The following is a 72,089-nucleotide window of genomic DNA, read 5'->3' on the forward strand; positions in this document are numbered from 1 at the left end:
GGCTATACATCTAATTCTCATTTTTTACACTCAAGAAAATGAGTGTTCCCTTTAGCCTCAGGCTTTGTCTTATTCTATTTCCAAAGAGTAATTTCACATCAGTTCAGTTCAGTTCAGTTCAGTCACTCAGTCATGTCTGACTCTGCGATCCCATGGACTGCAAGCAGTCCATGCTTCCCTGTCCATCACCAACTCCTGGAGCGTACTTAAACTCACTTCCATGGAGTTGGTGATGCCATCCAACCATCCCATCCTCTGTTGCCCACTTCTCCTCCCGCGTTCAATCTTTCCCAGTATGAGGGTCTTTTCCAATGAGTCGGTTCTTTGCATCAGGTGGCCAAAGTATTGGAGTTTCAGCCTCAGCATCAGTCTTTCCAATGAACATTCAGGACTGATTTCCTTTATGATTGACTGGTTTGATCTCCTTGCAGTCCAAGAGACTCTCAAGAGTCTTCTGCAACACCACAGTTCAAAAGCATCAGTTCTTTGGTGCTCAACTTTCTTTATAGTCCAACTCTCACATCCATACATGGCTATTGGAGAAACCATAGCTTTGACTAGCTGGACGTTTTTGGCAGAGTAATGTCTCTGCTTTTTAATATGCTGTCTAGGTTTGTCATAACTTTCCTTCGAAGGAGCAAGTGTCTTAATTTCATGGCTGCAGTCACCATCTGTAGTGATTTTGGAGCCCAAAAAGTAAAGTCTCTCACTGTTTCCATTGTTTCCCCATCTATTTGCCATGAAGTTAATGGGACCGGGTGTCATTCACATCGGAGATGCTAAATGGATGAAATGAGAAACTACAACATAGCTGAATCAAGCAATCGCTTCTTACACTTCAGCTTGTCCATATGCATTACCTGAACAAATTGTCAATATCATTTGCTTGTCAGATGTTAAAAGGATAACTTTCTAGTTCTTCATACAAGCACTGAAACTGCTAATTACAGGATTTCCAAATTTTTGAGGGAAACAATGTAATAGGCAACATTTGTTGCATACAGCACAAACTCCAGATAGTCAGAGTGTCAATTTTATATTTTATGTAGCACCATTGTTGTTGTTGTCCAGTCACTAAGTCATATCCAACTGTTTCTGACCCCATGAACCAGGCTTCCCTGTCCTTCACTATTTCCCAGAGTTTGCTCAAACTCATGTTCATTGAGTTGGTGATACTATTCAACCCAGAAGTAACATTTCCATTGGTGAGAACTCAGTCACCAGGCCATACCTATCTGAAAGCAACTGGAAATTTAGTTTTTTAGCTGGGCAACTATGTCACCCAGGCAGAGGGAAAATTAATTTTGGAACACTGTGAGATGGAGAGAAAGTATTTTTGTGTTTCTGCACTGTTCGGGTTTTCCAGGCAAATATTATGGCACCTTGAGATCCCAGACTCAAAGGAAGATGTAGAAGATATTTTCCTACTGCATAAATAATAAGAGTTCAAAAGAGTTATCTAACTTTAGAGATAGATGTTAACATTTTAAGTTGGGGTGCCTCACCCCAACTGGGATTTGGAGGCATGTTTTGTAAAGCTGGAGACACTGAAATTACGTAATCCCCTGAGAGATTTACATTATAAAAGACTTAAGAGTGAGAACCCAGGATCCAGAGGGGTTTTTTCCCCTCTCCTTTTAGAGGGGGAGAAAACAGCTGTCTTTTTTTTTTCTACATAAAAGCCTGGATTTCTTCTCTCATCTTTCCTCCGTCACGTTATAGGCCCCGATGCACGTAGGGTGACATCTGGTTCTCATCTCTCTCCAGGGGTAAGAACTGCAGCAAGAGGAACTGGCACAATTATTATGATGTAAGTAATAATCATCTGTCTCTGATTCAAGAACCTCATGTGTCCATTCAGGATAAAATAGAGATGAATGTTAAAATCCAATAAAGTCAATCAGAATCTCCACCACAGGTCCTATTATAAATGAAGCATAGGGCATGAGAATTTTTCACATATTGGAAATACAGAAAATGTAATTTGAAATATTGCTTCCTACTCCATAAAAGTTGTTTTTCCCTCCTGTCTAGAATATGTATCATGTTATCATGTTATTTCATGAAATTTTCCTATTAGAGCCCTTAGTAAAAGAAAATGATTTCCAGTTAAACAGTATTGAGGTACCAAAAGAATCACTTTTTTTCTTTCCTTTTGCCCTTCCCGCTAATGGAAACTACCATCCACTCTATTCTATTTTCCAGCCACCTTGGTTAACAAAGCACTGTGCAGTTCTGCTATACTTCATCAGACATGTAGTACATGTTATCAAGAAAAAAAAAATTTTTGCTTAAATAAATTACAGCTTTTTAATTATCAAATAGAGTAAGAAATTTCTGCCATACCAGACCTTCTAGATTTGGTATTGACTTTAAGATTTGATAAGTGTAATAAAATTATTCTTCTACCACAAGGTCATATATATTTTTATCCAATCCTAAACATGTAAAGGAAATTCCTGAAAGCAAGTCATTTTTAAAGGTGTTTCATGTGAGTTCCAGTGGGTAATAATCCATTATATTCTTTCAATTAATGTGAGAGTTATTTGGAGAAGTGGCATGGCATTTTCTATGTGGAAGGATCTTTAGGCCATCACTTGTTCACAGTGAAAACCTGGAACAATAATTAGTATCGACCTTATTGAGTTCTTTAACACAATGTTTTCTCATACCTGTCAAATTCCAATTAAAAATTGAACCATTTTTAATTGTTCAGAGGTCCAGTCTTATCATCAGGATACTTCTGTCCAACAGTGATAGTAACTTTTAAGAAATACATTTTTGGTTAATCCTCTTAGAGAAAAGGGGAAATCCACACAAACTTCCTAGTCAAATAAATTTTTCTTAATAAAATTCTTCACAGTAATGAACTAGATTCTTGATTTCAGAGTGCTTGGATCCCTATGAAGTTTTCCCCATCAAGCCATATCAGCACCACAGATCATTTAAAGTTCTTGACAACCGATGGGCTTCCCTGGTAGCTCAGTTGGTAAAGAATTCCCCTACAATGCAGGAGACCCTGGTTCGATTCCTAGGTCAGGAAGATCCCCTGGAGAAGGGAAAGACTACCCACTCTAGTATTCCGGCCTGGTAAATTCCATGGAGTAAAGTTTTCCTCATCAAGCCATAGCAGTTCCACAGATCTTTTAAAGTTCTTGACAATAGTAATGGTAATATTTTAGTAAAAACAAGCACCTTGTTTCCCCTTTAAAATATATTCCATGAGCCAAACATTATTTTTTAAAAGTTGGTTTCCATTCAGATGAAAGAGCTTATTTACTACCTTTTAACTATTTAAAAAATTATGAGATATGACAAATATAGAAAAGCACATAAAACTAATATGTACAATTAAACAAATGATTAAAAATTTAAAAATCTATGTAATCACTCATTTGGTCATATATCATACTATTTTCCATAGTGTGGCCATACCAGTTTCTGTGCCATTCATCACTCTAAGAGCATTTCTATTGCCGTATAGTCTCACTTAAATTTAGTATTGTCAGACTTTTTAATTCGATGGTCATGTAATAGTACCTCGCAGTGGTTTCAATTTGTATTTCCTGATTACTGAGTTAGTTAACTTTTTGTTTGTTCAGTTCAGTTCAGTTCAGTGGCTAAGTCGTGTCCAACTCTTTGCAACCCCATGAATCGCAGCACACCAAGCCTCCCTGTCCATCACCAACTCCCGGAGTTCTGACTCAGATTCACATCCATCGAGTTAGTGATGCCATCCAGCCATCTCATCCTCTGTTGTCCCCTTCTCCTCCTGCCCCTAATCCCTCCCAGCATCAGAGTCTTTGCCAATGAGTCAACTCTTTGCATCTGGTGGCCAAAGTACTGGAGCTTCAGCTTCAGCATCATTCCCTCCAAAGAAATCCCAGGGCTGACCTCCTTCAGAATAGACTGGTTGGATCTCCTTGCAGTCCAAGGGACTCTCAAGAGTCTTCTCCAACACCACAGTTCAAAAGCATCAGTTCTTTGGTGCTCAGCTTTCTTCACAGTCCGACTCTCACATCCATACATGACCACAGGAAAAACCATAGCCTTGACTAGACGGACCTTTGTTGGCAAAGTAATGTCTCTGCTTTTGAATATGCTATCTAGGTTGGTCATAACTTTTCTTCCAAGGAATAAGCGTCTTTTAATATCATGGCTGCAGTCACCATCTGCACTTGGTTTTCGTGAAGTGCCTCTCTTTTGCTTCAAGTTATTGAATTGTAGGAGTTCTTCATGTATGCTGAGCACTGTGATGATTATGAGTTGCAAATATTCTCTCCCACTCTGTCTGTAGTTTGGCTTTTTTACTTTTCTGCATTTCTTTTGCTGAACTGAAATTCTTAATTTCAATGTAGTCCAATATATTAACCCTTTCCCTTTTAATTGTGGCTATGTTTTGTTTAAGAAACTCTTACCTATATCATGGATAAAATTATTCTAAAGTGCTTTAATTTCTTGCTTTTTTACCTTTATTTCTCTAATCACTCTGAATTGGATCTAGACAGAGATTCATCAGAGTATTTAGGTTGGTTGTGCAAGGATTCTGTAATTATGGATATGTTCATGCCCTTTTCCCATGTCTATGCTTTGGGGGTACTTTTAATCTAATAAGAAAACTGTTAGAAGTTTTATATATAAAAAATAAAGATGATAGAATGAAAGAAGTATTGCACAAAGAAGGAAATGATTCTGTATCCTAACTCATCTGGTTCCTGATTGCTCCTTTACAAAGTAGAGATAGTAATTTTCTTTTGGACCAAGAACCAATGCTCAAAGATACTCTGGCTGTCTCTGCTAAGGTCTTACTGCTCTCTGAGAAGTAGGAACAGATTAGATGAGAGCGTTAGAAACAAACCAGAAGCAAGCATGGCCAAAACGGAAGAGAACAATAGCAAATAATCTAAATGTAGAAGATGTCTGGAAGTTGGGATTATGGATATTTTGAAAGTAAAAAAGAAAGATGATTGTATATAAAGGAGAAAGGGGTACCAGATCAAAGTGAAGTAGAGAAGTGAATTTATTGTCATCACACAATCACCATCATTATTTTAAAAATATTTTTCCATAAACCTGATCGATGTAGAAAGTAATTTTTAAAATATGTCTTAACACAAGTAAAGGCCTCACACAAAGATTCATCATAGAAATGTCACAGTCAGTTGAGTGTTCTCTTCTAACAATTACAGTTTTCTCGGCGAAACCATGAACCACTAATCATATTTAACTGTCTTCTCTGAACAGGAAGGCATATTGTAGAGCATTTTAGTTGGCACTGGTCTGTTATGAAGCTTCATTCTGAGGAAGCAGGTGCTAATATTTGTATTCTATTTTAAAGAATCTTTATTTAAAAGAAATGTACCATTTAGTGATTCTCAGACTTTTCTGAGGAAATATCCTATTTTGCTTCTTTATATCTTTTTTTCCTTGATCTACCATATTAGTCTTTTCCAAAAACTGGATTTGGGTTTGTTAATCTTCACTATTTTCTTTATTCCATCTCATGTCCTTGTCCTTACTCCATCTCCTTATAGGATGGCCTTATTATTTCATCTCCATGTCCTTATTTTGAGCCTATCTCCCACTTTTTAGTGATTTGTTGTGCTTTTTCAATTTCTTGAGTTGAATCCTTACTGTGTTTATTTTTAAATCTTGTTTCCTCAAAAAACATACTAAAAGCTATAAATTTCCCTTTACATGCTATGGATGGAAATCATAGATATTCATAGGAAATGCTTTCATTACTATTAATTTTAACTTAAAAAATTATTTTTAAATTACTTCTTTTATAACTCAAACATTATTTTAAGCAAGTCAGTAGATATACTGGTATGACACTAAGTACTGTTTTTTAAATGATGCATAGATATCATACGATGTTTGTTAGGATGTTTGACATATTTCATAGGAAAAAACGTATAAGAAAGAAAGAAAATATGCTTCTAGACCAGCAAATTTACTTTAGACACTATAGAAATTCTTGCACATGAACAAAAGTAGACTGTATGATATATAATATTCTTTGCAACTTTGAAACAGTTTGGGAAATAAAACACTAAGCTATCAGTGAAGAATAGATAAATTGGGCTATATTTATGAAAACTAATAATATATAAAGTAAAATGAAGTAAATTTACATGTATCAAGATGCAGAGATTTTTTGGACATCTTTGGTCATAACTCTGGGCTGGTATCAATTATGCTATCTAATCAAAAGAAGCATATTTTCTTATTCTAAGCATTTTAAATTACAAACTTTAATACAACTAATCACCTAAAGTTTTATATATCAAATGAATATAGTATTTACACAATTATTTTTATAGCACTATCATTTTTTGTTGATTTTCTTATTATATACTTCTGTCAACAGTAAAACGCTATCTAATATTCTAACATATTTAAAGTCAGTGTTTTAAAAGAGGCAATTCTCTGAGGAAGAAAAGAGAGTGGCAATTTTAACCAGTCATTGTATTCCACATATATTGATGTCACTTGTGACTAAATTTAGCTTTTCCAGTAGTGTCTTTGGAACACACCATAATTAAAAAGAGGACATTACCACCTCTAGTAAACACACCCAAATGTGCCTATAGCCTTTTAAAGTCAGGGCCCAGGTATACTCAAGGGAAGCATTGTATCTGTAGTGGCATTTTTTGGATCCCACACACTGCAATAAAGATTGAAGCTCCTGTGTGCCCAACAAAGACCCAGTGCAGCCAAATAAATAGACTTTAAGAAAATCACAGGCACTTCCCTGGCGGTCCAGCGGTTTAGACTCCACGCTACCAATACAGGAGGCACAGTTTCAGTCCTTGGTTGGGAAATGAAAATCCTGCATGCCTCGCGGAAAAATAAAGAAGTGGTTTATCTGAATTTGCTGCTTTCAAAAGATGAAACCTGTATTAAGTATAAAGAGAGAAAATTATTTCTAGGCTTTTTTTTTTTTCTTTTTTAAATTCCTAGGCTTTAAGGACTTTACCCTTTGGTTCATTAGCTATTTAGAGGTCACTTAGTACATCATGCAAAATGCCTCACTGGATGAATCAAGATTCATTCACAAATGGGAATCAAGATTGCTGGGAGAATATCAACAACCTCAGATACGCAGATGACACCACCCTAATGGCAGAAAGTGAAGAGGAACTGAAGAGCCTCTTGATGAAGGTGAAAGAGGAGAGTGAAAAAGCTGACTTAAAATTCAACGTTCAGAAAACTAAGATCATGGCATCTGGTTCCATCACCCCATGGCAAATAGATGGAGAAAAAATGGAAATGGTGACAGACTTTATTTTCTTGGGCTCCAAAATCACTGCAGATGGTGACTGTAGCCATGAAATTAAAAGACACTTGCTCCTTGGAATAAAAGCTATAACAAACTTGGACAGCGTATTAAAAAGCAGACACAATACTTTGTCAACAAAGGTCTGTGTAGTCAAAGTTATGGTTTTTCCTGTAGTCATATACGGATGCGAGAGTTGGACCATAAAGAAGGATGAGCACCGAAGAATTGATACTTTCAAACTGTGGTGCTGGAGAAGACTCTTGAGAGTCCTTTGGACTGCAAGATCAAACCAATCAATCATAAAGGAAATCAACCCTCAATATTCATTGGAAGGACTGATGCTGAAGCTCCAATACTTTGGTAACCTGATGCAAAGAGCCTACTTATTGGAAAAGACCCTGATGCTGGGAAAGATTGAGGACAGGAGAAGGGGGCAACAGAGGATGAGCTGATGGGATGGTATCACTGATGGGCAGGAGCTGCCTGGAGTGCTGCAGTCATGGGGTCGCAAACAGTTGGGCATGACTGAGCGAATGAACAACAGATTCATAAGGAAACCCTATTCAGATTTGAATTTACTGACTGCATTGCTTATTTATGGTTAATTATGGTTTTGAATTGGGATTATTACAATGGGTACTACCTGTGATTATTAGGTATTTGGATGAAAAATTGTGAAAACAAAATTAGACAGCATGTCTAATAACCTGGGGAATTGAATTAGAATTCAATGTGACCCTAAAAAATGGTACTAGTGAGGTGAAATTTATGTAAAATATACTTAACTGGGAAACTAAAACAGGAATAAGAATAGAGTAATTTGCTTACCAGGGGCTTCCCTGGTAGCTCAGCTGGTAAAGAATTTGCCTGCAATGCAGGAGACCCTGGTTTGATTCCTGGGTCCAGAAGATCACCTGGAGAAGGGCATGGCAACCCAGTCCAGTACTCTTGCCTGAAAATCCCCATGGACAGAGGAGCCTGGTGGGCTACAGTGCATGGGGTGGCAAAGACACAAGCACACTATGCTTCTGAAGGAAAAAAAGGTTTAGAGCAAAAAAATGAGGGGGAAATGCTATTGTATCACCTCACTTGAAATATATTTTGGGTGATTCAGAGATCTTATATAACCATGTTGAAGTAGTATGAAGTAAAAACCTTTTTAATACTAAAAATGTTGCTGTCATCATTCTAGATGCTAAAAACATAAGCCCAACAATATATCCATCATTCAAAGACAGCCACAATTAATGATGCAATATATTTCATCCCGATTTTTTGTCTGCTGATTTTATTTAAATATACCATATAGTCAACTTCTGGTTACCTGTGTATGATATATGTATTTTCTGTATTATATACAGAAGAAAGTTATCAGAGTTCATCTTTTCTTTCATAAAAAGCTAAGCTCTTAATTGTTATTTATCAAAAACTATTAATAATTTTAATTTACTTATAAGTTACCTACCATCTTGCTGCGGCTTCTTCTTCGTCTTTAGATGTGGGGTATCTTTCTTTGGTGGGTTCCACCACTCTCTTGTCAATGGTTGTTCCACAGCTAGTTGCGATTTTGGTGTTCTCGGAGGAGGTGAGGATGTCCTCCTGTTCCACCATCTTGAACCAGAAGCAGACTGCCTGCTTTTGTTTTGTTCTGGTTGTTTTTGGCTGTGCTGGGTCTTCATTGCTGTGTGTGGGCTTCTCTAGCTGTGGTGGGAGCTTCTCTTCACTGTGGTGCGTGGCTTCTCTTTCTTGTTGCAGAGCAAGGCTCTAGGCACGAGGGCTTTAGCAGTTGCAGGACACGGGCTCAGTAGTTGTGGCGCAAGGGCTTAGCTGGACTGCATCATGCATGATCCTCCCAGTTGCTGTTATTGTTCAGTCACCCAGTCGTGTCCAATTTCGTGACACCATGGGCTGCAGCACGCCAGGCTTCCCTGTCCATCACCAACTCCCAGAGCTTGATCAAACTCATGTCCATTGAGCCAGTGATGCCATCCAACCATCTCATCCTCTGTCATCCCCTTTTCCTCCTGCCTTCAATCTTTCCCAGCATCAGGGTCTTTCCCAATGAGTCAGTTCTTTGCATCAGGTAGCCAAAGTACTGGAGATTCAGCTTCAGCATCAGACCTTCCAAGAATATTCAGGACTCCCTTGGTATCTGAGGGACTCTCAACAGCCTTCTCCAGCACCACAGTTAGAAAGCATCATCTCTTCAGTGCTCAACCTTCTTTATGGTCCAGCTCTCACATCTGTACGTGACTACTGGAAAAACTATAACTCTGATTATACAGACCTTTGTCTGCAAAGTAAGTGTTAGTTGCTCAATTGTGTCTGACTCTTTGTGACCACTGGACTGTAGCCTGCCAGGCTCCTGCCTCCATGGCAAGAACACTGGAGTGGGTTGCCAATACCTTCTCCAGGGCACCTTCCCGACGCAGGAATCACACCCAGGTCTCCTGCATCGCAGGCAGACTCTTTACTGTCTGAGCCACCATGGAAGCTCGACAAAGTAACGCCTCTGCTTTTTAATATGTTGTATAGGTTTGTCATAGCTTTCCTTCCAAGGAGCAAGTGTCTCTTAATTTCATAGGTGCAGTCATCATCTGCAGTGATTTTGGAGCCCAAGAAAATAAACTCTGCCACTGTTTCCATTTTTTTCCTCTATTTGCCATGGGGTGATGGAACCAGATGCCATGACCTTAGTTTTTTGAATGCTGAGTTTTAAGCCAGCTTTTTCACTCTCCTCTTTCACTTCCATCAAGAGGCTCTTTAGTTCCTTTTTGCTTTCTGTCATAAGGGTGGTGTCATCTGCATATCTGAGGTTGTTGATATTCTCCCAGAAAATCTTGATTCCAGCTTGTGCTTCATCCAGCCTGGCATTTCTCATGATATACTCTGCATATAAGTTAAAGAAGGAGGGTGACAATATACAGCCTTGATGTACTCCTTTCCCAATTTTAAAACAGCCCATTGTTCCATGTCTGGATCTAACTGTTGCCTCTTGATTTGCATACAGGTTTCTCAGGAGGCAGCTAACGTAGTCTGGCATTTCCATCTCTTTAAGAATTTTCCACAGTTTGTTGTGATCCATATAGTCAAAAGCTTCAGCATAGTCAATGAAATAGATGTTTTTCTGTTATTCTCTTGCTTTTTCTATGATCCAACTGATGTTGGCAGTGTGATCTGTGGCTCCTTTGCCTTTTCAAAATCCAGTTTGTACATTTGGAAGTTCTCCATTCACATGCTGTTGAAGGATTTTGAGCATTCTCTTGCTAGCATGTAAAATGAGTGCAATTGTGTGGTAGTCTGAACATTCTTTGGCATTGCCCTTCTTTGGGATTAGAGTAAAAACTGACCTTAGAAGAAATGGAGTAGCTCCCATTTGTCAACAAGAGTCTGAAATCCAGTACTTGGGTGCAATGTCAAAAATGACTGAATGATCTTGGTTTGTTTCCAATGCAAACCATTGAGTGTCACAGTAATCCCAGTCTATGCCCCAACCAATAATGCCAAAGAAGCTGAAGTTGAATGGTTCTTTGAAGATCTACAAGACCTTTAATAACTAACACCAAAACAAGATGTCCTTTTCCTCATAAGGGATTGGAATACAAAAGTAGGAAGTCAACAGATAGCTGGTGAGTAATAGGCAAGTTTGGCTTTAAGAGTACAAAATGAAGCAGGGCACATGCTAACAGAGTTTTGCCAAGAGAATGCACTGGTCATAGCAAACATCCTCTTCCAACAACACAAGAGATAACTCTACCCATGGAAACTTTCTCTAAATCTGCTCTAGTATTCAGTTATAATGTTCCACACAAAATCTTGAAAGTGAAAGTGAAAGTGAAGTCCTTCAGTCGTGTCTGACTCTTTGCAACCCCATGGACTGTAGCCTATTAGGCTTCTCCGTCCATGGGATTTTCCAGGCAAGAGTGCTGGAGTGCATTGCCATTTCCTTCTCCAGGGGATCTTACTGAAACTGAAACAGAAGTCTCCTACTAATCTATAGTCAGAAAGGCATGCACATTAAACTTTGCCAAAAGTAAATGGTGAAAAAGTGAGTTGTGCATGGTGACTTCCTTCCAAAGAATGAAAAGGGTCAGAGGAGAGTCACTTTCCAGTGAAGAAAAAACCTGAGAAATGCTACTTCGGTCAGGTGATCAAGGCTGATATCAACAGCCATAAAGTATGCTGATTCTATGTATCCTTGATATGATGTGATGAAAATGGCACTTTACCTGTGTGATCTTCCTTTCATAAACCCCTAACCCAGTCTAATCATGAGAAAAATAGCAGATGAGGTTTAGTAGTGGGGTATCCTGTCGTATAGCTGATGAGTACTCATTAAAACTGTCAAGGCCATCAAAAAACATGGGAAAATGAGAAACTGTCACAGTAAGATGAGCCTAAGGAGACATGGCAACTAAATGTAATGTGAGATCCTGGAACAGAAAAAGGATATTAGGTTAAAAACTAAGCAAATCTGAATAAATTATGGACTTTGGTTAACAGGTAGAGAGACAGATGATAGAGGCAGTGGTTTGTTCACTTATCTTGTATTACTTTGTAACATGCTTTATCAGGAAATATAGAGTTAACAGTCTGTGTATTTGGGACTGAATAACAGTAATTTAAAAGTTCTTGTGGTCATAAAAACCATGGCTATTGATCCTAAATATCACTATTTTAACCAACAGAGCAAGCTAAGGATTAGAAAATTATTTACATCTAAGGTGCTTTCTTCTCAGAAAATGACTTTAGCTATTTTTATGGAAATAGTTATTTTAAAAAAAAACATGCTGCTTAGAAAAATATTATCGAATCCAGTGACCAAGTGCAAATCCAAAAATTATAGATCACGTTTTATTTTTTCATGGCATCGAGTTCCTCATTTTAAAATGTTTATTATAGTAAGGCCAATTAAGAAACAGTAAACATTGAGAGGAGGTCCTTCCCTGTGGGGCTTCCCGGTGGCTCAAGGGTAAAGAGTCCATCTGCAGTGCAGGAGACTCGGGTTTGATCCCTGGGTTGGGAAGATCCCGTGGAGAAGAGAAATGGCAACTCACTCCAGTATTCTTGCCTGGAAAATCCCAATCCATGGGGTTGCAAAAGAGTTGGACACAACTGGATGGCTAAACAACAAGCAACCAACTTCCCTGGTGGTGCAGTGGATAAGAGTCCGCCGGCCAGTGCAGGGGACTAGACTTTGATCCCTGCTCTGGGAGGATCATTCTTTGGCATTGCCCTTCTTTGGGACTGGAATGAAAACTGACTTTTCCCAGTCCTGTGGCCACTGCTGAGTTTTCTAAATGTGCTGGCATATTGAGTGCAGCACTTCAACAGCATCATCTTTCAGGATCTGAAACAGCTCAGCTGGAATTCCATCACCTCCACTAGCTTTCTTCATAGTGATGCTTCCTAAGGCCCACTTAACTTCCTTCACACTCCAGGATGTCTGGCTCTAGGTGAGTGATTATCGGGGTCATTAAGACTTTTCTTGTGAGTCTCTAGGAGATCCCTCGTTTTTCTAGGCCCCCGGCTCGGGGTGCCTTCCTTCCCCATGGCGGGACACCTCGCTTCTGATTTCGCCTTCTCGCCGCCGCTGGGCGGTGGAGGCGATGGGCCAGGAGGGCCAGAGCCGGGCTGGGTTGATCCTCGGACCTGGATGAGCTTCCAAGGGCCTCCTGGTGGGTCGGAGATAGTACAGGGGTTGGTGCCCGGCGCCGAGGTGTGGGGGCTTCCCCCGTGCCTCCCGCCCTATGACGTGCGGAGAGATGGCCTACTGTGCACCGCAGGTTGGAGTGGGGCCGGTGCCCTCAGGCGGCCTGGAGAACCCTCAGCCCGAGGGCGAGGCGGGAGCCGGGGTGGAGAGCAAATCCGAGGGGGCCTCCCTGGACTCCTGTGCCGCCCCCGCAGGCGCCGCGAAGCTGGACAAGGAGAAGCTGGAGCCGAACCCTGAGGAGTCCCAGGACATTAAAGCTCTTCAGAAAGACCTTGAACCATTTGCCAAGGTCCTAAAGCAGAAGAGGATCACCCTAGGATATACTCAGGCCGATGTGGGGCTCACTCTGGGGGTTCTCTTTGGAAAGGTGTTCAGCCAAACGACTATCTGCCGTTTTGAGGCTTTGCAGCTCAGTTTCAAGAACATGTGTAAGCTGCGGCCCCTGCTGCAGAAGGTGGAGGAAGCTGACAACAACGAGAATCTGCAGGAGATATGCAAGGCAGAGACCCTTGTGCAGGCCCAAAAGAGAAAGCGGACGAGTATCCAGAAGCGAGTGAGAGGCAACCTGGAGAGCATGCTCCTGCAGTGCCCGAAGCCCACCCTGCAGCAAATTAGCCACATCGCCCAGCAGCTCGGGCTGGAGAAGGACGTGGTCCGAGTGTGGTTCTGCAACCGTCGCCAGAAGGGCAAACGATCAAGCAGTGACTACTCTCAACGCAAGGATTTTGAGGCTGCGGGGGCTCCTTTCGCAGGGGGACCCGTATCCTTTCCTCTGAAGCCAGGGCCCCATTTTGGTACCCCAGGCTACCGGGACCCTCATTTCACTACGCTGTACTCTTCGGTCCCATTCCCTGAGGGTGAGGCCTTTCCCTCGGTGTCTGTCACCGCTCTGGGTTTTCCTATGCGTTCAAACTGAGGTGCCTGCTCACCCCAGGAATGGAGGGCAGAGGAAGGGGAGAGCTAGAGAGAGAACCCTGGGGTTTGTACTAGGGCTTTGGGATTAAGTTTTTCATTCACTAAGAAAGGAATTGGGAACACAATGGGTGTGGGGGCAGGGAGTTTGGGGAAACTGGTTGGAGGGAAGGTGAAGTTCAGTGATGCTCTTGACTGTAATCCTCACATCACTCATCACTTTGTTCTTCTTGTACAGTTCTTCTGTGCACTCTTGCCACTTCTTAGTATCTTCTGTTTCTGTTAGGTCCATACCACTTCTGTTCTTCATTGTGCCCATCTTTACATGAAATGTTCCCCTGGTATCTCTGATTTTCTTGAACAGATCTCCAGTCTCTCTCATTATGTTATTTTCCTCCAAGTCTTTGCACTGTTCACTTAAGAAGCCTTTCTTATCTCTCCTTGCTATTCATTGGAACTGTGTATTGAGATGCTGTATCTTTTCTTTTCTCCCCTGCCTTTTGCTTCTCTTTTCTCAGCTATTTGTAAGTCCTCCTCAACCATTTGCCTTTTTGCATTTCTTTTCCTTGGGGATGGTTCTGATCACCACCTCCTATACAATGTTATGAATCTCCATCCATAGTTCTCCTGGCACTCAATCAGATCTAATCCCTTGAATCTATTTGTCACTTTCATTGTATAATCATAAAGAATTTGATTTAGGTCATACCTTAATTGTCCAATGGTTTTCCCTACTTTCTTCAACTAAAGTCTGAATTTTCAATAAGGAGTTCATGATCTGAGCCACAGGCAGCTCCCAGTCTTGTTTTTGCTGGTTGTATAGAGCTTCTCTATCCTTGGCTGCAAAGAATATAATCACTCTTCTTTCAGTAGTGACCATCTGGTGAAATTTATTGACTAATGCTATGGCCTATACATGGTCAGCTCTTGTACATGTCCCACGTGTGCTTGAGAATAATGTGCACTCTCATTGCTGGGTGCAGAATTCAGCTTCACCCTGGTGGTCAAGCCTATATTTCGCTGATTTTCTGTTTTCTTCAACTAGCAGTACTTGAGAGAGGTGTTGAAATCTCCCACCATGATGACAGTCTCATGTCTGAAAGTTTCATCACTTTTACATTTATCTTCTATTTATTTAGCCATTTACTTACTTGCATATGTTTTAAACTGTGATTGTCTTCTTGGTTCACTTTATGATTACATAATGAACACACCCCCTCTGATGACTTTTATAACTACATAAGCTGAACCAAGAACTTCCAGATATTCAAGCTGGATTTAGAAAAGGCAGAGGAACCAGAGATCAAACTGCAAACATCTATTGGATCATGTAGAAAGCAAGAGAATTCCAGAAAAACATCTACTTCTGCTTCATTGACTACGCTAAAGCCTTTGACTGTATGGATCACCACAGACTGTGGAAAATCCAGATTACCTTACCTGCCTCCTAAGAAATCTGTATGCAGGTCAAGAAGCGACAGAACTGGACATGGAACATGGACTGGCTCCAAACTGGGAAAAGAGTACATCAAGGCTGTATATTGTCACCTTGCCTATTTTACTTACATGCAGAGTACATCATGTGAAATGCCAGGCTGAATGAAGCACAAGCTGGAATCAAGATTGCCAGGAGAAATGTCAATAACCTCAGATATGCAGATGACACCACCTTTATGGCAGAAAGCAACGAGAAACTAAAGAGCCTCTTGATGATAGTGAAAGAGGACAAAGAACAATCTGGATTAAAACTCAACATTCAAAAAACGATCATGGCATCTGGTCGCGTCACTTCCCATCTATTTGCCATCTATTTACTTTCTCGGGCTCCAAAATCACTGCAAACGGTGACTGCACGCATGAAATTAAAAGACGCTTCTTGGAAGAAAAACGACAAAACTAGACAGCATATTAAAAAGCAGAGACATTACTTTGCCAACAAAGGACAGACTAGTCAAAGCTATGGTTTTTCCAGCAATCATGTATGGATGTGAGAGTTGGACCATAAAGACGGCTGAGCGCTCAAAAATTGATGCTTTTGAACTGTGGTGTTGGAGAAGACTCTTGAGAATGCAAGATCAAACCAGTCAATTGTAAAGGAAATCAGTCCTGAATATTCATTGGAAGGATGAGCTTCCACTGTAGCTGAAGCTCCAATACTTTGGCTGCCTGATGTGAAGAACTGACTCATTGGAAAAGACCCTGATGCTGGGAAAGATTGCAGGCGGGAGGAGAAGGGGATGACAGAGGATGAGATGGTTGGATGGCATCACCGACTCGATGGACATGAGTTTCCACAGCTCCAGGAATTGAAGGACTGGGTAGCCTGGAGTGCTGCAGTCTATGCGGTCACAAGTCAGATATGACTGAGCACCTGAATTGAAATGACTGCAGCTTTCTTTCTCAGACAGTAAAGCGTCTGCCTGCTATGCAGGAGACCCGGGTTCTATTCCTGGGTTGGGAAGATCCTCTGGAGAAGGAAACGGCAATTCACTCCAGCAGTCTTGCCTGGAAAATCCCATGGACGGAGTAGCCCGATAGGCTACAGTCCATGGGGTCGCAGAGTCAGACACGACTAAGCAACTTCACTTTCACATTTTTTTTTTACCCTTTTGATTTCAAACTGTCCAGATCCTTTTACTAACATCTTTTACAAAATTTAGTTTTGTTTTTTTTTTTTGCAGCACCCCATAACTTACAGGATTTTAGTTCCCTGACCAATGGTCAAACCACACACCCTGCAGTGAAGTGCACAGCCCTAACCACTGGCGTCTGCCAAGGAATTCTCGCTATTGTTTTGGTTTCAAACCCAATTTCCTTTAATTGGCAAACTTAGTCTGCTTATATTTGTTCATGGAGATATTTGTATTTTATCTGTGATTTTTCTAGTGTACTTAAATAGTTTTTCTATTTTGGTTTCTCTTTCTTGTTTGGGTATTATAACCTAATTATTTAAAATTTTTATTTGTGTAAAATTCTGCTCCTTGCCCAACAGAAAGAGGATTAAAAAAAAAAAAAAGGCACTGTAATGGGATGAGACAGTTAAGTTTTGGTTCTGCCAGTTACCTGTATGTGACATAGGACAATTTGACTTCTCTGGGCTCTGCTACTGCTGCTAAGTCGCTTCAGTAGTGTCTGACTCTGTGCAACCCCATAGATGGCAGCCCACTAGGCTTCTCTGTCCCTGGGATTCTCCAGGTAAGAACACTCGAGTGGGTTGCCACTTCCTTCTCCAGTGCATGAAAGTGCAAAGTGAAAGTGAAGTCACTCAGTCATGTCCGACTCTTAGGGACCCCATGGACTGCAGCCTACCAGGCTCCTCTGCCCATGGGATTTTCCAGGCAAGAGTACTGGAGTGAGGTGCCATTGCCTTCTCTCTGCGCTTTATTCGTCCCTATAAAATCGTGAGCTTAAACCAAGTCTGAAAGTCCTCCTAGCTCTTGGATTCTCTATGCCCAAACTCGGCTCTTGGTGTATGAAAGATTCTAGGACATCTCAAATCTGAATTTTGGTTTTAGACTGCTTTAAAAAAAAAAAATTTCCAGCTTTATTAAGTTGTACCTAAGATGCAAGATAGCCTTCACAGCACTGGGAAGATTTCAGATTAAAGTAGCATTATGGAAGAAACCCATGAAAACACAGTAATGAGTTTTCTTAAGTGTCCAGAATTGGCTGAACTATAAATTTCATTAAGAGTCAGGAGAGGGAATAGGATATGTTGACATAAGTGTGAGTGGTTATTAGTGTTTTTTTCTAAAACCCATTAGGAACATTTGTGATTCATGGCAAAGGCTCAAAATATCTACCTTAACAGGAGTTTGGAAGTTGACTCCAATCCTCATGGATGACTTTGAGTGGTTCAAAACTTCAAGGGGGGTGGGGTGGGGGAGGAAGTAACTGCCAATGTGTATAAACACGATGTGTGGAAGCAAGAGAAACAGAAGTGGACCCTGAAGATGGAACTAAATCACTAAAATGTTAATGCAGTTGCTTCTTATGGATGAGGAAAAAGTGGTTTCCTTAGATGGAATCTATTCCTAGTGAAGATTATTCAAACCACAACAAAGCATTCAGAATTATTACCTAAACTTAGTTGATAAAGCAGTGGCGGGGCTTGAGAAGACTGATTCCAACTTTAAAAGAAGTTTCAAAGTGGGCTTCCCTGATACTTCAGTTGGTAAAAAATCCACCTGCACAGTAGGAGATCCTGGTTTGATTCCTGTGTCGGGAAGATCTGCTGGAGAAGGGATAGGCTACCCACTCCAGTATTCTTGGGTTTCCCTTGTGGCTCATCTGGTAAAAAATCCACCTGCAATGTGGGAGACCTGGATTCGATCACTGGGTTGGGAAGATCCCCTGGAGAAGGGAAAGGCTACCTTCCTTCAGAATACTCCAGTATTCTGGCCTGGAGAATTCCATGCACACAGAATTGCAAAGAGTCGGATTTGACTGAGCAACTTTCACTTTTCAGAGTGCTACCAAACTTCACTGTTGTCTTATTTTAAGAAATTGCCACAGCCAGCCCAACCTTCAGCAACCACCACACTGATGAGTCAGCAGCCATCAACATCACAGCAAGGCCCTCCACCAGCAGATTGACTCAGTAAAGACACAGATGATGATGGTTAGCATCTTTCAGCAATATTCTAGAATTAAGGTATTCACATTTTTTTTTACATAATGCTATCGCACGCTGCACTGGGGAAACACAATTCATGTAACTTGCTATGTTGCAGTTGCCTGGAAAGAACCTAAAATATCTCTGAGGTCTGCCTGTAGTAGCTCTAGAAAGCCTTTAGAGGTGGGAGGAATGGAGGACTGGGAAATGAAAACAAGGGCACATACTGTACAAGCCCACTTACACGACAGCTGCAGAGAAAACAGGCTGAATCTAGCAGCAAAGCAGATCAGCGGCTGGCAGGCGATGGGCGGGAAAGGGACTGCCCAGAACTGAGGCCAAGGGAACTTTTTGGAATGATGGAAATATCTCTTGGAGGGGTGGTTACATGAGTATATAACTTATATTCACCTAAGTGTACAAAGTGAAGTATTACTGTACTTCAGGAACTTCCCTGGTGGTCCAGGGAAGACTCTGTGTTCTAAATGGGGGAGGCCCAGTTGTAATCCCTGGTCAGGGAACCAGATCTCACATGTTGTAACTAAAGATCCCACATGCTGGTACAGCCAAATAAATAAACATTTATATACATATACACACACATTGTACTTAAAATCATACTTCAATAAATTTGATTACAAAAAAGAGGTCAAAAACTAAACAAAAATCAGTAGAAGTAGTTACAAATTCACTGAAATAAATTTTTTTGAGGTATTAAACAGCTGTCCTGAAAACCTGAAGAGGTGTCTAGGAAATCTGAAAACACAGGGGATCAGAACTCGTTATTCAAATTGTTAAAATACAGGAGTCAGGTTTTCTAAGTTTATTTTAGAAAACAAAACTTTAAAACTCCCGTAATCAGAAGCATAGCAATATTTTAAAAGTTTATAAAGCTTTTTGCATACATTATCAAGACTTTTAGGTGCAGAAAAATTAACCATATTCAATATACAATACAAGCCTTTAAAGAACATGTCAACAGAAAAGAGATGTCTTCCTTTCAAAACGTATACAGCTATACATATAAAAGCCAACATAAGGCCTTTCTTTCCCTCCTGGAATAAATTTATTTTGAATGAAACACTTAAAACTATGTATGCAGCCTTCAACTACAGATGACCTTTGTAGTTGATTTCAGTTAAAACCTTGTATTTAATTGAACTAGAAATGTGGGAGTAAAATACCTAAAATAAAGAAACGAAAAGATAACATGGTAAATAACTTAGAGAATTTATTTGTAAAGTAGGAAATAAAAAGCATGATTTTAACGTTTATTTAGAATATGAACAAAACTAGAAAAAGTTAAACTACTGAAAAGAAGGTAGAGTACTTAAGTTAGCTTAATGGCCAATTAATACAACAAGCAAAACCCAAGTTTCCTTCATGCAGATAAAACTTAAGGAAAAGAAAAAGGGAATGTTTATAGAACAGATCACAACAAATATTTTTAAAATTTACATAAACTGTACATAAATGAAAAAATAAATTAGATGATTTACAAGAAATGTTTTATAGGTTACAATAGGCTATAACTTAGTTTATTATGAATAAAATTTGTAGCACATCATACATTTTTACATCACAGGTTCAGTGTTAGAATAATTTCAACATAACAGAGGTCAGACTTGGGAAGAACAATGCAGTAGACAGAATAAGGCAACTGAAATGGAAATGGCTTGTATAAGTAAAATTAAACATATTCTAGGTATGACTTCACTCTGTAAGTGGACAGAATTAAGATAAGCGCCATTCAACTTCAGTTAAAGTCAAATCACTATATCATCTCACTTTAGTTCACATAAAAAGTCAGAGCACACAATGTATTTTTTAAAAATGACAAAACATCTTAACCTGACTTACATCCATATTCCATTAATTATATTTGGGACAAGGAGACCAGAATATGATGTTAGGTCTATATAGTTATCTTTTGTTTCTAAATGTAAACTAAAAAGGGCACCTCAGAAAAAAGTAGCAGATTTCAAAATGGCTTAAAACCTGTGCTGACTACCTACTTTGCAAGGTATGAGATCCATGATTCAGATACGGTGTATAGCTAAAATAATCTCAGACGATCTGCATTATTGATGTACATTCCACAAATTATACAAAACTGAAATGTTTTCTCTGAAAGGTACTGAAAACTGTAAGCACTGCAATGTATGAAAGATGTTATCAGAAAAAAAGAAAAACAGCAATATCTTGAAACTTAGTTGCATATTTATACAATTCAAAATCTTGAATTTTAACTTTATTCACGCCTTTGAAAAATATATTCCTCATTAGTTTTTTAAACACAAAATTACTGGCAGCTACAGCAAAAAAAAAAGACTGGAAATGTAAAGAGAGAGATAACCTCTTGACTACAGAAAGAGCCAGAATGTTAAGACTTAGGGGTTTTTCTTAAGGAAAAAAAAAACTGACTTCCTCTCAAACACACCATTCAGTACCGACTGTAGTACCTGAAGTCCCAAAATCAACTCACTGCTACATTTATTAAGCTGGAAATGTCAGATACATGTCCAGTCTGATTATTCTCAGGTAATCATATTTGATGTAGATAACTATAATCCATGATATTTCAACTCACAGATAATTAACATTGTGTTTTATAAATCCCACTATGAATTGTGTTTGACAAAAGCAATAAATAATTCTAGGAGGGGTTTATCCCACATCTGCATCCACTCACGAAGATCAAAATTCTGGTGGCTCAGAGGGTAAAGAATCTGCCTACAATGCAGGAGACTTGGGTTTGATCCCTGGGTTGGGAAGGTCCTCTGGAAAAGGGAATAACAGCCCATTCCAGTATGAATCCCATGGACAGAGAGGAGCCTAGTGGGCTATAGTCCAGGGGGTCGACACTAAAGAAAAGGATTACTGAAGAAAATCCCAAACGTATCTAACATCCAAACATCCATAAATTTAGTGGTATGTTTCTTTTTGTACAATGTAAAAGTTCTAATAATGCCCATATAATTTTGAAGTTATAGCACAATAAAATCCCAGATAGCTTTATAGATTAAAGCACACACATACACACACATTTATATATATATAAACCCTTGATAGTACTTTAAGGTGTATCTATTACTTGGCCATTACAGGCAATAACAGAACTAATACCATTCTATTGGTGAGAATCCAAAAGTTAGTATCGCTTAACAGATACAAATAAAATGAACTTTATAAAACATGATACCACACAGCTGAACAATCTCAAATGCTGTCATCTCAAATGCTTCCATGAATGGAGCAACTATCTATCTTTCTCAGGATCCTGATGATCATCCAGTCATTCCCCAGTGTTAACATATCAAACCCTCATTTCACAAACATTCAAAGAAGATACATCAGTGCCTGGGTGCTATTTCTAACACAATGCCAAGTTATGATCCCACACCCACTGAAGACACAAGACAGAATGCATTGAAACTTTTTGGAAGTGGAAATCACTGAAAATTTTTATGTGTCTGACGTGTACCCCAATATTCATCGCAGCGTAATAGCCAGGACATGGAAACAACCTAGATGTCCATCAGCAGATGAACGGATAAGAAAGCTGTGGTACATATACACAATGGAGTATCACTCAGCCATTAAAAAGAATACATTTGAATCCGTTCTAATGAGGTGGATGAAACTGGAGCCAATTATACAGCGTGAAGCCAGAAAAACACGAATACAGTGTATTAACACATATATATGCAATTTAGAAGGATGGTAACGATGACCCTATATGCGAGACAGCAAAAGAGACAGAGATGTAAAGAACAGACTTTTGGACTCTGTGGGAGAAGGCGAGGGTGGGATGATTTGAGAGAACAGCATTCAAACATGTGTATTACCATATGTGAAATAGATCGCCAGTCCAGGTTCGATGCGTGAGACAGGTTGCTCAGGGATGGTGCACTGGGATGACCCCGAGGGATGGGATGGGGAGGGAGGTGGGATGGCGGATTCATGTCAGTGTATGGCAAAACTACCATAATATTGTAAAGTAATTAGCCTCCAATTAAAATAAATTTAAAAAAAATTATATGTCTGAAAAGATGGGGTGGTTTACTTTTCATGGAACCATTATTTTCAATAGGTTATTAAAATATCTTTTAAAAAATTACTCATTTTTTGAAGCCTTTGCTAATCCTTTCCTAGGCTCAGTAGAAATATAAAGCAACTGTCTCAAATACTGAAAACAGGCAGTAATATAGATAAAGCACATTACTTTCTGAGATTATTATCTCATGACAGAAACCAAGTTGGCTGAATTCCTTCCGTATTAGAATAAAACACCTTAATCAACCTTATTGGGAAAATAGGACATTAGAGACATTTCATGACAAATCATGTTAAAATTAAGGTCAAAAGTATTATTACAAAAATGCAGTACATTTCTAATATTTTGCTTATACATACCATAAAACAAATAAGTTAAATACAAAATAACACATACTCATTTTTCTACTGATTATCCTTTATAGGTTTTTACATGGCTTTTAGAAGAGAAAAAATTTCTAAACCACTCTCAAATGCAACAGACTAAAAAGCATAAAGTGCTCAACAGAAAAAAAATAAACAAGATATAAAAAACTTTGCATATAATCAGCAGAGTGGTTATAAAGGACATTTGGATACTATTGCCTCACTAAGCTTTCCACCCAAGGATGTAATCTTAGAAATCAAGGCAAGATGTGGTGGACTGCTCTTAGAAGCCAAGAGTACCGCTGAACACAGAAGAAACCTCTTCCCTTTAAGCTACGTAATTTTTCTTACAGAAATGGTCTTTTAGGAACTGGTAGTTAAAGTACAACAAACACATTTGCACACAAAGGTAAAAAAATTCAGGAATCTTTATAAAGTCTAGCATTTGGCAAACAATCTGAACCTCTAGGAGGACTGTCAAGACACCACATATATCACTGGCGATGGCACTAACTTTATCTAAACTAACAGTCCACCTATTTAAACTACAGCAGCTGAGTAGGGGACACCCATGTGCAGAAACAAGGAGGTCTACAAGTATGCTGTCTTGGGAGAAGTTAGGGTATAGAAGCAAAGGCCATTAATTCTCCAAGTCTAGTTAAAAAGTAATCTTCTGTGGGAAGGGATGGTGGTAGTGGTGGTGGAAGGTTCAAGACCTTGTGCTCTTTACCCAGCCCCAAAACAGACAGTGCTCCCTGCATTTGAAAATATTATTGCCGGGGCTTAAAAATGAAAATCAAATACAAAAGTTATGAACATGATTCTCTTTGTGTGTATGGAACTCAATGAATTAAAAGGGTCTGTTTTTAGTTCTTTAGAATTGGCTTCTTTGAGAAGTTCAGTTAGACAAGATGTGGGAGGTGGCGGGGGAAGGGGGGAGTTTAAGACATTGGAATCATCACATTTACTTCAGTGAAGGAAATCCACATTTTGACAGACTGATGAGGATGGTCAGCACGTGTCTTGGGTAATTTTATTAGTATCATTAGAAGAATGATACATACTATATAAGATGGCAGGATACAATGTAAGATAATTTTTGGAATGGTCAGAAATACAGCCTGAGTAAAATAAACTAGGCCAAACAAGGTACTTCTTTTCCCTCTTTTTGTTTTTTAAAAATTAGGTTCCCATATTCATAGTTTTAAGAGCTAGTTCCAGAAACTATACTAGTACAGCAAGCACTACTCAAATGTGGTCACTGAAAACCTGAAACAGGTTAAACTGCGTTGAGCTCTAAGTGTGAAGTATATGCTGACTTTGAAGACTAAGTAGCAACAAGCCTTTAAAAAACTCAAGATAACTTTTTAAATGTATTACATGTTGAAATGGTAACATACACTGCATTAAATAAAAATATGTAATTTAAAAGAATTTCACCTGTTTCTTTTTATTTTTTAAATGTGTCTACTAGACATTGATTTCTCATATTGATTTCTATTAGCACTGTTCAAGTACTTAGGAGCTCTGAGGCATTAAGTTGACTGGGATTAGAACCAAACCTATTTACCACTGTATGCTTACAAGCATTTTCTTGGGATTGTAATAAAAAACTAGAACCTTGGCAGCCTTCATCACAACTCATGTTCTTAGTAGAAATACTTATTCGTTATTCCAGTCATTCTAGACTGTACAAGAGAAAAGCCAAATCGTTCACTTTATATGAATTTTAGCAGGCAGAGCTTCAGGTTCAAGACAAAAAGTACGAATCACAGTCCCAAATCAACCAAAGTATTGATCAAATTAACTTTTATATACTTTTACCATTCCATTTCCTTTTTAAAGACAGCCCCAAACCTGTAACTGCTAACATACAGTTTGTCAAAAGTGTAAAACTTAAAGCTATCATTTAAAAGCAAAATCTTTTGTACAAATGCCCAAATCACAAAATTCTAAAATAAACAGATAGCTTTTGGCTGAAATATCTAGTCACAAAATGGAAACATTTAAGTAGAAAATGTTTAATCATTGTAGATTTTCAAAATGACCACTGACTGAAATGAATTCAAAGTTCTAAATATTCTAAATTCTAAAAAATGACCTTCACATGCTTTCCCCTCTGAACATTAGTATTATTCATGTGTTCATGTTTACAGAGAAAGAAAAACTGAATTTTAAGTATTTGAGCACAAAACTTGAGAAATATCTTTATCAAGCAGCTCTTGAGAGTCAACTGAAAATTGTTCTTTATGGAGCAAAACTGTACTGTAAAAACACACTATAACACTTCTTCCTTTCTGTAAACAAGTTTTAAGCTCTTCAAAGTACATCCAGATTTTCAAAATACATCCAGATTACATCCAGATGTAATTTAAGGAAGTGAATTATTTTTTCCCAATTTCCCCAAGTCTTTCAACTACCTAAAATCATCACTAACAGTCTCAAAAAACTTTGTTGAACTATTATTGGATCTCCAAAATGTTACTGCAAAAGTAAACATCTGAAAAAATTTATAACATTATTTTAAAATGGCTTCAAAACACAGAATTCCAAGGCAAACGGATATACAAATTTTGGAACTATAATGTTTTTATTACCAGAATATACAATGATCCTTTCATAATTCTGCAATACTGCCTCAGATTCCCACAGTTTTAAAACCACTGTCCTTTAGATTTCCATAACATCCATTTAGAATAAATGATTTTGTTGCTGCTCATAAAAGAAGAAAGTCTTTAGCTTTGATGCTTCAGACATAATTAAACAGAAATGGCTAACTCTGGGCCTAAGATAGATGTGGTGTAGAAAGAGCACAGAACCCTATCGATACACATAAACTACACCCCATTTGAAGCATCCTGGGACCTCAACGAACAGGTTTTCAAGTAAGTAATTAAGCCACCAATTAAAAAAACATTTTTAAACGTACTGATAAACATGTAAATGTACTGATAATCAAAATGCAAAAAATGCAGTATCCCCAATTATGTGGTGATTTCCTAGGGTTCACTCTGAAATTCCGGGTGATGTTTAACAACAGTATTTCAATTAAATTATGGCATTTGAAAGAGGTTATACTTCTGGGGGTAGATTACATAAACATGCTTCTTGGGAGAAGATATGTTTGGAAAACAATAATGAATAATTAATATTTCCTTAACATTTCTAAAATCACATAAAAACGATCATCTTTAATTGCCATTTCAATAAGTTTCCACACAGGGCATGTTACTATCCATGTATTAGTAACCAAAACACATACAGAACAGACTTGTAACAAATATTCAGAACCAATCATTTTCATGAGTGAAACATTTCTGAGACTTTAAGATTCATGTTTGAACATACAGTACTGCAATGCTGGCTACATAAAATAAATAGAAAGTCTTTTTGAGAGGAAGCTCAATCATCAGAGGCTGTATTGCATTTAAGGATTTAACACTGTCTATATACAGAAAGAAAAGCAATCCAATTAGAAATATTTCATGTTACTGGAGCTCTCTTTTTAACATGGCAACATTTAGCAGCTTACCATTCTGACATTTAAAAATCAACAGGAAGAGTGCTACTCTTTTATCCTTTGGTTCCCAGTGAAAAATAACTCAGTAATAATGCCTCTGGTTTTCAGTTCCTCTTGAATGACATTAGCAGAGATAAACCTGATACTTTAGCTGAAATTTGGCAGACCAAGAAGTGCACCGACCGCTCCAAAATATCCCTGTATAATTGAAAAACAATTATTCATGTAGTGCAGCTTTAAATTAGCATGTACTATTAACCATTATTAAAAACACATTTGGTATAATCTATTAAAGAACATCAATTCAGAAAGGATGGCTTCCTTGGGGTGTGAAGAAAGGTAGTGGCTACAATGCAAGGAACAAGGGGTTTTAAGCAAAGGTGTATGTTCTGCTATCCTGAAGATTTCAAGGGCATTTATGATCGTAATCAAACATCTTAACAGCTGACAGGAAGCTGGATGGATGCTTATGGGATAAAAGAACAGACAACTTATTTTTCTTAAAGCTATTTTTTGGCTGCTGCTCCACACAGCTTGTGGAATCCCAGTTCCTTGATCAGGATCAAACCCATGCCTGTAGCAATGGAAGCTCAGAAGCCTACCTACTGAACCACCAGGGAATTCCCTAACTTTCTAACAAATGTTTAAACACTTAAAGAAAAAAGAAAAAAAGAAAGCTACCAATCTGTTATCAGCTATTGAAAAAATTTTTTTTCTTAAAGCCTGTATTCTCAAGATATAGACCTTTGAAATACATAAACAGTGACTTCTAGATACTAAAGCTTCCTGGACTATTACGGCAATGCTGTGCTCTCCTAGCTTTTCCTAAGAAACTTCCTTGGGCTCTGCTTGCCACTCCGACAGCATAGGCCATGCCAGGTGGACCCACACAAGAGTGCCCGTTCTGACCTGTGCAGCAAGAGTATGGCGATGACACACGGAAGCTCATGAGAGCAGAACAGATACTCAGAACCTGTATTATGGAGATGATTAGTAAAGTGTCTACCTGATCAGAAACAAACTGATTCAAGGTAAGTTTACATGATTCAAAACATTCTGTGAACTGATATTTGGTCAGGTCAGAAATTAACTGGATGTAGTGAAAGAAAAAAAAAAATCTTGAAGAATGAACTCCAAAAATGTTAACAGTGGTTGAGGTTACCTCCGGAGGTAGGGGTGAGGTTGTGGTGGGAGGAATAAGGAGATTTTCATTACTAAATTATATATATTATTTTACTGTTCATATTTAACATTTGTTCTCTCAGGGAGAAAAAAACAAAACAATTTAACAAATCCACCAAGTACAAAAGCAGCCCCAGAATTTAATGAGCTCACAGATCTGACACTGTTCTCTCTTGGTCAGAACTGTGAGATTCTCATCCTAAAGGGATGCCTGCAGGTTTCAGTGACCCCCACCCCCTAACGCAGCTGAAGTGTGGGAACCATACACTATTCAGGTAAATCACATTTTTATACTTTACTTTAAAAGTACCAGGCAAGGAACAATATATGAAACCTGTATACAAAAGCATGCTATTAAAATTTACAAAACTTGATTTTTCATAGCATACCTCATGCTCCAGAAATAGCGCTTTCAGCTGACCTTTTGACCAATAGTCCAGTGCATATGCCAGAAGTTTCATTGAGAGAGTATTGACACGCAAAAAGTTTCCAACAAAGACAACTCTGTTTATTTTCTAAAAGAAAAGAAGAAAAATAACTTGAAAAGAGGATTATCAGGTAGATTTTACAATACAATACAGAGGAGAGCTATATTTACAAATATAAACAATTACTACCTTTTATTAGTGCCTTCTACATTCCTGGTATATGCCTTCATAATTCTGAACACTTAAAAAATTATTTCAGGAGAAGTCACTACACTTGTCAAAATTCACAGAATGTACACTAAGAGTGAGCTCAAAAGTGAACTGTGGACTCTCAGCGAGTGTCGATGCAGGTTCACCAACTGCAGCAAACGTACCAAACTGCTGCCGGGCACTGACAGCAGGGGAGGCTGCGCATCTGCGGGGTCAAGGCTGAACGTGAACTCTCTACTTTCCACTCGGTTTTGCTGTGAACCTAAACCTGCTCTAAAAACTAAGGCCTAATCAGAACAGAAATGCTTTAGAAAGTCTCCAGCTGAATGATATAGAGACAGACTTGTTTTTGAAAATGGCTATAAATAATACATTTAGCAAAGAAAGTAATTTGGAGAAACACTACTGATGAGATAAAAGGAGACAAACCAAAGAAAGTATTTCAGAGGTGTTTAATTTTTTAAAAAAGCTGTAAACTTGGTCAGCATGTTGCAGTTTATGCTCAGCAATGATGTGAAAACTTTATCTATAGCACTGGAGATAACACTGACTGGAATACTGGCATAGCCATCCAATCCCCAGGGTTCCAGCATTCTCTGTACCCAGCCTAACTTATCATGTCACTGTCTAAGATTCTACTCACTAATTTGGTTCCTTAGGTACCTCTAAGATTAGAAAATCACTGATGGAGAAAGCAATGTTTGAATTTCCAGAATATCTGCATCTACTCTCACAGTAATATGTTTCGAGTACACATTTTTGCATACTGAATTTGTGAATAGAGTAAACTATGCCCTTAATAGGCCTCCCCAACGGCTCAATACAGTCTCTATACAGTCAGCAAAATCAAGACCGGGAGCCGACTGTGGCTCAGATCATGAACTCCTTGTTGCCCAATTCAGACTTAAATTGAAGAAAGTAGGGAGAACCACTAGACCATTCAGGTATGACCTAAATCAAATCCCTTACGATTATACTGTGGAAGTGAGAAATAGATGTAAGGACTAGATCTGATAGACAGAGTGCCTGATGAACTATGGATGGAGGTTCATGACACTGTACAGCAGACAGGGATCAAGACCCTCCCCAAGAAAAAGAAATGCAAAAAAGCAAAATGGCTGTCTGAGGAGGCCTTACAAATAGCTGTGAAAAGAAGCAAAGGGAAAAGCAAAAGACAAGAGGAAAGATATACCCATTTGAATGTAGAGTTCCAGAGAATAGCAAGGAGATAAGAAAGCCTTCCTCAGTGATCAGTGCAAAGAACTGATCAGAGGAAAAGAACACAATAGGCAAGACTAGAGATCTCTTCAAAACAACGAGAGATGCCAACAGGATATTTCATGCAAAGACGGGCTCAATAAAGGACAGAAATGGCACAGACCTAACCGAAGCAGAAGATATTAAGAAGAGGTGGCAAGAATACACAGAACTGTACAAAAAAGATCTTTGTGACCCAGATAATCACAATGGTGTGATCACTCACTTAGAGCCAGACATCCTGGAATGTGAAGTCAAGTGGGCCTTAGGAAGCATCTCTACTAACAAACTTAGTGGAGGGGATAGAATTCCAGTTGCGCTATTTCAAATTCTAAAAGATGATGCTGTGAAAGTGCTGCACTCAATATGCCAGCAAATCTGGAAAACTCAGCAGTGGCCACAGGTCTGGAAAAGGTCAGTCTTCATTCCAATCCCAAAGAAAGGCAATGTCAAAGAATGCTCAAACTACCACACAATAGCACTCATCTCACATGCTAGTATAGCAATGCTCAAAATTCTCCAAGCCAGGCTTTAGCAATACGTGAACCGTGAACTTCCAGATGTTCAAGCTCGATTTAGAAAAGGCAGAGGAACCAGAGATCAAATTGCCAACATCCAATGGATCATTGAAAAAGCAAGAGAGTTCCAGAAAAACATCTATTTCTGCTTTATTGATTATGCCAAAGCCTTTGAGTATGTGGATGACAATAAACTGTGGAAAATTCTTAAAGAGATGGGAATACCAGACCACCTGACCTGCTTCTTGAGACCTGTATGCAGGTCAGGAAGCAACAGTTAGAACTGGACATGGAACAACAGACTGGTTCCAAATAGGAAAAGGAGTACATCAAGGCTGTATATTGTCACCCTGCTTATTTAACTTGTTTGCAGAGTACATCGTGAAAAATGCTGGGCTGAAGAAGCAAAAGGTGGAATCAAGATGGCTGGGAGAAATATTAATCACCTCAGATATGCAGATGACACCACCCTTATGGCAGAAAGTGAAGAAGAACTAAAGAGCCTCTTGATGAAAGTGAAAGAGGAGAGTGAAAAAGTTGGCTTAAAGCTCAACATTCAGAAAATGAAGATCATGGCATCCCGTCCCATCACTTCATGGAAAATAGATGGGGAAAGAGTGTCAGACTTTATTTTGGGGGGCTCCAAAAATCACTGCAGATGGTGATTGCAGCCATGAAATTAAAAGACACTTATTCCTTGGAAGGAGAGTTATGACCAACCTAGACAGCATATTAAAAAGCAGAGACATTACTTTGCCAACAAAGGTCTGTCTCGCCAAGGCTATGGTTTTTCCAGTGGTCATGTATGAACGTGAGAGTTGTGCTATACAGAAAGCTGAGCGCCAAAGAATTGATGTTTTTAAACTGTGATTTTGGAGAAGACTCTTAAGAGTCCCTTGAACTGCAAGGAGATCCAACTAGTCCATCCTAAAGGAGCTCAGTCCTCAGTGTTCATTGGAAGGACTGATGTTGAAGCTGAAACTCCAATACTTCGGCCACCTGATACAAAGAACTGACTCATTGGAAAAGACCCTGATGCTGGGAAAGATTGAGGACAGGAGGAGATGGGGACAACAGAGGATGAGATGATTGGATGGCATCACCAACTCAATGGAGATGAGTTTGAGTAAACTCCAGGAGTCGGTGATGGACAGGAGGTATGGTATGCCACTGTCCACAGGGTCACAAAGAGTCGGACACAACTGAGCAACTGAACTGAACTCAGTGATAAAGTGGTAAATGGCTCAGTGGAAAAAGAATCTGCCTGTAATGCAAGAGATGAGGGTTTAAGCCCTGGGTCAGAAATGGCAACCCACTCCAATATTCTTGCCTGAAAATCCCATGGACAGAGGAGCCTGGTGGGCTAGAGGCGATGGGGTCACAAGAGTTGGATATAACAGAGCAACTGAACACACTATTTCATGAACCTGTGACTTGGTGTCTTGTGGTGTATGGCCTTAATTACTGTTAATTCGTCAGTGAAAATGGACCTGTAAGAGCTAATAAAAAAGGTCCCAGATTACTGTCAGCCCCTCAAAGTGAAATGTTTCCCAACTCTAGGTTAAAACACCTGCTAGTAGCTCCCTCAACTAACTTACTACACTGTTATAAAGAAACTGAAAAGACAGAATTCTGATTTTAAATTTAGAATAATTCAGAGGATTAATTCAAGCCTTTGCACAGTTGTTCTCTCTCTTGGAGCTTCCCTATCCCCAAAGATCTACACCCATGATTCTCTCACCTTCTTCAAATCTTTGCCTAAGAGTCACATTTTCAACAAAGGCTTCCGTTAACTACCTAATTACTTAGTAATTTGTCCCCTGCCAGTCTTCAGTCTACTCATAATTCTCTTTAACCTGTTTAATTTTCTTTCTTTTTTTTTTTTGCTGCACCTGGCATGTAGGATCTCAGTTCCCTGGCCAGGGATTGAAACCACACTGCCTGCAAAACCCGCCATGAAAGTCCCTAATTTTCCCTTTTTAAAAAATAGCATTTCCTACCTAATACTAAGCAGTTTACTTATTTACTGTATCACGAGAACAGCTGTAAGCTTCACAAAGTCAGGGATTTTTGTTTTCTTCACTAATTTACCTCAAGTGCCCAGAACAATACCTGGCAAATGATACTCTGCAAATATTTATTCAATGAATAAACGAAAGATTGAACAAATGAAGAATTCCTTCATAAAGTACAATTTCCAACTCATTTACAACATATTTGATATTTACTAAAACTAAATGGGCATATACACCTACTACATGAAGGCAGAATTGTACAATCTTCTTTAAATAAAAATAACCCAATTATGAGGTAACTCCATCAGTACATGCTTTTTCTAAGTATCCACCACTCAAACGTCATGTGAAGAGCAAGCCTCAGTGCCTTCATAGCCCTGTACAATGCTGCTTGATCCATATGCAACAAGGCAGCACTGTAAAGAAGCCGAGGGCAGCAAGAAAACCTCCAAGTGCGCCACTAATCAAATGCAACGTTAACAGGAAGAAAAAAGAAAACCCACACTTTCAATATTTAGTTGCCTCAAAATGTTTTACTGTTTAGGGGGAATCTCTGTTCTACAATTTCAAGATATTTAGGCTTTATATTTCTGAAAAGGTTGCTGGATAAATGTAAATATCTCTTTGTTCTAATTTCTGATTTGAATGATCTGCTACTTTGTTTAAATGAAGTATCACAGTTGGGTAGGTAACATATATATTGGTGTACCTTGGGATTTAATGGATTAAGAGATCTAAATCCTAGAGGCCTCCTTAAGAATCCTGCTACATGTACAGAAAACTCCAACTCACATTTTTCATGTAATTAAAAAAATTTACCTCATTAACAGCACACATTCGTGCTATAGAACCAATGTTATTGGTGATAGTAACTAAAGTAGCTCTTGCTAGATCTTCTTTACTAACAGATTCTCGCTTCTCCTTATAAATCATATTCCCAAAACTGTAGAGAAATGAAAAACAAAATCAAATCTGCTGATTAACAAGCAACATCTCATACATTTTGGAACTATAGTCTACAGGTAAGTCTACACATGTGCAAAATAAGGTATATGTGTACAGTTACTTAAATGACCCAATGAACTGCACACAGCAAACACTGGGGACAACCCAAACATACATCAAACTGATCGTCACACAATTGAATACCATGAAGCTATTCATAAAAAAGAGAGAGAAGGAAGGAGGGGACGCAGAAAAGGGAGAACAAAGAGGAAGATGGAGGCAGAAAAAGAAGGAGAAAGAGAGAGGAAAGGGAGCAGGCAAACAGACTAGGAAATACTACTGTTACAGATGATACAACCATCCCTCTTATCCATGAAGGACTGGCTCCAGGACCCTCCTTGGACACCAACATCAATAGATGCTCAGGTCCCTTGTACAAAATGATGTAGTATTTCCATATAACCTATATATATACTTTACATCATCTCCATATTACTTAACACAATATAAGCACTATACAAACAGCTGCCTGGGCGCAGTAAATCCAAATTTTGCTTTTGCCACTTTCGGGACATATTTTCAATCTGAGGGTGGCTGATTGTGTAGGTAGAGAACCATGGTAAGGGGACCGAACTGTATATGGTATGCTATAAAATGCTATATAATGGTATTTTAACGTTATCTTCTAAAAGTTACCTTTTGTAAGAGGAGGATAAGGATATATATTTGTATTTGCATAGAGAAACACTGGAAGTATACTCAAGAATGAATAAAAGTTTCCTACAGTACACTGAGGGAAGACTTCGTAATGTAAATTTAACTTTGGAATCACACAGATGTTCAAAACTTATAACTGAACTGGGTAAAAGGAAGGCCTCTTATAACTTCGTGATACACTGCTTTCTAAAAACTAAGTAAGCAAGCTTAAGCACAGTGTAAATGTTAAACTTACCTAGATGCTACAGCCCAACCGGGCAGACCGAATCTCTCATAATCTCCCCCGTAAATATCACGGACGAGCCTGTCAGCTTGCGTGCTGTCGCCTTTCGACGCCATCTCAAGAGCCTCTTCAAAACTTTCACAGCCAGTCAACAAGCTGCATAAACCCAGAAAGGTACCCCCTCCAAGGCTAAAGAAAACAAACGAAACGTGGTAAGTTGCATTTACACACTGTATTCTTTCTCCAATGTAAAAGGATGGAGCATTCACTTATCCAATTAAACACATGAATAGAAAACATTTACTAAACCTGAGAAAAATGCAAAACAAAACCAAACTTATCAGATCAAAGAGTAAACCAAAGGAAAAAAATCCTGTTGCGGAAACAACACGACACGGACACCTTCTGTGTCTCATGTCTTCACCTGGTACCTCACACTGTAACTGCTGAAAATGCACGTCTCTGTGTGCGTGAAAAAGGAGCGTTTAAAAAAAAGGTTAGCACCACACAAATTAAGAGGAAAATTGTAACTCTAAGTCAATACACAAACATTTATATGACTCTGAAATGAATACAATGAGATCATTTAAAGACAGAAATTAACTTGGTTCTAATACTCTTTGAATATGCCCATAAAATGAAATCATGTTTCTCTAATCCTTAAAATAAAAACCTTTGCTCCTTTAATCTCAGCTGAATTTCTAACATGTTCTACTCCTGAATCACTGTTGGAATCTAGTTAACAGACTGAATTTCTATCTTTTTGAATTGACTTAAGTAGGTAATACTTCCCTGTAATTCTCTGGCATAGAGTTACAGTGGAGATAAATTTTCAGTCACCATAGAAATAGAATACTAATTAAATTTAAGTACCATTCAAATAGGCGTACTATATTGCTAAAAGGTTTCCTGGGGACTCCCCTGGCAGTCCAGTGGGTAAGACTCTGTGCTGCCCAAGCAGGGGCCGTGGGTTTGTTTCCTGGTCTAGGAGCTAGGATTTCATGTTATATGTTATTTCAAGAGGGCAAAAAATAAAAGTGTTCTCCACTCCCACACCCTCGCTGCCATAAAGCCGCCTCATTCAAGAACCCTAAATCTATCTTCCTCAAGTTTCCTTAAAAGCTGATAAAGTACATACTAGAATCATAAGGTAAATTTAAAAATCTCATGTCACATCTGTATTTCAGGTATTATAGAAAAAAAAGTGAAAGTTGCTCAGTCATGTTCAACTCTGTGACCCTGTGGACTGCAGCCTGCCAGGATCCTCTGTCCATGGAATTCTCCAGGAAAGGATACTGAAGTGGGTAGCTGTTCCCTTCTCCAGGGGATTTTCCCAACCCAGGGACTGAACTGGTTCTTCTAAATTGCACTGCAGGCGGATTCTTTACTATCTGAGCCACCAGGTAAGAGCTCATGTTAAATTCATCCTATTGAATTAATTACAAGGTTGCTAAATACTTCAACTTAAAAAAAGAGAAACAACTATTCTTTTTGGCTACACTGGGTCTTTGTCGCTGTGTGGGCAACACCACAGCAGGGACAGAGGGGTCTACTCTCCAGCTGCGGTGCACAGGCTCCTCACTGTGGTGGCTGCTCTTGATGCAGAGCATGGGCTCTGGTGCGCAGGCTTCAGTAACAGCGGCTCCCAAGCTCTAGAGCACACGGTCAATAACGTGGTGTATGGGCTTAGGTGCTCAGCAGTATGTGCGATTTCCCCAGATCAGGGATCAATCCCATGGCTCCTGCATTAGCAGCTGGATTCTTTACCACTGAGCCACCAGGGAAACTCCAAATACTCTGTACTTTAACTATGAATCAAATAGGCATGTGGTAAAACATGTAAAACATATAGGCTTAAATATATCTATATAAAAATGAGAAAAATGTTTTGGAAAATAAAAGTATTATTGGAATCATTCCAGATAAAAATTCACGCTTCATTATGGAAATTTTAATGACAACTGACACTAACCAAATGCAAATATTTCATGATTTTAGTTTAAGTCTACACACACGCCTTATAAAACAGCACTATCTGCAACACTTTAGCTTTACTTACGTATCTACATTTCTAGCTACTGCACAATACACTTTCTCTGATGAAGCTACCATATGTATACATAGATAGAGATAGATAGATTTCACAGTTTCTAAGAATAAAACAATATGAATGCTGCTCTAAGAACAAAAATGCTACCACCTTGTTCCGGTTACTCGTTTATAGTTGTCTTTGGAATGGACTGCTAAAATACTGACTCCCGAACCAATGTTCACTACCAGGAGCGGATAGGGATCATCCAGGTTAAAAGGCATCTTTTGGCACCTCTCAGGTTCTGAGGCATTAGCAAAATAATAGCACTCTGCTTGTCCATTGAAACTGACAGAATCTATATACAGCAAGCCCTTCACAAGGCAGTCAAGTTCATCCAGTTTGTGCAGGTGGAGGTTTCCAATCTGTAAACAAACCCCAAAAGAAGTTTTATAAAGTGAACAAAGGATAGCACTCAAAATACTTAACTATATAATTTCCATGTACTTCACAAAACTTCAAAACCAGCTACAACCCCAGCGTTTTTATTTGTTTTCTTTTTTAAGAGATTTTAAAGCCCCAATATCTCTCAGGGGCTTCATTTAGTCCAGTCGTTGTCAGGCGTGGTATACTTCTAGAGGCATTCTGGAAATCTGTCGGGACATTTTAGTTTTCACCAAGATGGGGAGGAGGGAAGAATCAAACTAACATTTAGTGGGCAGGGACTTGGGTGGGGTACCAGATATCTGGAGTGGGTGGGCAGTTGTGCAAAACAAAGAATTAACCCTTTTTCTGCATTATCTTTGAACACTCTGACATATTTTTGTTTAGACAGTAGTAGGAAAATGTTTTTGATAACCTGAGCCTATGTAAACAAGTGTTTTATCTATCTATGTGTGTAAATACATGGTATTTTTTGCAGTTTTAAATACATCCTAAATTTGCAAGGAATGCAACTGTCATATAAACTAAGAAGTGTTGCACTTTTGTTTGGAACTTTATCTTGTGTTGTTTAGCATCTTGGAGAGTTATATCACAATAGCAACACCACTTACATATTTGATTCTCCAATAAAACATGCTGTGTGGCTTTAGAAATTAAGATCTATGTACATGCATAAGCGGGTGCTCAGTTGCTCAGTCCTGTCCGACTCTTTGTAATGGCAAGGACTACAGCCCACCAGGTTCCTCTATCCAGGGGATCTTCCAGGTGAGAATACTGGAGTGGGTTGCCATTAGCTTCTCCAAGGGATCTTCCCAAACCAGGGATCAAACCTGTGTCTTCTGCGTCTCCTGCACTGGCAGGATTCTCTACCACTGAGCCACCTGGAAGGCCCAAATCTATGTCCACACAAGCATCTAAATCTAACTACTTCATTATGCCCTCCCGTGTGACCCTACCAGAGAATCTACCTACTTCTACTTACCAACATACAAAATTAATCAGTTATACCTTAATTTCCTATCTTTATATTACAGTTCTGGTACTAATGTGAAATTATTAAATTCACTTTTGATTAGTAAAGAGTAGATTATATTTGTTATAGAAGATCTCAGCTTTGATAATGCTTTCCCATTCTTTAAGGACTTATCAGGTATCACTCCTGAGGATACTTATCAGGTATCCTCCTTGAGTTTCCATGGCATCTCTTTTCACAGCAATAGTATTAATTATGATGCACTGTACTTCTATTTGTAATTCACTTAACCATGTGGTCCAGAAAACTGACCTCTTTGACAGCCTAGTCTGTGTCTTATTCCTAGCTGAGTTCTCAGTGTCTAGCACAATAACCTAACAAATACTAGATGCTCAAATATTAGCTTAGTAAATGACTGAACACCAACAAAAACAAATATTATAAAACCTCATCACTAGAAAATACTAATATTTCTTTTAAGAAAAATTAGAACTCTGTAATTTGGATACCAGTATTTCCAATGGCTTGACAAGAGGTGGCTTCAAGGACACTCCTTTTGGCAAGAATACTGGCAACCATTAAGTATCACACATCCAAACAAACTGGTTTCAAATTCATGAAATTTATGGTCAGATTACTCAATAAACTGAATACAAATCAATACTATTCATAAAAATTTTTAGTAAAAATGTATAGACTTTTAAGCTACTCCAAACTACAAGGTATTCACTTCTGTGAGCCCCATAAGTGATCACTTATGCTCTATTAATAGATTTTTCTTACATGAATTTGAGAAATTCACAGGCATATTTAAATGGTCTTCTTTCACTTTTCACTTTCATACACTGGAGAAGGAAATGGCAACCCACTCCAGTGTTCTTGCCTGGAGAATCCCAGGGACGGTGGAGCCTGGTGGGCTGCCGTCTATGGGGTCGCACAGAGTCGGACACGACTGAAGCAACTTAGCAGCAGCAGCAGTGTGCGTATTTTCAAGAAAAACAAATTTCAGTAAATCTAAGTATCAACTTTTTAATCTTTGTTCTAATGGGAAGGACTGGAAGTTTGGCAAACCAATAGCACAGAAATCAATGCTTGCATAATCCTCTTGCCACATCCAAATGACACCCGCCCCCCAACTTCAAGACTGGAATGTGGTGGGGTTGATGATATAAAACACAAGAAAAAAAGGGGTAACAGGAACTTCATTCAGGTGCCTATTAATCAAAACATACAGACTTCAGTTGGAGTCTGGGAAGATGGGTGTCTTTAGGAGAGATGACTAGATTAATACTCAAAAAACCATGCAAACACAGAATAATAATATGAAAATATTTCAAGCCCCATTTATATCTGGCTTTGCACACTACCAAATTCACTGGAGTCTATGTCTACTGCAACTTTGTAGCAGTTCCTAAGCTTACCAGATTTCACCAAATATTATGTATAACAGTCCAAATTTGGCCTGTATGAAGGTTTTTAAATGATCCAATCAAAAGTAAGTCATGTAGATGAATGGATGAATAAGTTGTACATATTTACAATGGAATATTACTCAGCCACAAAAAGGAACAAATTTGATCAGTGGGGGAAGCACAAGCTGGAATCAAGATTGCCAGGAGAAATATCAATAACCTCAGATATGCAGATGACACCACCTCTTATGGCAGAAAGTGAAGAGGAACTAAAGAGCCTCTTGATGAAAGTGAAAGAGGAGAGTGAAAAAGTTGGCTTAAAGCTCAACACTCAGAAAACGAAGATCATGGCATCTGGTCCCATCACTTCATGGGAAACAGTGGCTAACTTTATTTTTCTGGTCTCCAAAATCACTGCAGATGGTGACTACAGCCAAGAAATTAAAGTTATGACCAACCTAAACAGCATATTGAAAAGCTGACACATTACTTTGTCAACAAAGGTCCACCTAGTCAAGGCTATGGTTTTTCCAGTGGTCATGTATGGATGTGAGTTGGACTATAAAGAAAGCTGAGTGCTGAAGAATTGATGCTTTTGAACTGTGGTGTTGGAAAAGACTCTTTAAAGTCCCTTGGACTGCAAGGAGATCCAACCAGTCCATTCTAAAGGAGATGAGTCCTGGGTGTTCATTGTAAGGACTGATGTTGAAGCTGAAACTCTAATACTTTGGCCACTTGATGTGAAGAGCTGACTCATTTGAAAAGACCCTGATGCTGGGAAAGATTGAGGGTAGGAGAAGGGGATGCTAGAGGATGAGATGGTTGGATGGCATCACCGACTCAATGGACATGGAAGTTGGTGATGGACAGGGAGGCCTGGCGTGCTGCAGTTCATGGGGTCGCAAAGAGTTGGACACGACTGAGCGACTGAACTGAACTGAACTGTGTGAGGCAGATGAACCTAGAGCCTATTTTACAGAGTGAACTAAGTCAAAAAGAGAAAGACAAATATCATGTACTAATGGATATATATGGAATCGAGAAAAATGGTACTGATGTATCTATCTGCAGGGTAGCTATACAGACACAGATGGAGAGAACAGACTTGTGTACACAGCTGGGGAAGGAGAGGGTGGGAAGAACTGAGAGAGCTCCAGTGAAACACGTGCACTGTGTGTGTGCTGTCGCCTCTGACTCTCTGCAGCTCTATGGACCACAGGCTGCCAGGTTCCTGTCCCTGGGATTTTCCAGGCAAGAATACTAAAGTGGGTTGCCATTTCCTACTCCAGGGGATCTTCCCAACCCAGGGATCGAACCCGTGTCTCTTCTGTCACCTCCACCGGAAGGTGGATTCTTTACCATGCCAATGTGAAATAGACAGACAGCGGGAATTTGCTGTACGACACACGGAGCTCAACCTGGTGCTCTGTGACAACCTAGAGGGCTGGGAGGGAGGCTCAAGAGGGAGTGGACATATGTATACCTATGGGTAATCCATGCTAATGTATGGCAAAAACCAACACAACACTGTAAAGCAAATATCCTAACAAAAATTTTTAAAAAAAGGGCAAGTCAAGAATATATATTTCCTCTGTATCAGCACAGAGAACCAGTCCAAGGAACATACCAGACAGAAACCAAGCCTCATATTTTAAAAACTGAAGAGAGCGGGTATCAATTTTTGCCTCTGAGTGAAATACCTACTGTGCGAAAATCTTTTTCAAACTTGTAAGCACCACCTCCTGTAGCACATAGCACCGTGTGTAATGTTGAGAAGTTTTTATCTCTTCCCATTTGGATAAAAGTAGGCAGGTCCTGGGTTGGAAATCTGATAAAGTGCAAGTTCCCTCTCCGGCCAAAAAGTGTTAAATCTTTCAGTTCAAGGTGTACATCCCGAATACCAGTGGATCCATACGCTACATTAGAAGTCAAATATTTCCGGATACTTTTTAAGCTCTCAACTTCTTCTTGTTCTTCCTCTGCTGTGATATCAATAGGTTCAAAGTATGATAGCTTTACCAGAGTTCCCCCGATGTCCATGCCAAACCACGGGAAAGCTGTGGATAAAAAATAAAAATCTTTATCTTGATTTTGGAAATACAAATTAGGAACTAGTTGATCAGCCACAAACTATTTACTGTGAACCATCCACTCAGTCAACTTATGAGGTAAGACACATCTTCCATGTACAACTCACCCTTTTCCCTCCAAAGTATTACTCTGTGCATTTTCTAAAAACCCTGAAACCTAGGATTCCTGGATCCCAAGGACCATTTCACTCTTGCTCTGTGACAGCCTAGAGGCTGGGAGGGAGGCTCCAGAGGGAGTGGACACATGTATGCCTATGGGTAATCCAGGCTGCTATATGGCAAAAACCATGCGTCACACACCTGTCACAGGCAGGCACCTCTTCATTTACGATGTGCTTATCATGTGCTCAGGAGATTGAGACAAAAATAGGACCGACTCTGTCTTACTACAGCAATATGTCAGCACCTTTTGAAAACGTTTCTAAAAAGACTTTAATGTAATAAAATTGGTCTAGAATCATGTCAAGTAACCTAAGAGCAAAGAACCTCCTTATAAGAACCTTTTTCCATTGCTCATTAAACTTAAAACAGGCTTCTTTAAGGGCCTCTGGTTAATGAAAATTAGCTGTTGATAACGTTGAAGGTAAACCTACCTGGAGACAGGCACACATGGGTAGGTAGCATCATCTGGACTTGGGACTTGGTACTCTTACTAACTGGGCTGTATGTATGACACTGGAAAAACCATTAACCTGTCAAAACCTAGTTTCCTTAAGGTCTCTTTGTCTTCTCTGGGATCTTAATCAGTATGACAATGAATGAAAACTAATTTCATAGTTAAGATACATAGATTACAAAATGCCTCACAGCAGGTATTTAACAGTTCATTATGTATAGGTTCTCAAGGATAAGTAGTTCCCTCTAAAATTCTACTTTGTTTCTTAAGCATTCATATTTGCTTGATATGAGTGTACCACTAGAAACGGGAACATCAATTCAATGAGAAAGGGTTCTATACATTTCTCTATACAGGCACTATGCTTTTGTCACCTATAGATTTGTATAAACAACTCAGATGCTGAAGAAACTAAATTTTCTCACTTTTGTCAGGTGGCTAGCAATGGAGGCCATCTTAAATAAGTAAAAAAAATAGAGTCAGCTCTTAAAGGAGGGTAACTGGAGACGCTATAATGCAGATCATGACGTTTTAGTAACCATAACATACAAACTAGAACATGATAGCTCCCTGCTTTCCTGCGCAGAGATCCCTTCAGTTCAGCAGAGTTCTAGAATTTATTTCCTTTTGCCAGAGAAGCAATCACCATTCAAAAAGTATGGAGGAGGCAATCAGAATACAGAAAATTTATGATCCACTCCTTTCATTCTAGTAAGTGATCTAATTGCCAGTGCCATTAAAGTAAATATTTAAGCCGGTTACTCTGTCACTAACCAAAGTGAGAGGGAGAATGGCCACGGAATTAAACTTTATTTACTTGCAAAAAAACTACAAAGTTAAGTACAACCACAGGCCTACTGATAGTTCCAAGAGGTAAGAAAAATATCACTTTCTAAAGAAACCAGGCAAATCTCTCTATCAATAGCTTTGTTGCTTCTAGCCTAGGGACAGGTTAAAAGTAGGTTACAGTGCAAAAGCATCCTACTTCCTACATATAGCCTAAGCATTTCTCATTCTTTCGGGAATAAAACTCTCTACTGTCAAGATGGAAAAAAAAAAAAGAACCAAAATACACAATCTATAAATATAAATAACTCCTCTGATGATGGCAAATAAACATTACCTTCTCCAGTCTCTGAGCATTTCCTAGAATCTCTCAACATCTGTTTATGTGACCCTCCAAAAAATAGGAGTTTCTACTCTATTTCTGACCTAAGCCCAAGAGAACTGCTCTATCAGTCCTCTGTAAATAACAAAAATATCCAGAACCACCTTAACCAGAGTGCTACCTACCAGGCAGATTATGTATGCCAAAGAAGAAAACTGAATGTCTTTTCAGATAATTAAACAGAAGATATTCTAGCCACAAGGGCAGACTGTTTATTTTCAACACGCTGTGCAGGGGTTTCCTAGCGGCCTACTGGTTAGGATTCCCAGCTTTCATTGCCATGGTCAGGGTTCAATTCCTGGTTGGGGAACCAAGCAAAACAAAAAGCTGCTTGGTGTGGCCAAAACTAACTAAATAAAGTTTGGTCTTTCGTTAAGTGTCGGTTAAGGGTAGGGGAGAAGCATTAAAGAGCTATTGAATTGCGACTGGCCACATGCAGATTTTAGCCCAAAGGGATACTATGCCAAACTAGATTTAATTGTTCTTTAGCAGAAAGAGAAGGCAAAAGCTTAAAATGTTCAAAACATTAGTGGATTATTTTAAGGAACAAAATTCTAAACTGGATACGTGCACTAGTAAATTCCCGATATGGCTCAAGTTCTTGAATAAAAGGCATTTCACTCTTCCCAAGAATCATTCCAAATAAAAGTGCTGTTTTAAAACAGACTAAGAAAATAAACCATTTTCACAGCTTTAGTATAATTCCTCAGACAAGCTTCAGAAGATATCCCCCGTTTTGATAAATTAGTTACATCTCAAGGGATATCAGAAACTATCACCTTCAACTGCACCTTACCATCTATTTGAAGTAATTCTTCCTAAGTAGTGACTCAGTTTATACATAGGCCAAATTACACAGAAGCAAACAATACACATATGCTACATACTTCCCTCTGGTCTTGACAGAACCTTCAGGTATCTGACTGCTTGGATCAGCAAAGCATGCATACAAACCTACACTGCACCACATTATAATATGTATATAAACGGGGGGGGGGGGCGCACGCAGGGAGGACGTACTGCACTGGGTCTTCACTGTGGGCTGTGGGCTTAGTTGTCCTGCAGCAGGTGGGCTCTTAAGTTCCCCAACCAGGACAGAACCTGGGCCCACCGCAGTGAAAGCCCAGAATCTTAACCACTGGACAGCCAGGGAATTCCTTTATATATAAAACTTTTCTTATCACCTTGTTAATCATGCTGCATGCCACACAGGTAACCAAAACAAAGGCTGACCCCTAACTTAGAAAGTCCTGTGAGCTGAGACACAGAGGACCACCACTGCTGAGATGTTTATTACCTATGATTTAAGTAGAGTGAAGGGCACAAGTAAAAGTAAAGCACATATTGCCACCGTTTTGGTTTTAGCAAAAGATTTTCATTAATGTTTCACTTCATCCTTCCCCTGGAGTTAAATTAATACACAATTTCAAATGCTCATCCTTTAGTTATACAATCTAGAGGATGAATTCCTTTTCTTCTTTTCTGCTTAAATACATGCATGTGGTTTATAAGCTGGTATATTATTAGTGATGTATCAAAAAAACCCAATGTTTTCTAACACTTATCTAACTGTTGAGAAAGCGTGCTACACCAAAGTCACTTGCTTAACTAGTATGAGACACACACTATGCGTTACTAGTGTCCCTCTAAGGAGTAAACAACGCAGCGCCCGGACACAGTGCCTTACACACCAGGTGCTCACTACAGTTATAATCGAAGAAAGAAGCCCTACACAAGAGCTCAAACCAAAATAAGTATTTCTTTAGCTAACCTGAGTGGTTTGAAACATCAGAAATACTGTCCAGGGATTTCCCTGGCAGTCCAGTGCCTAAGACTCGGAGCTCCCAATGCAGAGGGCAAGGGTTCCATCTCTGGTCTGGGAACTAAGACCCCACATGCTGCGCAGCTTGGGCCAAAAAACAAAGAAAAGAAATAATACTTTCCAGATATATATATATATATGTATGTATTTTTCCACAACAGTTCATAGTTGAAATACTTTCTTTGCCACCGCACAAAAACAAGATGTTCTTTATTTTTATTGTAAAGAACTGAGTAGACAGTAAAGTCATCTTCTGCATATTAGAAACTGGAAATGTTATTTCAGGCTTCTAAATCATATTAACTGACTTTTTCAGCACAATTAGTGGTCTCACAATGTACCACAATGTAGTAATAAGTAAATTACTTCTAAAAAACTAGGTGATCTTATGGTTGCCAGGGAAGAGGGAGAGGGATTCCTAGGGAGTTTGGGATGGACGCATACACACTGCTATATTTAAAATGGATAACCAACAAGGATCTAGTGTATAGGGCATGGAATTCTGCTCAATGTTCTGCGGCAGCCTAGATGGGAGGTGGATTTGGGGCAGAATGGCTGAGCTGCTCTGCTGTGCACCAGAAACTACCACAACTTTGCCAGTGGGTTATACCCCACTACAAAAAGTTAAAAAATAAAATTAAAAAAAAAAAAAAACACACATAAAAATAGGTATTAGTCCTCAACTTGTTTATTTTATAAACCCTAAATTATCATCTTTGCTAAATATGAAACACCTTTGACAGAGATGGTATCCACACCTGATTACAAGTTTGCCCAATCTAAGTAATCAAACCGTTGTTGTGGCAAAAATAAAATACCACAGGGTCAGAATATATGCTTGTCATGGTTAAACCCACTTTCCTAAATGGAAATTCTAAAACAAGCTGAGAAAACCTGTGTTGAAGGAAGATGTCCAACTGTTCTACTTTACAGTATCTGTTTAAGATTCATTTGATTTAGCAAATGTTAAATTAGAAGTGTTTCTATATTACTGTCATCAAAGCCTTCACATCACTATTTTCCACACTGATGAAGGAGAACTCTTCATCTACCATTCTTTTTTGTTTAACCTGTTTTAGGGGACTTCCCTGGTGGCCCAGTGGCTAAGAGTCTGCACTCACACAATGCGGCAGGCCAGGTTCAGCCCCTGGTCGGGAAACTTGAGACCCAGCTGCAATTAAAGACCCAGAGCAGCCGAATAAACAGTAACAAAAACAAACGTGTTTTAGTTGGCAGAAACTACCAGATCAGAAAGGTTTGTGCTTCCTTAAGTATGCAGACTATGCCCTACAGGTGCAAAAAAAAAAAAAAAAAACAAAAAAAAACGCAGGACTATGAGTCAGGAGCCCGAGGGCATCCAACCTCATTTATCATAGAGTAGGTCGGTGTAGCCTCGGAAAAGTTACTTCGGTGCCCCGTAAGTTCAATTTCCTCAGCATTAAATTAAAACTAAATTATCTCACATTTAAATGACAAGAAGCAGATTTCAGAGTGCTTTGGAATGCTGACTCTCCACGGAGGTTTTCAAAAAACGGAGGGGCGGTAAAAGGCAAGATCGTGCTCCGTTTTTACAACAAGAGATTTCCTAGAACTGTTAGGAGAATCACACGACACTGTAAAATGGCAAAATTCCAATACAATTCTAAGACAGAAGCATGCATCCCGTATTCCTAGTGGCCCTGAAGAATGGATTTCAAGTATGACAATCGCTAAGTGATTAAATAAGGCATTTATAGAAGTTTTAAATAGTCAATAAAACGAAGCAAATAAAAGCGACCTACTCTTTAAAAATGGGGAAAAAAAATTTTAAGTACATGCTCCATAGTCTTAAAAAAATCTCTATGAGTAGACACCAAACATTCTTAGAGGTCTGCTCTGAGTGGCGGGAATACTGGTAGTTTTGCTCTTTTAACAACCATGAACTGTTTGTCATTCTAAATAAAAGCACACTACGGTAATCACCCACCGGTAGGTTACACGCACGTGTGTTTAAAAGCTCTAATTATAACAACAGTGACAACTCCCGGGAACCGTGGATTTCAAAGGACACAAGCAAAAAAACTCAGAGATTTAAAATAAAAAAGTTATAAATGTCCCCGCGCAATTTGACAGCCGTGACCACCAGTTTGCAGCTTTACTTCAGAGGAAGCTGGGAGCGCCGACTGGTAGCTCTAATCTTGCCTGCCAAACCCCGAAACAAAAATTCCCGCTTGCACCTCCCAGAGCTCAGGAGGAAGTGCGAGAAAAGGCCAGGGGGGCGGCAAGCTCTCGCCAGCTGAGCTTAGGGGGATGGGAAGAGAGCCTGGAACCGGGTGCTGAAAACATCCCTCCGCCCCCATCCCGCGCGCGGTGCCGGCGGGAGCAACCCGTTTCGAAGCAGGCCGCCCGGCCAAGGGCTTTCCAGACGCGGCCTGATGTGCTCTCCCAACCCGACGAACCCAAACCCCCATCTTACAGGGTTTCTTGGCATCCTTGATCTTCATGGCGTCTGCCTGAGGGGCGAGGGGTAGCCTCTGGTCCGGCGCGCGGAGGGCAGTAGCTGCGACTCCAGAGATGGCTCTGGGCCGCGCGGGGAGGCCGGGCCGGTTCCTCCCCTCGGGCCGGGCTGGGCGGGCCAAGGGCGGGGCGGCGGCGCCTAAAGCTAGGCCCGGCCCAAGGGGCGGCCCCCACCCCCGCGAGGGGCGGCCGGGACCGAGCAAGCAGGGGCAGGCCGCCGGCCTCGCCGATCCGGGGCCCCGCCGCCGCTCCAAACAAAAGGCCCCGGTCCTCTGAGCCGCCGCCGCCGCCGCACCGAGAACCAGCCCGCCCAGGCCCAACTCCCACGTGATGCGAGCCCCCACCTCTCTCTGCTCTTCGCCCGGCTGCTGGGGATTGTAGTTTCCCGTGTGGCGAGGGCCCACTCTCAGGCTACAGTCCTGCAGATGTACTACAAAACCCAGGATGCATCGCGGGCCCTCTTCCGAGGCCCCTGCGCTTCCGGAGATGGCCTCAGAGTGGTCCCAGAGGGAAGGGGGCGGGGCTTTAATCACGCCAGCGACGAGGCAACCAATGGAGACTGATGTGGGCGGGCTTCGGAAGTCCGACTCGCCAGCCTCGCCCGGCAGTGGGTAGAGGAGGAGAAGGAACTCTTTGCTGGTGCTGTCATGGCAGTCCTGCAAGTTGCAGATTTCCCCTGGAGGCAGAAAATGCGGTCAGTGTGCCAGAGAAAACGCTATAAGTACCGGGCTCTAGAGTCGCTCTTTAAAAATGCCGGTGAATACATTTGTAAATTAAAGTCATTCACGAAAAAATCCGCTGGCTTAATAGACACTTCGAATGCTGGAGTTAGGATGACGATGATAGTCATAGTAATGGCAATAACATTAATAAGTCCCATTTACATCAGTAACCATTCTACCAACAGTCATGCGCACTCTGCTAAGCACTTTTGGGGAAATATTTTAATTCAGTATCTTTGTGAAGTGTGTGCAATTATTTATCACTCATTTTGAAGAAGAGACGGGATCTGAGAAGTTGTCACTTGCAGAGAAGGCGCCCTTTGCTGTGGTTCCATGTCCCCTCAGCTCCCTTCTTCCAAAGGGAAGGCTAACTCCCAGAGAAAAAAGTGCCCTTGTTTGCACTCCTTCCCCTGTGCCTTCTAGGTTCTGAGTCCTCTGGAATGGGGAGGGACAGCTTGCGGGGGAAGGTCTTCTCCTGGCCTCCCCTCCCCCAATTAGCTGATCAGGAATTTAGTGACTGCGGCAGTAACTGGTTTGAGAGTTGGCAATGGAGGACTGAGCCTTACTGCACCTTCTTTGTGGAGATTATGACAAGGATTGTGAATAAGAACTGGAGGGACACAAACCATCATTTAGGGAGCACATACGAAGAGCTAGCATTTTACAAGTTTCTTTTCTTACTTAAATTTTAACTTAAGTTTAATCCTTATCACCCTTTGAAATATAATGATTGAAAATTCAAACTTGTTCACTGCTTGGTTCTACAAACTGATTATAAATTTGGGCAAATTACTTCATCTCTTCGATTCTCATTGGGAATGCTGCTGCTAAGCTGCTAAGTCACTTCAGTTGTGTCCGACCCTGTGCGACCCCATAGACGGTAGCCCACCAGGCTCCCCCGTCCCTGGGATTCTCCAGGCAAGAACAGTGGAGTGGGTTGCCATTTCCTTCTCCAGTGCATGAAAGTGAAAAGTGAAACTGAAGTCGCTCAGCCGTGTCCGACTCTTAGCGACCCCGTGGACGGCAGCCCACCAGGCTCCTCCGTCCATGGGATTTTCCAGGCAAGAGTACTGGAGTGGGATGCTGCGTTCAAACTTGTTCACTTCTTGGTTCTACAAATTGATTATAAATTTGGGCAGATTACTTCATCTCTTCGATTCTCATTGGGAATAATGAGGACTGAGATGGAAGAACGCATTAAAATGCTTTCTTCATTATCTGTCCAATAGGAAGTGATCAGCAAAGGATGACTGTGTTTTTATTGCCATCATTATGCTTATTGTAAAGATAAAGGAGAAAGGTTAAATATCTAGACTCTTTGTCCAAGGTGATTACTTAGAATTGGATTCCAGGTCTGATTGGTGCTTTGCAGTTCCTTATCTTTTGTTATTTTGATCCCTGTTTCCACGTTTATTATTTAGAAATTTATTTTTATGTGTATTTTTAGTAGATACATTTTCTGAGCTCTCAGATATGTAACCTGGTAACTTAGAACCTTGAATAGTAGACTTTAACCTCCCCCACCCCCCATCACATACACACAGCCCTGAGGTTACCCCATTCTATACAGAATTCTCTTATGCTTGAGTAGTCCTGTTTTCCCACTTTTTTTTTTTCTTTTTAGTGAGAGCTGTGATTTCTGGTTTGACGTGGTTCCAGGAGTGTTCACTATCTAATATGATTCACTGTCTGCTTAAGTCTAGTGTGCATACTCTGTTGTCTACCAACAGACGTCTTTCCTTGGTTTGTGCCTTATTTGGTGGCATCAGCTTGGAAGTCAAAGGGGAAGTGACACCTTTGCCTTGGGATAGGCTGCCGATGGACCAGAAGGAAAGTGAACTGGAAATAAGAGTCATAGGAATTTGGATACAGGCTTTTGCTAGTTTCTGTGGCCATACATGGATGGCTTAGTTTAATTTAGCTTTAACATTAGACTTATATTTGTGATGTCACGTGTGAGAAAAACACTGACTTTCAAATACAAGTAGAATTCTAGTCTTAGATCAGCCTTGGAATTTCTGTATGACCCTGGGAAAGTCGTTTCTCCTCTCTGGGTTCAAGTTACTCATCAGTAAAATGAAACAGTTGTTTGAGATTTCTTCCATCTCTGAATTAAAGTTCATTAACATATGTCCCTTTTTTAGGAGTAATAGGAGATGAGTTCCACTACGTTTTTCTTTTAGGTTTTCTCCAGTGTTACTGAAACTGACGGGTCATGTCGCTTCAGTTTCTGGCCGGAGTCTTCTGCAGCCGCTTCGGCTGTCGGCCCCAATCCCTCCCTCCGGCTGTTGGGTTCACTGCGTTTTCTCTTTTCCCTAGCATGTCCTCAGCACCCATCCTGGCAGAGTAAGTGCAGGAGCTGCAAGGAAAATCTAAAGGGTCCAAGAGAAGTGCTTTTTTTTTTTTTTAATATTTGTTTATTTAATTTGGCTGTGCTGGGTCTTTGTTGCTGTGCACGGGCTTTTTGTAGTTGTGGCGAGCAGGGGCTACTCTCTACCTGTGTTTCACAGGCTTCTCCTTGTGGTGGCTTCTCTTGTTGCAGAGCACAGGCGGTAGCGCTCATGGGTTTCAGTAGTTGTGGCTCCTGGGCTCCAGAGCCTGGGCTCAGTAACTGTGGGACAAGGGCTCAGTTGCCCTGCAGCACGTGGGATATTCCCAGACCAGGGATTGAACCGGTGTCCGCTACATTACAAGGCGGATTCTTAACCACTGGACCACCAGGGAAGCCCCCAAGAGAAGTTCTTGACCTGAGCACTTCCTGTCTCAATATGTATTGTCTCCCGAAAACAGTCCACCCCATGATGCAGCGTAATAGAGGAGACCTGACGCACCCTCATCCTGCTTTAATGAGTGTGTCTCCATGGAGACAGGTGGTAGGTGGTACCTAGTGATGATTATGGGGTCTCCTGGTATGAAGAAAACACACACACACACACACACACAAATACACACACATTCTAGCTTCAAAGCCCAGTCCAAGCTTGTAACAATGGATTCTGTCTCTAATTAGATGGTTAAGAACAAGCTCCAGTCAGTCCTTGAATCTACAGAATCAAACCAGCGTCTCACCATGCGGAGCGTCATTTGTGTGAGCGTCATCGGCATCACCATAATCACCATCATGATAGTGGAAACAGTTCTGTCCAACAAATATTAGTTGAGTTTTGACTGTGTTGTGAATACTGCAGTACATGCTGGCTGAGGGGGTGGTAAGAGAGAGAGAAACAATATGTTAAATCAGTAAACAGGAATATGCTGTGATAAGTGATGTGGAGGAAATAACCAGGATGATGTGCTGGAGGGTGCCTGGGGTTGCAGGAGAATACTTTGGATGGTCAGAGAAGGCTTCTCTGAGGAGATGGCATATGAGCTGAGATTCCTGTAAATTGCTCGGGAGGATAGAATTGTGGATGCTACTGAAGGTAGTTTTGGTTGGAGAGACAGAAGCAGAATGTGGGCAGTAGAGAGCAAGAAGTAAAGTGATCAGAAGTGGAGTTGGAGACGTGGGTCTGCTGGGCCTTGAGGACCACTGGAGGATTTTAAGCAGGGAAGTGACATGACCTCTGGTTATAGAAGGCTACCCTGGCTGCTTTGTGAAAAATGGGTGGATTGGAGACGTGCCATGACTTGTAAAGACTGATCACCTGAAGTTTCTCCACTACAACCCCCTGGCCCTACATGGAATCAGTTACCAAGTCTGTAGTGGAGTGGGGAGCTCCCAGAGCACTCTGGGAACTGTGGGGGACGATGAGCTTGAATCAGTGTGGCGGCAGCAACGGGGGAGAGAAGTGCTCCAATCAGAACTTCATTTAACCATTGCTTATGGAGCTCCTACAGTATGCCAGGCACAGTTCTAGCGGTGAGGGATACAGTGAAGATCAGGACAAAGCCCCCACTGTCCTGGAGCTTATGTTCTACTGGGGGACATAGACAGTAAACAAGGAGGCTGCTATATAGTAGTATGTTCGAGAATATAACTTTGAAAGTATATTTAAATAGTATGGATCTTCCCTGATAATTCAGCTTGTAAAGAATCCACCTGCAATGCAGGAGACTCTGGTTCGATCCCTGGGTCAGGAAAATCTGCTGAAGAAGGGATAAGCCAACCCACTCCAGTACTCTTGGGCTTCTCTGGTGGCTCAGATGGTAAAGAATCCGCCTGGAATGTGGGAGACCTGGATTCGACCCCTGGTTTGGGAAGATACCTTGGAGAAGGAAATGGCTACCCACTCCAGGATTCTGGCCTGGAGAAATCCATGAACTGTGTCGAGCTGGACGTGACTGAGTGACTTTCACTTTAGATAGTGTAGACGCTATGAAGATACTAATGCAGTGTGATGGATCGAGAATGATGGGCTGTTTGAGACAGAGTGGTAGTTGAGGATAAATTAGATGAAGTGGATGGGGAGAAGGAAAAGGGAGGCTTGAAGGGTAAGTTTTAGGGTTTGGGCTTGAGCTCTAGAGTGTATGGTAGTGTCACTTGCAAAGAAAGGGGTCATGAGGAGTAATCGGATGAAAAATTAGGAGTTCTGCCTTGGCCTTATTGATCCTCCAGGATCACCCTCTCCTCAGATGGGAGATGTAAGGCAGGCTTTGTCATAGGTGTCAACTTGTTTCAGTAGTTGATGGGTTGCATTTTAGAGGCTTCCCCAGCCAGGGTGTCACATACTCCTGCCCTGCCCAGGGACAGGTCCTCCTGGGTGTTTCCTTGTGGGAACAGGGAAGTGCCTTTCCCTGGAGCTCTGCTCTGCCTGCTGATCCCCACCCCCTGGCTCATTAACCTCAACAAGTTCAGATAGGAGCTCTTCATCCTCCTATGACCTCCTTTCTTGCCTGCTCCCTTTCCTAAAGGCCCTGCCTCAGTCGGTGGTACCAGCTTCCACCCGCTCGCCCAACACAGAGAGTTGGGAGTCATCCTGGACTCCTCTCTCCCCTGCACAGTCCGCGTCAGCCAGTCACCCCATCCTTCTGCTATTGTCCTCGTATCTGTTCCTTGCTGTCTAACCTCACTGCTCTCACCTGAGCACCAGCCTCTTCATCTCACCTTTATACCCTTAAAGGTCCTTCCTGCCTCTTGGCTGGCTTTATCCCATCTACCCTCCTTAGAGATGCCAGGATGAGTTTTCTCCAAAGCACACCAGACAGTTTTATTTTCGGGGCTTAGAACCCTGCCTGTCCCATGGTGCATTCCTCTGGATAAAATCCCATTCTAGGACATAAGACACATCGTGATGCTGGGAGCCTCTTTAGCTGTATCTCTTTCGTCTGGGCAACCCTCACTATATACTCTGATGAGACAAAACTGCTTGTAGCAAACCGAGTGCATGCTGCTGCCCCACGCTCTGCAGGTGTAGCCTCTCTTCTTGAGTTCCTATTGACTGCCTATTTATACTGTAAAACCCAACCCAGAAATCCCCTCCTTTGGAAAGACTTCCTCTTTGTTACTTCCAGTCCCTGTACAGGCTTCAGTCTTCACTACTCATTGCGTAATAATATAGTGATCCATTTACTCTCCTCTCTGTTTAATACCTGATGAACTCTTCAAGGGCTTGGGTTGTAGCTTATTCTGCTTAGTATCCACAAGCCTAGCATGGAGTCTGATCCAGAAAGTTGGCTCACAAATAATTAGACTAGATGAGTTTGGGTTTAAGTCCTTCAGATGCAACCTAGGAACTCTCATTCTTCTAGAAACTTCCAGCAACCAAGAATTATTGGCAACAAAGGCAATTTAGTAGGAGTGAATCATTGTACTTTATGAGGGAGAAGAGCATATGGCCTGGGAGCCATCATGTGTTTCCTAACACCGTGTTTAATCAGGGCCAACTCTAATTACAGATGGGTGTCTTCCAGGCCTGGAACACCTACGCAGAGGTATTCATCAAAGCTTTTTCAAAATTAGAGCAGAGTGCAATGGTTAAAATCTAGATATCACAATCCAACAGGGCTAGGTCCTGATCTCTAATTGGTTGTGAAACTTTGCAGTGGCAATTTTCCCTCTCTATGTCTTGGTTTCCTCATCTGTAAAATGAGAATAAAAATGACTCTTAAATCTCTGGGTTAGGACTCCGCTGCCCTTTTACTGTCAAAGGTGCAGGTTCAATCCCTGGTCAGGGAACTAAGATCCCGCAAGCTGGAAGGAAAGCCCAAAAATAAATGGTTCTTCAGCCTTTGTGAAAATGAAGTGACTTCCTACATCTAGAGTGCTTGACACATGAGAGCTTTGTTGGTGACCATTAGAAGGACAGAGCATTCATGCTGATAGTTAAGTCTTTGTTTAAATGTCTCTTCTGGCTTCCCAGGTGGTCTAGTGGTAAAGAATCTGCCCACGAAAGCAAAAGACATAACAGACTCGGGTTTGATCCCTGGGTCAGGAAGATCCCCTGGAGGAGGGCATGGCAACCCACTCTGGTATTCTTGCCTGGAGAATCCCATGGATAGGGAGCCTGGTAAGCTATAGTCTGTAGGGTGGCCAAGAGTTGGAAACGACTGAAGTGGCTTAGCAGTCACATTGCTCTTACTGGTGAACACAAGCAGACACAGGGTGCCTGTTCGGCTATCTTAGAAAACTTCAGGACTTCTGTTCATAGCATTCATCATAGCATTGCATCATATTTCATCTGACTTCCTCACTCAGCTCAGAAAGATCCCAGAGGGCAAGGACTGTATCTTTTAATCCTTAACTCAAGATGCTTCCTCTGTGAGGAAGCTCTCACTGAATATTTGAATGAGCAAATCTTTCTTACTGGCAAGCTACCTTGGCATGGAGTGTGTGTGTATGTGTGTGTGTGCGTGTGTTTTAGAAGAGAAAGCATGGGTAGAAAGTCCATGGTGATCTAGAGGAGGAGCAGGCTCTGGTTAGGGAGCTCTGAACCAGTATAATGAGAGATTAAGAGCACTTGAGGACACACCCCAGCATCACAAAATTTTTAAAGCGGTCACTGCCTTAGGCTGTGAAGCCAGTGTGTGTAATAAGAATAGTTTGCGCAGTTCTGCTTCAGAAATCAGAGCTCTGACTGAGAACTTAGCCAGCTAGCCAGCAAGAATAGCTTTCTGAAGACGGGAGCCGTGTGAAAATTCCCAAACTGGGGAATTATTAAAAAAATAAAAAAGGTTTATTTGCTATCTTTGAAAAGCAGGATTTAAAAAAGAAAGAAAGAAAAAAACTTCTCAATATTCTTTTCATCTGCAATACAAATGATCAGGCACTTCCTATGCACAAGCCCACAGATGAGAGGAAGCAGGAGCAAGGAATAAACCAGGTGCTTAATAGGAAGTTGTTGGCTAAGACATGAGGAGTAAGGAGTTCAGACTAATGGTGGTCGCCAGACTAATGCTAATCTAAGTGTGGGGCACAAGTGGGTGCCAGTCCCACCTGTCTGTGATGAACTCCCAGTGTGATAGGAGCTTACTGTGGAATGGACATCAGCTACACTGTTAGGCACACTGTTTCTGGTTCAGTGGATATTTTTTTCATAGCAAGACATGCTCGACATGCTTCCCTGATGACTCCATGGCAAAGAATCTGCCTGCAATGCAGGAGACGCAGGAGATGTGGGTTCCATCCCTAGGTCGAGAAGATCCTCTGGAGGAGGAAATGGCAAACCACTCCGGTATTCTTGCCTGAAGAATCCCATGGAGAGAGGAGCCTGGCAGGCTACAGTGCATGGAGTTGCAAAGAGTCAGACACAGCTGAGCGACTAAACAGTCACGCACGTGCTTGATGAAGGTAGCATTGTATTGCTCTCCATTTGCGCACAGTCTGTCACTGCCTTAGGCTTATACCAGGAACAAGTTGTTTGTTGACCTGCTGCTTTGAGCAGCACTGGTCTAGCTCCTGGATTTCAAAATCAGACCTGGCTCACTGCTGCTTAAGTGCATCTCCTAAGCTGTCTGAATTCCAAGTCTGGAAAATGTAAATTCATTCAGGCCCAACAAAATTTTTGAGCACATACTCTATGCTAAGCACTATTCGCTGAGTTGAGGATAATGCAGTGACCCTGGCTGATAGGATTCCTGCATTCATGGGGCCTGCAGATAAACAAGTGAGATAATTACAGCTTATAGTAAGTGCTGTTGTTACTGAGTCCAATTTCACTCTGCTCGCTGCACCACGAGCCAGTGAATCTGAGAGGTGAGCTATTGAGACAAAGAATATGACTTTATTCAGAAAGCCTGCTGACTAAGAAGATGGCAGACTAATGTCTCAGAGTAACCATCTTGTTGGGGTCTGGATGCTAGTTTCTGTTACAGAGTCTGAGAGAGAAAAGCAATGCGGAACCAAAGTGAAAAGGCAGAATAGAGAGGGAGAGACAGTGAAGAAGTAAAGTAAAAAGGGTCTTTAGTCTTGCAAAACATCTCTAAGAAGGGTTAGCTATTTGAAAAAGTTTAAGAAAGTTTAGTTGCTCAGTTTTTGCAACCCCATGGACTGTAGTCTACCAGGCTTCTCTGTCCATGGGATTTTCCAGGTAAGAATACTGGAGTGGGTTGCCATTTCCTTCTCCAGAGGATCTTCATGACCCAGGGATCAAACCCAGGTCTCCCACGTTGTAGGCAGACTTACCGTCTGAGCCACCAGGGAAGTCTAGCTATTGGAAGGGGTGTGTTAATCTCTTCTTTTTGTTGTAGCTGCACACAGGTGGGTAGGGTCAGATTCTCTCTCTATGATGTGCACAAAGCACTTCAGTTTACAGTCAGGCAAAGAGGCAGGGTCCTTTGAGGCAAGCCATTATGTAGGATTATAGTAACAAAAGCAATAAAAAGCAAGTTTAAGAAACAGTTTCCAGCAAGGAGTCAGAATTGTCTTCTCTGGAGTAGAGTCAGAAATGGCTCCTGTGAAACACAGTTAGGAAAGTCAGCTGACTCTTCGATGTGTATGTAACAGATTGCATGGTTCGGGAGGTTTAAGAAGGAATCAGCTATGTGAAGAACTCAAGAAAAAGTTCTCTAAGCAGAGATGAGAGCCTCTCCAAGGCTCTGAGGCATGTTAGGGAAAGAAGATGGTCAGTATGTCTGGAATTGAATGAGGGAGGGGAGAAAGAATGGGGAAAGGTGAGGTCAGAGAGGATCCAGTTCATTTGGGACCTGGTAGGATGCAGGGATGGAGAAGGCAATGGCAATCCACTCCAGTACTCTTGCCTGGAAAATCCCATGGGCAGAGGAGCCTCGTGGGCTGCAATCCATGGGGTCACTAAGAGTCGGACACGACTGAGTGACTTCACTTTCACTTTTCACTTTCATGCATTGGAGAAGGAAATGGCAACCCACTCCAGTGTTCTTGCCTGGAGAATCGCAGGGACAGGGAAGCCTGGTGGGCTGCCGTCTCTGGGGTCGCAGAGAGTCGGACCTGACTGAAGTGACTTAGCAGCTTAGCAGGATGCAGGGAAGAATTTGGATTCCATTCTAGAAGCAAGGGCTTCCCCAGTGGCTCAGCAGTAAAGAATCCACCCGCAGTACAGGAGACACAGAAGATGTGAGTTTGATCTCTGGGTTGGAAAGGTCACCTGAAGAGGGGCATGACAACTCACTCCAGTATTCTTGCCTTGGAAATCCTATGGACAGAGGAGCCTGGCAGGCTACAGTCCATGGGGCCAAAAAGAGTCTGACTCCACTTAGCAACTGAACACACAAACACATACTCAAAGCAATGTGATACCATTGGAGGGTTTGAAGACCAGACTGTAAAGTTTTTTTCCGACCGTGTTAAAGAGTTTGGACTTTGTTCAAAAAACGGGCACCCACCAGAGATTTAAAAGCTTGGGAGTGTCAGGATTAGAATCATATTTTATAAACTCTACTTGGGCAGAGGTAAAGGTAACAGCTTAGGTGGGACTTGAGACAAAGGAAACAGCAAGGGAACACATTCTGGAAGTGAAATGAGTGAAGAAATGTTAAGATTGACTAAATTAACATCTAACTGGATCGTAAGCTTCCTTATGTTATGAGCCCCACTGCCTCTTGCTTTGGATGTTCTGTGACATAAACTTGAGGACTTTGTGAAAATTCAATATTTAATTGAAGTTCTACTAGCTTGTTTCAGGAAAGAGCCAATTATGACTCCCTGTTGGAACTGTTTCTTTGACTTACTTTTCTAATTTAATCATACATAATGGTACACCTCAGAGGATCCAGGCCCTTTGCCTGACTGTTAAGCTAAAGTGCCTTTGTTCAGAACTCTGTCCACTGTAGACAGCAGGAAAGGAGAAATTAACACACCCCCTGCCTGAAGCTCCCCTGGTGGCTCAGATGGTAAAGAATCTGCCTGCAATGTGGGAGACCTGGGTTTGATCCCTGGGTCAGGAAGATCTCCTGGAGAAGGAAATGGCAACCCACTCTAGTATTCTTTTCTGGAAAATTGCATGGACAGAGGAGCCTGGCATGCTGCAGTCCATGGGGTCTCAGAGAGTCTAGTACAACTGAGTGACTAACACTGTACACTGCCTGAGGCCTGCCATTCTGAGATATTTGCAAGATTAATGGCTTTTCACTTTATTTCCTTATCTCCCTGCATTTCTGATCAATAAAAGAACTTGGCATCCAGACCCCATAAGATGGTTACTTTGAGACATTAGTCTACCATCTTCTTGGTTAGCTGGATTCATCTCCTCAGCACCTCGTTTCTGATTTATTGGCCTGTCGTGAAGCAAGCAGAGTGAGCTTGGACTCAGTAACAGCTGAACTGAGTAGCTAATGTAAAATCACACTAGATCCTCCATCTGCTCTTCAGAAACTGACCCCATTTGTACAGTGTTGATCTTGTCTGTGGTATGGAAGTCTGTCTCCTTTACCTTGCTCGCTTCTCACCTGTTTACTTTCATACCCACCAATGCTCAAGTACAGAGAGTATGTCTATTTCCAGTAGTAACTGTTCAGGAATGAGTTCCATCTGGACTCAAACAAATGCCTAAGCCCTGTTTGGACTGTGTATTTCCAGAGTTGCACAAGGCAAGTTGGCACTTGGCCAGCCCACTTGAAAGAATTCTTAGAGCTCTTATATGAGAGAAAGCCTGTTCATTATGTCAACTGAAAAAGATGCACAACTTGAGAATTGTTAAGTTTTATTTGGGGCAAAATGAGGGCTGCAGCCCAAGAGGCAGCACCTGAGAAAGTTCTGAGGGACTGCTCTGAAAAGGTAGTGGGGCGAAGTCAACATATAAGGTTTTGGTGAAGGGGAATGTCACTGCAATCAAGCATTTATGTTACAAGAGGTTTTCTCCTAGTCATGAGGATCTGATGTCACCATGAAGAATCCCTTCATCTCTTAGTGCTTTTCTAGATATAAGGAGATGCAGGGATTGGGATCATAAAATCTTTTCCTAAAAATATCCAGCTATCTAAGACCTGTCCCACCATATTCCCTGGGTCACAGAGTGTCTCACTCCGCCCTGAACTCCCTCAGGGGTGCTGAAGGTCAACAGCTGCAGAAGCACAGGGTTCAGTCTCCAGAGAGGCAAATGGCAAATCCCTTGTTGTCCAGCCATTGGCAATGCTCTTGGCAAGTGCCAGTTTGTAGCTGACAATTACCAGAGGCCTATCTATCCATCGTGTTGGTAACAATGGTGATATTCCCAGTGAATGTAAGATTCTTTCTTTGTGGAGAGGAATTCAGAGACAGTGCAGAGAGGTTAAGAAAGTAAAGTGGGGAAAAAAAAAAAAAGAGAGAAAGTAAAGTGAGAGCTTATTTAAGCAAAGAAAACACTCTCAGAGGTAGAGTGGGCAGGCATGTGAGGAGCTGCCATCCTGTTTCTTTTGCAAACTGGTTATGAGGGGCATACAAATGAAGGGGCAAAATATTCCCGGGGAAGGAGGAGTTTGAGGGTCATCATCCTTGATTTTCATCCCAGCTCCATTTTTCTAAGGGGAAGAGGGATTTTTGTCCTTATTTAGCTTAAATCAGAAGTGTCGTGGCCTTGGTGCATGATGGGTATTTCTTACCTGTAAGGCTTGTTGTTGTTTAGTCTCCCAGTCGTGTTCGACTCTCTGCATCCCCATGGTCTGCAGCGTGCCAGGCTTCCCCGTCCTTCACCATCTCCCAGAGCTTGCACAAACTCATGTCAATCGAGTCAGTGATGTCATCCAACTATCTCATCCTCTGTTGTCCGCTTCTCCTCCCACCTTCAATCTTTCCCAGCATCTGGGTCTTTTCTGATGAGTCAGTTCTTTGCATCAGGTGGCCAAAGTATTGGAGTTTCAGCTTCAGCATCAGTCCTTCCAATGAATACTCAGGACTAATTTCCTTTAGGATTGACTGGTTTGATCTCCTTTGCAATCCAAGGGACTCTTAAGAGTCTTCTCCAACACCACAGTTCAAAAGCATCAATTCTTCGGGGCTCAGCTTTCTTTATGCACCTCTCACATCCATACATGACTACTGGAAACACCATACCTTTGACTAGATGGACCTTTGTTGGCAAAATAATGTCTCTTCTTTTTAATATGCTGTCTAGGTTGGTCATAGCTTTTCTTCCAAGGAGTAAGCGTCTTTTAATTTCATGGCTGCAGTCACCATCTGCAGTGATTTTGGAGCCTGAGAAAATAAAGTCTGTTACTGTTTTCATTGTTAGCCTGTAAGGATAATCTTATGGTAGTAAGAGCACAGTGAGCAAAAGGTTGCATTTGGATGCAGGACATCCCCACCTTCCCCTACCTTTCTCTCTCTGCTACTCTTACCACCCTTTGTTGTTGTTGTTCAGTCCCCCAGTCCTGTCCATCATCTCTGCAACCCCATGGACTGCAGCACTCCAGGCTTCCCTGTCCTTCACTATCTCCCAGAGTTAGCTCAAACTCATGTCCATTGAGTCAGTGATGCCATCCAACCATCTCATCCTCTGTCATCCCCTTCTCGTGCCTTATCACACAAAATGTATGGTTTCCTGTCAGTTTAAAAGTTTCTGCTTTCCTTTGTTTGCTTAAGGACTTCCGCCTCCCACTTATGAGATATGTGCTTTCCTGCAGCCTGGCCTCTGCCCCTATTTCTCTGTTCATACCTAGCTACTTGCCTACTGTAAATAGCTGTGTATTGAGCAACTATGTACCAGATACTGGGCTAAGGGATTTACCTTTATTCTCTGATTTTAAACTTCACAACAACCTTAGACAATAGGTGTTCTTGTTTTAAACTATTTTAATGAGAAAGAAACTGGAAATCATAGAGGCTAAGTAACATCTAATGTTATACATTTAACAGGATGTCAACTAAGATTTTTTCTGAAGTAACTTTATTTACTGATTTATTTTTGGCTGTGCTGGGTTTTAGTTGCTGTGTGAACTGTTTTCTACTTGCTGTGTTGTGGGTGCTTCTCATTGTGGTGGTTTTGATCGCAGATGGCCCCAGCCTGCAACAGCTGGGAGCGGGGCTCGGGTTCCCAGCCAGAGACTGGGCTGGGTCATGGTGGTGAAAGCACCAGATCCTAGCCACTAGACCAGTGGTCAGTGAGAAGGGCCCTGGCCCTCGCCTTTGCAGAAAAGAATTTCCACAACGACGAAAAGTAGTGAAATAAGTATTTATTAAGAGAAAAAAGGTACAGTAAGTGTAGATAGGCACATGGGCAGACTCAGGGAGAGAAAGAGGGAGTCACTGAGTCACACCCTCATGGCAGTCCCAATTACTTTTATGGGGTATTTCTTCTGGTTTTCCTTTGGCCAATCATTTTGATTTGCCTAGTTCACAGTCCGTATTTGGTGTATCTCAGGATCCTCCGATGTGTGTGCATGCATCTCTTAGCCAAGATGGATTTTAGCACGTGTGGTCAGCGAGGTCTTCCTGACTTCAGGAATGAAAAATATGTGGTCCGGGCAGGGCCCAGCCTCCTCTAGTTAGTTGTCCTGCTGTTCTCCCCTTGGAGTTTCATCCACAGGGAATGAATCTCTAATCACTTTACCCTGGGGGGCCCATCTACCTCTTGCCCTAGTCTCTCATTGTGGAGCATGGGCTCTGCGGCGTGTGGCTGTAAGGCACACAGGCTGCCCTAGTTGAAGCAGCTGGGCTCATCAGTTGCAGCTCCTGGGCTCTGAGCATAGGCTCAGTAATTGAGGTGCATGGGCTTAGTTGCTCCACGGCATGTGGGATCTCGGATCGGGGATCAAGCCTGTGTCTCCTGCATTGGCTGGCAAATTCTTTACCAACAAGCCACCAGGGAAGCCTGCCAACCAAGATTTAAACCTAATTCTTTCTGATTCCAAAGTGTTGTATCATTTTAGTAAATTTTAATTTAGTTTTTAGTGACTTATTATTTTTAAAGTTATTTATGCTCATTGTCACACATTCAAGCAATTTGATATTATATAAACTACTGAAATTATTTGTTCTGGTTATAGATTGTTACTGTTGTTAACTTGCTAAGTTGTGTCTGACTCTTTGTGACTCCATGAACTGCAGCACACCAGACTCCCCTGTCCTTCACTATCTCCTGGAGTGTGCTCAAACTCATGTCCATTGAGGCAGTGATGCCATCCGACCATCTTATCCTCTGTTGCCCCCTTTTCCTCCTTCCCTCGATCTTTCCCAGCATCAGGGTCTTTTCCAGTGAATCACCTATTTGCATCAGGTGGCCAAAGTATTAGAGCTTCAGCTTCAGCAGCAGTCCTTCCAATGGATATTTAGGGTTGATTTCCTTTAGGATTGACTTGTTTGATATCCTTGCTGTGTAACAAATCACTCCAAGCTTAGTGGCTTAAAAACACTCATTTAGTTTGTACCTCATGTATTTTGGGGTCCTAACTGGGCTTAGCTACTTGTGTCTCTCTCATTTTCTGTCATCTGGTTATGACTGGATATCAGCTGGGCTGGAATCATCTTAAAGCCTTCCTACTCTCCTGTCTAGCCCTTGATGCTGACTGAGATCTTACCTGGGTTATCTGCTGGAAGATACACTTGACTTCTCCCTTTGGCCTGGGGCTTCCTCAAAATCTGACATGTGAGATCTAAAAGGAAACAGAAACAAGTAGAAGCTGTTCATTTCTTAAGATCTGGGCTGAAAACTGACCCAGGGCCACTTCTGCTATTTTCAATTGATCAAGCCAAAACTGAGGAGAAGGAGGGAATTCCAGGAATGTCAAAGATTTTGAAAGTCACATTTAAAACTGCCACAATCTGCTTCTGACCATGTGGTCATTCCATCCCAAGATTCTCACAAATATTTCATGCTATTCAGGTTCAGGCTTGAAGTCCAGGATTTTGTCTTTGGCCTTAGTTCCAGGTATGACTGAGATGCTTTGACTGTGCTTTCTTAGTTACAGCTATTTAAGAATGAGTCTTCTTAAAGAATGAGTCTTCTCGATCTGAGTATCTGTGGATTAAAAAGATAATCCACCTGTCTTCCATATCCAATATCCAACTGTGGGCTAGGCATCTGAACACTGCTGTAAATGTATTGTGGGTTCCTTCCTTGATCAGGGTCTGCTGCTGCTGCTGCTAAGTCGCTTCAGTCATGTCCGACTCTGTGTGACCCTAGAGACGGCAGCCCACCAGGCTCTGCCGTCCCTGGGATTCTCCAGGCAAGAACACTGGAGTGGGTTGCCACTTCCTTCTCCAATGCATGAAAGTGAAAAGTGAAAGTGAATTCACTCAGTCGTGTCCGACTCTTAGCAACCCCATGGACTGCAGCGTACCAGGCTCCTCCATCCATGGGATTTTTCAGGCAAGAGTACTAGAGTGGGGTGCCATTGCTATTCAATGTTTCTTTGCAGCTCTGCCTGTTATCTGAAATCTGGGTTTACTTCATATGAGTGTGGAAGCCAAATGACATGCCCAAATCAAAGAGAGGAAGAAGGAAAGATTTATTACTTGCAGCAGCAAGGAGAACACCAGGGATCTTCCCCAAAGCAAAACTGGGGAAGTTTTAAGCTTAGAGTACATGCATATTCATGAAGGAGCTTGAGCAGAGAATTGGGGCAGAGGTTGACAGAGCTCAAGTTTTGGTTGATTGAAGTCGCAAGAGTCAGGGAAAGTCAATATTCCTTAGGTTCTGACCAGTCTGGGATCTTAGCATCTGGTTACCATCCTCCACCTGAGCGGCTACCTTAATTCCTACAGAACTCAAAGATATATTGTTACGTATATTGTTATGTATCTCCCGTTTTTCCCCTTCAAACTGATTCTAAAAAATAGAATTTTAAAATGATTTCCTAGAGTTCCTTACATGGGCAAAAAAGCCATGACCACAGAACTCTTCGGCCCCTGTAAGTTCTTCCCTACCATGAATGCCTTTTCAGGCTGCCCTTAAGAATCTTAGACATGTTTTTTCTAAGAGATTTTCTAAATAATAGCAAAATAAAGCAATCTTTTTTTCTTACTGTTTATGAAGAGAGATAGGGAGATACAGCATAATGCTCTTTAGAAGCATTTTATCTGTTTGAAACAGTTAACTAGGTGCCTTCTTAGACATTTCTGAGCTCTTAATGAAAGACACTATGCTAATCCTTTGCTGGAAAGCCATTTTAATTTGAGAATATTTTGCCCTATGGAGAAGCTAGGACTGAGAAGTACTTTTATTTTCAAACTCAGAAAACTCTGGCTCTTTTACATGCCCTCTACATTTTAACTGAAAGCCAAAAATGTTCCTTTTGTAGCTGCTCTCTCTTCTTTGTATTGGGGTCACACAGAGTCAGACATGACTTAGCAACTGAACGATAACAATAGGCAGGTTGGTCAGATCATCATGTAAGAGGGAATGGCAAATTCTGACTCCATGTTGGATCTGTTTTTTTTTTTACTTTAACCTTTGCTTTTCTTTGCTTTTATTATTATAATCTCTGTCTATAGCTGTGAGCATACAAAATGGCCTGCCGCAGGGAACCTTCGCACCTGTGAATGGCTGTAGAAAAGAAATGAACACATCCCTTCCCTGATGCTGGCCAATTAAGGAGATACTTTGCAAGATCAATGACCTTTTTACCTTATTTTCTCACCACCTCTCCCCCTCAGATTGTATAAAATAAACCAGCATCCAGACCCAATAAGTTTTTTTTTTTTTTTGGAGACACTAGTCTGCCATTTTCGCAATCTGCTGGGCTTTCCAAACGGTCATGTTCCTTGCCTCACCACCTCGCCTCTCAGTTATTGACCTGTCTTGCGGCGAGCAGAGCAAACTTGGACTTGGTAACAATCGTGTTTATGAAATATGTTCCCTACTCTTCTAAATTACAACAGACAGTAGTGTCTCCAAACTTCCCACCCCTGTAAGGGTCCCGTTTTCTCCAGCTCCCACTAGCATTTTCCTCTCTAAAGCCACTTTAGATGATCACTGACGTGCTCTTTGTGGCCCCTCCAGCTTCTGCCTGCTGATCAAACCCAAGGATAATTGTGATACTGTGGTTTATAATAAGAAATCTGTGTTTGGTCTTTAGATGTTGGGAGCAGAACTGTAATGATGTTTAGGTTTTTGTTATAGCAGCAACTTTCTTCCGATACCAAAATATGTTCCAATTATTGCTGTGTAATAAGTTACCCAAACATAATAGCTTAAAAGAGCAATAATTATTTTTTATTGCTCATGGATCTCAGGCTTGATCTCATTTAGCCAGTTCTCAATCCTGTTCTCTCAGTCAATTGCAGTTGTCTGGCTGTAGCCAAAGTCAGCTTGAATACTGGCCCAGGCTACACGCATCTAATCCCTCTGGGAATCACTGGGTTGTTGTCAGATGAAGCCAATTAACTAAGGGCAGTCAAGCTGAGAGGCCTTGGGGAGTTTTAGAGTCAAAGTGGAGCTGAGGCTAGTATATTGGACCAAACACAAGATAGTTATAAAGAAAGGCATTTGTTGGGAGAGAAAACTGGGATGTAGAGATGGCCAGCAGGCTTCTCTGTCCCTTGGATTCTCCAGGCAAGAACACTGGAGTGGGTTGCTTCCTTCTCCAATGCATGCATACATGCTCAGTCGCTTCAGCCGTGTCCGACTCTGTGTGACCCTATGGACAGCAGCCCACCAGGCTCCTCTGACCACGGGATTCTCCAGGCAAAAATACTGCAGTGGGTTGCCATTCCCTTCTCCTGCTTGCCTCACAACAGGCCAATAGGAGAAGAGGTGTTGAAGCAAGGAATAGCAACTTTCCTCTGAAAAGCTGGGGCTTGGAGACAATGGAGGGCTAGTACCCTAGAGTACCAAGTACCATCCTATCAGGGTCTGGATGCTAGCTTCATTTATTGAGTCGGGGAGGAGGTGAGGAAGTAAAGTAAAAAGGCCATTGTTGTTCAGTTGGTCAGTTGTGTCTGACTCTTTACTCCCCCATGGACTGAACTATGTCAGGCTTCCCTGTCCTTCACTAAAACTCATGTCTGTTGAGTTGATGATGCCATCCAACTATCTCATCCTCTGTCACCCCTTCTCCTCCTGCCCTCAATCTTTCCCAGCATCAGGGTCTTTTTCAGTAAGTTGGCTCTTTGTATCAGGAGGCCTTAAGTTTTACAAAATATCTCTTGGCTTGGCCAGTATTGAGGAAAGGGTGTGTTAATTTCTTCTTTTCTGCAGTCATTCACAGGTGGGCAGGGTCATAAAGTCTCCCTGTGAGTTGAACAAAGGCACTTTAACATTCAGTCAGAAAGGCAGGTTCCCTGAGGCAGGCCATTATGCATGCTTCCAGCTATGGATAGCATCTGTTTAGTGATTATAATAACAAAAGCAAGGAAAGACAAAGGTTAAAGTGTAAGAGGTGGATCCAACCTGGAGTCAGGTTTTGCTCTTCCCCATTACACTTGCCATAATACCTTTGCAATCTCACCATAAGCTTCCATTTTGACTTGATTTAGCCTGGGGATATTTGTTTCCAACAGGTGACACACTGCCCTAACAGGTAGCCTGGAGGGATATGGTGAGTTTCTTTATTGTCACTCTAGGAGCAGTGGGAAGTATCCAGTGTGTGCTTCTGGGCCCTTAACTCCAAGGTTCATTTGAGCTCAGTCATGTACAGCCCTTAGCAACCCCCTGGACTTGGCTCCTCTGTCCATGGGATTTCACTGGTGTCTCAGAGGGTAAAGAAATCCTTTCAATTCAGTTCAGTCAATAATTCTTGGTGACCCCTTGAACTGCAGCACGCCAGGCTTCCCTGTCCATTACCAACTCCCGAAGTCCACCCAAACACATGTCCGTTGAGTCGGTGATGCCATCCAACCATCTCATCCTCTGTCGTCCCCTTCTCCTTCTGCCCTTAATCTTTCCCAGCATCAGGGTCTTTTCCAATAAGTCAGCTGTTCACATCAGGTGGCCAAAGTATTGGAGCTTCAATTCAACATCAGTCCTTCCAAGGAACTCAGAGTTGACATTTTGGGCTGGATGACTCTTTGTGGAAGGGATTGTAGAATGCCTTCCTGATTTCAACCTAGCAGTATCCCTGATTTCTACTTAAAATATGGTAGTTCAGTCGCTCAGGCGTGTCCGACTTTTTGCAACCCCATGAATCACAGCACGCCAGGCCTCCCTGTCCATCACCAACTTCTGGAGTTCACTCAGATTCACGTCCATAGAGTCAGTGATGCCATCCAGCCATCTCATCCTCTGTCGTCCCCTTCTCCTCCTGCCCTCAATCCCTCCCAGCAACAGAGTCTTTTCCAATGAGTCAACTCTTTGCATGAGGTGGCCAAAGTACTGGAGTTTCAGCATCATTCCTTCCAAAGAAATCCCAGGGCTGATCTCCTTCAGAATGGACTGGTTGGATCTCCTTGCAGTCCAAGGGACTCTCAAGAGTCTTCTCCAACACCACAGTTCAAAAGCATCAATTCTTTGGCGCTCAGCCTTATTCACAATCTAACTCACACATTCATACATGATTACTGGAAAAACCACAGCCTTGACTAGACGGACCAATGTTGGCAAAGTAATGTCTCTGCTTTTCAATATGCTTTCTAGGTTGGTCATAACTTTTCTTCCAAGCAGTAAGTGTCTTTTAATTTCATGGCTGCAGTCACCATCTGCAGTGATTTTGGAGCCCCCAAAAATAAAGTCTGACACTGTTTCCACTGTTTCCCCATCTATTTCCCAGGAAGTGATAGGACTAGATGCCATGATCTTCATTTTCTGAATGTTGAGCTTTAAGCCAACTTTTTCACTCTCCTCTTTCAGTTTCATCAAGAGGCTTTTTAGTTCCTCTTCACTTTCTGCCATAAGGATGGTGTCATCTGCATATCTGAGGTGATTGATATTTCTCCCGGCAATCTTGATTCCAGCTTGTGCTTCTTCCAGCCCAGCGTTTCTCATGATGTACTCTGCATAGAAGTTAAATAAGCAGGGTGACAATATACAGCCTTGACGTACTCCTTTGCCTATTTGGAACCAGTCTGTTGTTCCAGGTCCAGTTCTAACTTTTGCTTCCTGACCTGCATACAGATTTCTCAAGAGGCAGGTCAGGTGGTCTGGGATTCCCATCTCTTGAAGAATTTTCCACAGTTTATTGTGATCCACACAGTCAAAGGCTTTGGCATAGTCAATAAGGCAGAAATAGATGTTTTTCTTGTTTTTTTCCATGATCCATTGGATATTGGCAATTTGATCTCTGGTTCCTCTGCCTTTTCTAAAACCAGCTTCGTAAGAGAAACACAAGTAAGATGGTAGGTGTTGCAAGAGGGCATCAGAGGGCAGACACACTGAAACCATACTCACAGAAAACTAGTCAATCTAATCACACTAGGACCACAGCCTTGTCTAACTCAATGAAACTAAGCCATGCCTGTGAGGCAACCCAAGACAGGCAGGTCATGGTGGAGAGGTCTGACACAATGTGGTCCACTGGAGAAGGGAATGGCAAACCACTTCAGTATTCTTGCCTTGAGATCCCCATGAACAGTATGAAAAGGCAAAATAATAGGATACTGAAAGAGGAACTCCCCAGGTCAGTAGGTGCCCAGTATGCTACTGGAGATCGGTGGAGAAATAACTCTAGAAAGAATGAAGGGATGGAGCCAAAGCAAAAACAATACCCAGTTGTGGATGTGACTGGTGATAGAAGCAAGGTCCAATGCAGTAAAGAGCAATATTGCATAGGAACCTAGAATGTCACATCCATGAATCAAGGCAAATTGGAAGTGGTCAAACAAGAGATGGCAAGAGTGAATGTCGACATTCTAGGAATCAGTGAACTAAAATGGACTGGAATGGGTGAATTTAACTCAGAGGACCATTACATCTACTACTGCAGGGAGGAATCCCTCAGAAGAAATGGAGTCGCCATCATGGTCAACAAAAGAGTCTGAAATGCAGCATTTGGATGCAATCTCAAAAATGACAGAATGATCTCTGTTCGTCTTCAAGGCAAACCATTCAATATCATGGTAATCCAAGTCTATGCCCCAACCAATAACGCTGAAGAAGCTGAATTTGAATGGTTCTATGAAGACCTACAAGACCTTTTAGAACTAACACCCAAAAAAGATGTCCTTTTCATTATAAGGGGCTGGAATGCAAAAGTAGGAAGTCAAGAAACACCTGGAGTAACAGGTAAATTTGGCCTTGGAATACAGAATGAAGCAGGGCAAAGACTAATAGAGTTTTGCCAAGAAAATGCACTGGCCATAGCAAACACCCTCTTCCAACAACACAAGAGAAGACTCTACACATGGACATCACCAGATGGTCAACACAAAAATCAGATTGATTATATTTTTTGCAGCCAAAGATGGAGAAGCTCTATACAGTCAACAAAAAGAAGACCAGGAGCTGACTGTGGCTCAGATCATGAACACCTTATAACCAAATTCAGACTTAAATTGAAGAAAGTAGGGAAAACCGCTTGACCATTCACGTATGACCTAAATCAAATCCCTTATGATTATACAGTGGAAGTGAGAAATAGATTTAAGGGCCTACATCTGATAGATAGAGTGCCTGATGAACTATGGAATGAGGTTCGTGACATTGTACAGGAGACAGGGATCAAGACCATCCCCATGGAAAAGAAATACATAAAAGCCAAATGGCTGTCTGGGAGCCATTCAATATCAGTCCTTCAAATGAACAGCCAGGACTGATCTCCTTTAGGATGGACTAGTTGGATCTCCTTGCAGTCCAAGGGACTCTCAATAGTCTTCTCCAACACCACAGTTCAAAAGTATCAGTTCTTCAGCACTCAGCTTTATTCACAGTCCAACTGTCATATCCATACATGAGTACTGGAAAAACCGTAGCTTTGACTAGATGGAGCTTTGTTGGCAAAGTATTATCTCCTTTTTATTTTTATTTTTTTTAATATCTCCTTTTTAATATGCTGTCTAGGTTGGTCATAACTTTCCTTCCAAGGAGTAAGTGTCTTCTAATTTCATGGCTGCAATCACCATCTGCAGTGATTTTGGAGCCCCCCGAAATAAAGTCTGACACTGTTTCCACTGTTTCCCCATCATTTCCCATGAAGTGATGGGACTAGATGCCATGATCTTCATTTTCTGAATGTTGAGCTTTAAGCCAACTTTTTCACTCTCCTCTTTCACTTTCATCAAGAGGCTTTTGAGTTCTTCCTCACTTTCTGCCATAAGGGTGGTGTCATCTGCATATCTGAGGTTATTAATATCTCTCCCAGCAATCTTGATCCCAGCTCGTGCTTCTTCCAGCCCAGCATTTCTCATGATGTACTCTGCAAACAAGTTAAATAAGCAGGGTGACAATATACAATCTTGACGTACTCCTTTTCCTATTTGGAACCAGTCTGTTGTTCCATGTCCAGTTCTAACTGTTGCTTCCTGAACTGCATACAGATTTCTCAGTAGGCAGGTCAGATGATCTGGTATTCCATTCTCTTTCAGAATTTTCCACAGTTTGTTGTAATCCACACAGTCAAAGGCTTTGGCATAGTCAATAAAGCAGAAATAGATGTTTTTCTGGAACTCGCTTGCTTTATTGATGATCCAGTGGATGTTGGCAATTTGATCTCTGGTTCCTCTGCCTTTCCTAAATCCAGCTTGAACATATGGAAGTTCATGGTTCATGTATTGCTGAAGCCGGGCTTGGAGAATTTTGAGCGTTTCTTTACTAGCTGTGAGATGAGCTGTGCCGTAGTTGTGTGGTAGTTTGAGCATTTTTTGGCATTTCCTTTCTTTGGGTTTGGAATGAAAACTGACCTTTTCCAGTTCTGTGGCCACTGCTGAGTTTTCCAAATTTGCTGGCATATTGAGTGCGGCACTTTCACAACATCATCTTTCAGGATTTGAAATAGCTCAACTGGAATTCCATCACCTCCACTAGCTTTGTTTGTAGTGATGCTTTATAAGGCCCACTTGACTTCACATTCCAGGATGTCTGGCTCTAGGTGAGTGATCACACCATCATGATTATCTGGGTCATGAAGATCTTTTTTGGACAGTTCTGTGTATTCTTGCCACCTCTTCCTAATATCTTCTGATTTTATTAGGTCTATACCATTTCTGTCTTTTATTGAGCCCACCTTTGCATGAAATGTTCCCTTCTTATCTCTAACTTTCTTGAAGAGATCTCTAGCTTTTCCTATTCTATTGTTTTCCTCTATTTCTTTGCATGGATCACTGAGGAAGGCTTTCTTATCTCTCCTTGCTATTCTTTGGAACCCTGCATTCAAATGTGTATATTTTTCCTTTTCTCCTCTGCCTTTAGAGTCTCTTCTTTTCTCAGCCATTTGCAAGGCCTCCTCAGAGAACCATTTGGCCTTTCTGCTTTTCTTTTTTGGGGGGATGGTCTTGATCACTGCCTCCTGTACAATGTCACCAACCTCTGCCCATATTTCTCCAGGCACAACTGTCTATCAGATCTAATCCCTTGAATCTATTTGTCACTTCCATTGTTTAATCCTAAGGGATTTGATTTAGGTCATACCTGAATGGTCTAGTGGTTTTCCCTACTTTCTTCAATTTAAGTCTGAATTTGGCAATAAGGAGGTCATGATGTGAGCCATAGTCAGCTTCTGGTCTTGTTTTTGCTGACTGTATAGAGCTTCTCCATCTTTGGCTGCAAAGAATATAATCAGTCTGATTTTGGTATTGACCGTCTAGTGATGTCCATGTGTAGAGTCTGCTCTTGAGCTGTTGGATGAGGGTGTTTGCTATGACCAGTGTGTTCTCTTGGCAAAACTCTATTAGCATTTGCCCTGCTTCATTCCGCATTCCAAGGCCAAATTTGCCTGTTACTCCAGGTGTTTCTTGGCTTCCTACTTTTGCATTCCAGTCCCCTATAATGAAAAGGACATCTTTTTGGGGTGTTAGTTCTAAAAGGTCTTGTAGGTCTTCATAGAATCGTTCAACTTCAGCTTCTTCAGCGTTACTGGTTGGGGCATAGACTTGGATTACCGTGATACTGAATGGTTTGCCTTGGAAACGAATAGAGATCATTCTGTCGTTTTTGAGACTGCATCCAAGTACTGAATTTCAGACTCTTTTGTTGACTATGATGGCGACTCCATTTCTTCTAAG

General features: G+C 41.2%; 1 protein-coding gene and 1 pseudogene across 2 annotated transcripts; one reads left to right on the plus strand and one right to left on the minus strand.

Annotated features, from left to right (window-relative positions):
- LOC102182345 lies at positions 12,785-13,914 on the plus strand (annotated as a pseudogene). The gene has a single exon (XR_001919779.1). The product of XR_001919779.1 is annotated as a POU domain, class 5, transcription factor 1 pseudogene (transcript).
- On the minus strand, positions 22,558-47,406 carry PANK3 (pantothenate kinase 3). Its single transcript, XM_005694509.3, has 7 exons — positions 46,972-47,406; positions 40,525-40,877; positions 36,163-36,416; positions 33,975-34,151; positions 32,897-33,020; positions 28,039-28,164; positions 22,558-26,665 (listed from the first exon to the last, which is right to left on the minus strand). Exons 1-7 carry the CDS (start codon positions 46,997-46,999, stop codon positions 26,615-26,617), a joined length of 1,113 nt encoding a protein of 370 aa, XP_005694566.1. The 5' UTR covers positions 47,000-47,406; the 3' UTR covers positions 22,558-26,614.

This window comes from Capra hircus, chromosome 20, assembly GCF_001704415.2.
Source record: "Capra hircus breed San Clemente chromosome 20, ASM170441v1, whole genome shotgun sequence".
Lineage (NCBI taxonomy): Eukaryota > Metazoa > Chordata > Mammalia > Artiodactyla > Bovidae > Capra > Capra hircus.

What these genes read in the sequence shown, in the direction of transcription:
- PANK3 (XM_005694509.3), bottom strand. Translation starts at nt 46,999, where the DNA reads ATGAAGATCAAGGATGCCAAGAAACCCT. An exon ending in AAACGAGTAACCGGAACAAG is followed by an intron (nt 34,152 to 36,162) that starts GTGGTAGCATTT and finishes TGTTTTCTTTAG; the next exon opens with CCTTGGAGGGGGTACCTTTC. An exon ending in CGCTATTTCTGGAGCATGAG is followed by an intron (nt 26,666 to 28,038) that starts GTATGCTATGAA and finishes TCAATTATACAG; the next exon opens with GGATATTTTGGAGCGGTCGG.